Source organism: Juglans microcarpa x Juglans regia, chromosome 4S, assembly GCF_004785595.1.
Source record: "Juglans microcarpa x Juglans regia isolate MS1-56 chromosome 4S, Jm3101_v1.0, whole genome shotgun sequence".
Classification (NCBI taxonomy): Eukaryota; Viridiplantae; Streptophyta; class Magnoliopsida; order Fagales; family Juglandaceae; genus Juglans; species Juglans microcarpa x Juglans regia.
Genome location: NC_054601.1, coordinates 10,790,123 through 10,846,390, shown reverse-complemented (window position 1 = coordinate 10,846,390; position 56,268 = coordinate 10,790,123). Strand labels below are relative to the sequence as shown.

Sequence of the window (56,268 nt, the reverse complement as noted above, 5' to 3'; positions counted from 1 at the left end):
GATTTTGAATCGGTAGACAATGTTCTTCCACAGGAATTTGGTGATGGATTTTGTCATTATGGTTGCAAGGGGCTCTACCTCTGCCCATTTTGTGAAATAATCTACAGCAGCAACTACATGTTTTACCCCTCCCTTCGTTGGCGGGAAGGGACCTACCAGATCAATTCCCCATTGAGCGAAAGGCCATGGGGCGGTGATAGAAAATAACTTCTCAGGGGGACAATGTGGGACAAGAGCGTAGATCTAGCATCTGATGCACTTCTTCGCAAACTACTTGGTGTCTCTAAGGGCGTTGGGCCAGTAGTATCCCGCCCTAAAGGCTTTCCTTGCCAAAGGCTTTCCGTCATAATGGTTTCCGCATATGCCCTCGTGTATCTACGCCAAGACGTACTAGGCTTCCTCAGATGAGATGCACCTTAACAATGGGGCGGCAAAGCCTTTTTTGTACAGGATTCCATCAACCTTGACAAACCATGATGCGTTCATCTTTATCTTATTTGTTGTTTCTTTCTCCTCAGGGGGGTTTTCTGTGTCCAAGTACTCTAATATTACCTTGGCTCATTCTGGCTCCGTAGGCCCTACTTGGTTTACTTGTACTTACTGGGATCTCTATCACTTTCCTCTATACCTCCCAAGGTAAATTCGTCTCATCCCTCGTAGAGGCAGCTTTGGATAATCATTGGGTTGTTCCATATAATTCACTTATTGCAAAATCTAATTCTCACATCAATGTAGAGATTTGTTCTATGATCAAGGTTGTTAAATACATTTATAAATATATCTACAATGGTCATGATCGTGTTACTTTTAATTTGATTTTTGAACAAATTACTCAAGAGGCAGATGAAATCCAATAATTCCAATTGATTCGATGAATTGCTCCACCTAAAATGATGTGAAGAATATATGGTTTTACTCTGAATGAAATATATTCATATGTCTATAGTTTGCACCTACATCTTGAAGATCAATAGTTGGTGGCTTTTCGGCCGCATGAAAATCTAGCCAATGTTGTAAACTCTAATTTGTCTGCAAAATCGATGTTAACAGAATTCTTTTCAACAAATCAAATAAATGAAATGGCACGAAACTTATTGTATATAGAATTTCTTGAAGCTTTTGTTTGGAGTCAACAACATAAGAATTGGACTCCAAGAAAAAAAAAAAGATTGTCATAGGCTAAATTGTCACAGCAAGCCCATTTGAAGGAGAAATATATTATTAGTAGATGCTATTAAATCATATAAGAGGTCATTTATCATTTGATCATCTCAAATCAGTTAATGATGTAGTAGCATCAACTTTCCATGAAGCAGCTACCTTGTATGGTCTGTTAGAAACAAATAGTAGTTTGGAAGACTGTTTACATGAAGCATTTTTATACCAAATGCCTAACAGTCTAAGACGGTTATTTTCAACAATTCTTGTTTATTGTAAGCCAACAAATCCAAGAGAACTTTGGGAGCATATTGAACAAGACATGTCAATTGATTTCAACGAGATAATAAAAACTAAAAAAAATATTAGAACAAATGTTTTGCGAAGTATTTCATCTACACTTGAATCTATGGGAAAGACATCAACTCATTTCATTTGGTAGATAATGATGTTTGTTTTGATGATGACCAATTTGAATCTAGGGTGATCAATGATGAATTAGCAATCATAATTCCAAAAAAAGATCTCTTAGCCTTAACAACTCTTAATCATCAACAACAAAATGCATACGATGCAATCTTACAAAAGGTATTTATAAATCAACCTAGTGCATTTTTTATTGATGGTTCAGGTGGCATAGGAAAAACATACCTATATAAAGCACTCATTGCAACAGTCAGATCAAAATAATTAATTCCGCTTGCAACTACATCATCTGGTATTGTTGCATCTAATTTGCCTGGAGGTCGGACAGCACCTTCAAGATTCAAATTTTTGATGGATTTCGATAAAAATGCTACATGCAGGGTTAGCAAACAAAGTGGCCTTGCGCGATTGATACGTCTTGCAAGATTAATTATATGGAATGAAACACCTATGTCCAGGAAAGAATCTATAGAAGTATTGGATAAAATGTTGCGATATATCAACGATTCAGAATTAGCATTCGGTTGCAAAATTGTTGTATTTGGAGGAGATTTCTATCAAGTTTTGCTTGTGGTTCGTAAAGCACAAGATAAGAACAAATTGATGCCAATTTAGTTTCCTCATACCTATGGACCACACTAAATAAGATTTGATTAACTGAGAATATGCGAGCTAGATTGAATCCAACTTTTTCAAATTATTTGCTTGAACTAGACAATAGAATGGTGCTAATCACAGTTAAAGAAGAGATAAAAATTTCTAACGAGACGTTGATTCCTTTTGAAAATGATATTGAGTCTCTCACTAATTTGATGGATATTGTTTTTAGAGATATTCATAATTATTCAGAAAACATGTTACAAATGATGAATCGAGCTATATTAACACCAAAGAAAAATTCAGTTGATGAAAATAAATGCCATACTTATTCAGCAGTACTGACGAGAGTAGTGGATTTCCATTCAAGTGAACACAATTTTCTATCAGACTAAACTTCACAATGACAATAAATAAAGCACAAGGAAAAACATGAGATTTTCTTGGTATATACTTGCTTCAACCTGTATTTTGTCATGGGCAGTTTATGTGGCATTGTCAAGAGCAAAAACTGCTGCTTCAATAAAAATCCTAATAATGTCGGTGTCAAATGATGAATTTGAAGAATATTGTTATACAAAGAATATTGTCGATAAGGAATTGTTAATATTAGCATATTCATCACAGACTTAAACAGGTAATATAATTTCATTGTATGACTTCTAATTCTTTACAATTCCATTAATCATTATAAAAAAAAATGAAAAAAAAATACTATTTCATTTTCCTTTTATGTATTTTTTAATAATGTTATTTTATTTAGTGCACAAATTTAATAGAAAATAAACTGTATTTTCTAATATGTTTGTTTTCCTTCTGCATGAATAGCCTTCAAAATGCATATTGTCTACACATTAATCCATGATATTACTCCAAGTACAAGAAATTGTAAAATCAAGATGGTCATGGCTGACAAATTGCTCAAACAAACTGAACAACACTCACCAATCAAGTATCAAAATTTAACATTAATTGACTGAGAGGTATCATATTTTGTACTTGTAAACACAAACTTTATGTCTTGTTTCTATTCTTTTATATAATATATAAAAATGATTATATATGCACCTTTAAAAATTCATTTTATCATTACATATGAGCCTTTAAAACTACATTTTCTCTCAATTGCATTCTCAAAATATTACAATTTTTATTAACAAAAACCTAACTTCATAATCAATTAGTTTATTATTTAATGCAAAATTTTCTTATGTTTTGCAAGAGAATCGGTTACAAGCTACAATGTTTGACAAAGACATAGACTTGCGTGATGACACACTGCATATCTGTCGATCGTACTATATCAACAGCACATATGTCAAACCTTTAGATCCAAAACATAGGATTGAAATACATCAATATCAATAGATATTAAATTCAAGAACCATTATTGAGGAAATTCCAGATGACGATGAAGCACTGAAGCCGCCAGAGTATAACGTTATTCTCTTTATGGAACTCGACGCTTACAAGGACACAATTGGAGAGATAGGTAATTATGTCTTCAATATTTCTAGCTTTCTTTTCATAATTTTATTTGTTATTCAAATATAAATACTAAAACACAATTGATTAGACCTCTTGGCAGTTACAATCCACATCAAGCCACCTGAGACAAAACTTAACATTGGACTAACAACAATTCAAGAAATATATGTTATTGATCAGAGGTAAAAAAAAATAATAATAAACTATTTCTAACTTATTATAAACATTCGGATTTAACTATTTCTTGTATTATTTACACATTAAGCCTCTATATGCTCTTGCATGAATCTTGCAACCTCAAACCCATATGTCTAATAATGTGGGGTCGATTCATGCATTATGAGTGTGTACAGATTTTTGAAATTATTGGAGCTAAACTAGCCATTCATGGAACACGTCTGAAAGTTGGCTCTTATAATAGTATTTTTACCAAAAAAATATATTATCGTTTCTTTTATATTATATATTTGCAATCTTTTTTACATGTCTTTCTAACATAGGACTGCCTCTTTTATCTTGTCCAACAAGCGTATTTACAATCAATCATCTTATTCCTGGTGCAGTACCATTGCAAAAGTGGTAATTAATATTCTTTTGATTACTCTTTGATACATTGCTATTATATAATCTAATTTGTCCATTCAATGGTTTATTCAAATATATTAAGATGTATTAAATATCTCCATCATGACTTATCGCAATTTTCAAAATAAACCTTTGTATTTTAATCTACATGATTTTCCTCCATGAGACTAATTTTTTCCTAAATTTGAAGGGCAACACTTAAAGATAGTTTACTTTAAGAGATCATTGAGCAAAGCTTACATGGTGTGTCCACATCTCCGTCAACTGTTGGTGTTCATGAACCCATAACCAAGATTAATGATGTTGCTGAACTCCTAAAATCCTTACAACCTCAAAGGTAACATTCCACACTTTGCAATATATTCCCACTCTCTACGTAAAGACCTTAAAATATAATGTACACACTTTGCTATAACTAAGTCAGTATTCTTTTAAAAACTGTTAAATATTTATGACCATTTTACGAAAATATCTATGCTAAATATGATACAGAAATCAAAATTCTGGATAAAAGCAAAGATAGTTGTAGTTGATCTACATCAAATCTTCTATTACGTGTCTTGCATTAGATGTAATAAAGGAACGGGATACAAACATAATGAAACATTCATTTGTTATCATTGCAAGCAGATGAGCAATTCACAACCGCGGTACGTGTCTTATGTTTAGATTTTAAATTATGGTTAATAAATGCCAAAACTTTAATATATGGCTTTTATTTATTTGAAGTCACAATTCTACCATCATTACTTATAGCTATCGAGCATATGTGAACTTTATGAATTCACAACTCTACTTTCATTACTTATAGCTGTAAGCATGACGGTACAGGACAACTGACAGCAATTATATACTTTATGAACCCTACAGGCAAGGTAATCAACTCTTCTAATAAAACCTTTTGTATTGTCTCATAAAAGCATATTCAGTTATACAATTCCATTAATAAAATTGATAAAAATGTTAACTTGCTTCTCTATAACTCTTTTCATGTACAAAATTAATAGATGTCTCAAGATTTGATGCCAATTTATCATAAACATAATTGTTTTATTACACATAAAACAATATGAAATGTATGAATATATCATAAGTAATAATAAGTAGTATATGCAAATCATCCGTGGTAATTAAAAAACAATTTTGATTTTTCTTCTATGTAGAAAAAGTGTTTAGTCTGCACTTATAATAGTAACCAATTATGACCAAACATTTTTTATTTTTTTCTCGAAACCATGATAAACACCATTGGTAATTTGGTATTCCTTTTAGTTTCAATACACTGGTTGTATGTTGAAAACTATTTTATAATTCTCATTGAGTCTTGCCATATATGACATTACAACTTAAAAGCCTTAACTTTTTTAACCGGACTAATTACACTTTACTTTCTTGAACTTTTACTCAATTCACAATGTGTCTCTGAAACTAATAATTATATCAAAGTGGACTCTCGACCTTTCAAAACTTCCCACTCCACTCATTCTGTTTACCAGCAGCATCAAATCTAACAAAAATTCATTATAAAGATGTAATTTTTATCTAATTTATTATCATTGTCTATATAAAATATAAAATAATATATATTATCAACTAATAATAAATCATTAATCATTTACCATATATAAAATTATTTTATACCTAAGTTGCAAGCAAGTATGAATAATCTATGTACTAAATGAAATTATTTGATATTCATTAACTATATTTGATATTGCAGATGCGTTGTTTTATATTTAAGAAATGATAGTTGCAGTCGTGAGTGCGCAAACGTCGTACAATTACTTAAAATAAATAAATAAATATGAGACTCACATGAAAAAATAATAATTTTTTAATAGTAGACCTCACTCTTTTTCAAAATGACTGTACGGCACTTGCGTATTCTACGACTACATGTAACATTATTCTTTATATTTAATTAGATCAGTCTTTACTTTTTTTGGTATATATATTGTTACAGTTGTGCCTATGCTGTCAATAAAATATATTAGCTAATTACATATTTTATTTTTTAGGTTATCATTCTGAATCATGAACACAGACATGTGATGGTTCTTGTTGGGAGATCAAAATTCGATTTTTCCTAGAATTTATTATTATGTCTTTCTTGATAGTCATGTTTCTTTGACATTTTGTTAAGTATATATCATTTCCTTGACTAACAGATTGACTCTGTATGAATGATTTTTTTAATCTTCTTGATCATTAAATTCAGTATATGTAAAGAAGCAGTACTATTTGAATAGTGAGATGAGATGAGATGTTTTTAGATGTAAAGTTGAATAAAATATTATTAAAATATTATTTTTTAATATTATTATTGTTTTAAGATTTAAAAAAGTTGAATTGTTTATTATATTTTGTGTGGAGATTTAAGAAAATTATAATAATAAGATGAAATGAGATCAGATCAGATCACTTCTCAATCCAAACGGGACATTAATTTCTGATGCAATTACTTTTTGAGTTTTTAAGTTTCAATGTTTTTGTAAGTGATATTAAGTACTTTTCACAAACAGAAAGAATGCCCTGATTTTTGCTTTGACGATTTGTTTCTGTCATTAAAATCATTTCAATGATTACAAGTTTTATTTCATAGGTTATCGATCTAAAGTCAAGTAAATATTTACTTTAGAAATTTTGTGTTTAATAATCATGAACGTTGACATCATGCAGTGCTTCTTCTTACAAAATGAAAATTTATCTTTTCCTCAAATTTATTGTTGTATCTTTACGGATAGTTGATTTCAATATTTTCAAATAGATTCGGTAGACATTAGAATCAAAAGTTAAAATTAGGGCAAGAACATTCTCCTCTCTTTTCTCTCAGGAAAGAGGTGGAGCGAGAGTGAGTGCTTGAGGCACATGAGTGAGTGGGAGTCGGTTATAACAGAAAAGGAAAGGGAAGAAGGTGGTCCCTATGTTCCCGGGGAAGATTTGGGTGGTTACTAACGTTGGTGGGCAACAGATTACGGTGGTCTTGGTGGAATTTGCTGACAGAGGAGAGAACCCAACGGCGCTTGATGGATGATTTAGAGGAAAAATGGAAGGATTTTCGATTGCAGGAGGAGGAGCAAGCTATGATAGAGATAGAGGAGGAAGAGTCGAATAAACTGGGTTCAAAGGAACAGAGGTCTCTAATGGGTAAGATTTGCTCTACAAGGATGATAAGTGGAGGAGTGGTGGGTGCAACGATGGCAAAGATTTGGAGGATAAGCAAGGATGCCCAATTTACTGAGATGAGTCCGAATATCTATGTCATTGTTTTTCAAAATCTGGAGGATAAACAGAAAGTATGGTCGGGTAGACCCTGGTTGTTTGATAACCATTTACTGGTGATGAAGGAATTTGATGGGTATACCCCCTTACAGAACATTAGGTTTGATTCAGAAATCTTTTGGGTTAGAATACACAACTTACCATTATCGTGTATGACAAAAGATAAAGGAAAACAAATAGGAGGTACAATGGGTAAGGTGGAGGCGGTGGATGTGAGGGATGATGGAAGTGGGTGGGGAATTTTTTTAAGGGTTCAAATCATGGTGGATTTAACTAAGCCATTGGCTAGAGGAAGAATGCTGAAAGTAAAAGGAAACAATCTATGGGTTCCTTTTAGTTATGAAAAAATGCCAAAAATATGCTTTTCATGTGGGTCTATAATGCATGGGACTGAGGGATGTAGCAGTGGAGGGGAGAGCATCCTAGGGGAAGAACAGCGATACGGGTCATGGTTGAGGGCAAATCAAGTCCATAGAAACAAACCATTCTATAATGGGAGAGGCATATCAGATGTGGATATCTGGTGGAGGAATGAAGAGGGGAACTCGTATCAGATAAGGGACGATGGAGTTGAAAAAAAGAGTGAGGAAAATAAGGGAATGGGAGTGAGTCAAACTGAAAATAGTGAAAGTATGGTTAATAGTGAAAAAGACCATAATGGAGAAGAAATAGAAGGGAGAAAAAATAGTGAAGGGGTGGGTGGAGAGTGGGTTTTGGCAGAAGGAGTGGGGGAGAGAGTTGATTCCTCATTTCAGCAACAAGAACAGGATCTGTCCAGTAAGGGGAGGGAGGCCTGCAGGAGGTAGCAGTTATATTCGAGGAGGGAAGTATGGGGGAGGAGAAGAAGCTTGTGAAAAAGTGGGTGTAGAGGAGGAAGGCTGGAGTTAAATCCAGAAAGAAAGAGCTAGTGATGAAGAAAAAACAAAAAAAAAAAAAAAAAGGCAATGCAGAGATAGGAGGAAGAGGTCCTAAGAAGGTGAGTAAGAGAGGAAAGGTGGAGAGTGAAGGTAATACAGTTGAGATTTCTGGTGTGGTGGTGGTGGCTGGAAGTCAGCCCCGCCAAGTATTATGAAAATACTAAGTTGGAACTGCCGAGGATTGGGGAATCCTCGGACAGTTCAGGATCTCTGTTCTTTGGCAGAGAAGAATAAACCCAACTTAGTTTTTCTTATGGAAACTAAGATTAAAAAAAGCTGTTGGAACATAAAAAAAAAAAGGTTGGATTGTGAGGGGTGTTTCGAGGTGGAGGCAGTGGGAACAAGGGGGGACTGATGTTGTTATGGGATCAAATGGTGAATGTGGAAGTTGTCAACTTCTCTCAAAGACACATAAATGCATGGATAGAAGAGGAAGGTGAAAGTAGATAGCTACTTACTTGTTTCTATGGACATCCAGAAATAATAAAGAGAAAGGAAACATGGTTGATGCTGAAATCTATGAAGCCAAAAGATGGAGAATGATGGTGCATAGTAGGAGACTTTAATGAAATTCTTACAAATGATGAGAAGTGGGGAGGTAAGGCAAGACCAGAAAGTCAAATGGATTTGTTTAGGGAGGTATTGATTGAGGGGAACTTACATGATCTAGGATGGAAGGGGGATAAGTTTACATGGAGTAATGCTCATAATGATGAAAGTTTTACGAAGGAAAGGTTAGATAGGGCAGTGGCTAATCCTAAGTGGTTAGAAATTTACCAGGATGCTTGGGTTGAAGTAATGGTAGCTAGCACATCTGATCATAAACCCCTTGTAGTTCATTTAATTACTAGAAGAGTAGCTACAAATGAAAGGTGTCGGTGGAAACAAAAACCATTCAGGTATGAAGCTAGTTGGGCTCTAGAAGAGGATTGTGAAGGAGTTGTGAAAGAAGTATGGAAGAAAGGAGAAGCTGAAGGAGTTATAAGGGTTACTGGTTTATTGCAAAGAAGTAAAATAGCTTTTTAAAGGTGGAAGGTGAAGAAGAAGGGGGAATGAAGGAAATAGAAGAAAAAACAAAGTTGTTAAAAAGGTTACAAGCTGAGGAATGCCACAGTAATGTAGAGGAGATAAAAGGGTTAAAGGCTGAGCTAAATCTGTTATTAGAAAATGAAGATTTATGGTGGAAACAAAGGGCAAAAAATAATTGGTATAAGCATGGGGATATGAATACTAAATATTTTCATGCTTGTGCCAATAAAAGAAGGAAAAGAAATTTCATTAAAGAAGTAGAGGATGAGAACAATAGAGTGGCTGTGGGCTTCAAGAATATTGAAGAAACTTTCAAAAGGTACTTTGGTGATCTTTTTCAAACTACTAAGCCAAGTGATGAAGTGATTGAGAGCTGCCTTGTGGGGTTGAACTCAAGGGTTACAGAAGCTATGAATGAAAAGTTATCCAGAAACTTTATTGAAATTGAGGTGGAAGATGCAGTGAAGCAGATGGCCCCATTAAAAGTCCCTGGTCCAGATGGTTTTGGGCCATGTTTTTACCAAAGTCATTGGAGTTTAGTCTCTGGTGAAGTTTGTAAAGCAGCAATGAATATCCTTAATGGTAACCCTCTTGATCCTTCTCTTAACTACACACACATAGCCTTGATTCCAAAGTCTAAAACCCCAAAAAAAGTGAGTGATTTCAAACCCATTAGTTTGTATAATGTCATGTATAAAATAGTCTCAAAAGCTATTTCTAATAGGCTCAAGTTGGTCTTAGCTGAAATCATATCCCCAAACCAAAGTGTCTTTCTCCCTGGTAGATTGATAAATGATAATACAATGGTGGCTTATGAGTTATTGCATTCCATGAAAACTAGAAAGAAAGGAAAAGTGAGGAGTATGGCCATGAAGTTAAATATGTCTAATGCCTATGATCGTGTAGAGTGGGTTTTTTTGGAGGCTGTTATGACAAGGTTGGGGTTTTGTGAGAAGTGGGTGAGCTTTGTTATGAAATGTGTTAAATCAGTTTCGTTCTCTGTCCTTATAAATGGTTTTCCAGGGCTCAAGTTTAAACCCTCAAGAGGGTTGAGACAAGGTGATCCCTTGTCACCCTATCTTTTCCTTATTTGTGTTGAAGGTTTGAGTTCCCTCCTTAATCATTATGAGAGAAGGAATATCACTAGATGTGTGCAAGTGGCTCGAGGAGGTACTAGTATCAATCATCTACTTTTTGCAGATAATTGTATCATATTTTGTAGAGCAAGTTTAGAGGAGTGGAGAAGGTTACAAGAGGTGCTGCTATTATATGGAAAGGCTTCAGGCCAATTTCTTAACAAAGACAAAACTATTGTTTTCTTCAGCAGTAACACCAAAGCAGTTGATAAGAAGGCCATTATGGATGCTAGGAATTCTTTTGTTTGTGGAACCAATGAGAAGTACCTTAGTCTTCCTGCCATGGTAGGAAGATCAAAGTTTAATACCTTTAGGAACCTCAAAGAAAGAATATGACAGAAAATGAATAGCTGGGAGAACAATTTTATTTCACAAGCTGGTAAAGAAATATTGATCAAGGCAGTTTTGCACGCCATTCCTACGTACACTATGTGTGTTTTCAAGCTACTAAAGAGGCTTTGTAACGAGATCAATGGTTTATTTGTAAAGTTTTGGTGGGGTAGACAGCACGGGGGTAAGGGGATTGTGTGGAGAAAATGGGACAATATGGGAATGTAGAAAGGTAGAGGTGGTATGGGATTTAGGGATTTGGAGAGTTTCAATACAGCCCTTCTTGCAAAACAAGGATGGAGGCTTCTTAAGTTTCCTAATTCCTTGGCAGCTATTACTTTCAAGGAGAAGTATTACAGAAAATCCAGCTTTTTGGAAGATAAACTGGGTTCACAACCATCCCTTATATGGAGAAACATTAGCTCAGCTAGGGATTTATTAAAAGAAGTAATTAGATGGAAGGTGGGGATGGGAGAGACATCAAGATATGGGGGCACAAGTGGCTTCCAAGTCCATCTTCTTTTATGGTGCAATCTCCAGTTTCTGTGTTGCAGGAGGGTGCAAGAGTTGAAGCTTTAATTGATCAGCAGAAAGGGGAATGGAAGGAAGAGGTGATTAGATCCATTTTCAGAATTGAGGAGGCTGAGAAAATACTGACAATTCCTTTGAGCAGAGGTAGAGTAACAAATAAGTTGGTTTGGGGCCTTCTAAAAAGGGTATCTTCTCGGTGAGAAGTGCCTACTATGTGCTTAAGGAAAAAATGGAGACGAGTAATGGTGAGTGTTCTAGAGAAGTTGAAGGTGACGAAAGGTGGAGAATGATATGGGACCTAGAAGTTCCTGCTGTGACAAAAATGTTTCTATGGAAAGCTGGGAATGACTTATTACCTACCAAAGCAAACTTGTTTAAAAGAGGAGTGGTAAAGGATAAAACTTGTACTATGTGTGAAACTGAAGATGAAACTCTTATACATGTTCTATGGGAGTGTCATGCAGCAAATGATATTTGGAGAAGTGAGAGAAGATGTGTTCAAAAGTGGGGTAGACATGAAGCTGACTTTTGGCTGTTGTGGGAGAAGTGTATTACTTCCCTTAACAAAAGCCAACTGGAGGAAATAGCAGTGACTCTAAGGAAGGTTTGGTTGAGGAGAAATGGAGTGGTTTTCAAAAATAGAATGGAAAGTCTTATGAGTTTATTGTTATCTGCCAAGGCTACCGTAAGAGACTATCAAGCAGTAAGGAACTCTAAGAAATTAGACAGACAAGTACAAAACAGAAGGGATAATAACTAGAGGTGGGAAAAACCAGAAAAAGGATATTTCAAAGTGAACTGGGATGCCTCGTTGGATCAGAAAAAGAGGAGAATGGGTATTGGCATCATTGTTAGAGATGAGGAAGGAAAGCTTGTAGCAGCTGTTTGTGATCAAAAAGAAAATGTCGAAGAGGCAGCAGTTGCAGAAGGCTATGCACTAAGGGAAGTAGTTGAATTATACAGTACTCTTAATATTCAGAAAGCAAAATTTGAAGGGGATGCTAAGGAGATTGTCATGGCAGTGTGCAGTGAAGAAGAAATGCTTACTTCTTATGGTTCATTAGTTAAAGATGTTAGATTTTATTTCAAAAATAGTGCAAACTGGTCTATTCAATTTGCTTATAGGGAGAATAATATAATTGCTCATACTTTAGCAAAAAGAGATTTTTTTTTAGAAGGAAAAAAAGTTTGGCTAGAGACTATCCCAGATTGTATAGTGGGATGTTTAAACAGAGATATCAACTCAAATTGTATTACTTGATTCATCAATGAAATACATAGATTTATTCAAAAAAAAAAAGTTAAAATTGAAACCTTGAAGCTCTGATGTTGTGTCTTTTCCATGATATTATTTATTTTCCCTAAACTTAAATATATTCTACCTCTTTACCCTATCATTATAATCTCTTCATGCATCATATTCATCAATCCGTTGTTTTTAATTGCACCAATCACATTTTATTTATTTGTTTGACATATTATTTCACTATATTTTCTTCCTCAACTAGGGCACATTACTACTACTAGTGTGTGTATAGAAAAATGCTTGTTGCAAGCTCCTAGTGCAAATGGCGTACAAACGAAACTGAAGTGGAAACCACTTATCTCAAACTTCCCGAATTTGAAATACTATCGGGCTGTGAGAGAGAGCTGATGAGAGAGAGCTAATGAGATAGAAAGACCGAGATGATGAGAGAGTTAATGATAGAGAGAGACGACCCGAACGACTTGAGGAGCGAGAGAAAGCTGATGAGAGAGAACATATGGGTTTAGAGAAAGGAAAAAAATAATAATGCGTCTGACGTGGCATGGGCGACTGTACATCGATTATATCTAAAGACTATACATAGAAAAACTGGTGTGTATATATATATATATATTATATAACGATTATTTTAAAACGGTATACCAAAACATACCAGTACTAAAATATTCTCTTTCAATACCTTAAACGGAACGGAATTCAAGACTCTTGTTTGGTCTCGTTTGTTTTCAGAGATGAGATGAGTTGAGATTAAAGTTAAAAGTTGAATATAATATTGTTAGAATATTTTTTTTTAATATTATTCTTATTTTGTAATTTCAAAAAGTTGAATTATATTTTTTATTTTATGTATAATTTAAAAAAATTATAATAATTAGATGAGATAAATCGTTAATTATCGGAATTTGCCCATTTCAAGTCGACGGACAAGCCCCGCGTCCGTATTCTATTTCGTACATCTTCTCAATCTAAGGTCCATTTTCGGGGGAAAAACCAACGATTGTAAAGATCCAAAAAGACCTTAAGGGTGTGTTTGGATGTTGAATTGAGTTGAGTTGAGATGATAAAATATTATTTTTTAATATTATTATTATTTTAAAATTTGAAAAAATTGAATTATTTATTATATTTTATATTAAAATTTAAAAAAAATATAATGATGAGTTAAAATGAGTTTAAATGAATTGAACTTTCAAACGAAGCCTAAATCGGAGCTTTTCATGACCACTTTGAAACATAGTTGTCATACAGGCACATTTCCCCTCTCTCTCTCTCTCTCTCTCTCTCTCGTGTTGTGTCGTGTGTAACTTTATTGTATTTTTTCCTTTTTTTTTCCCTATCGGTTTTGTTGAATAGAAATGGTGGAGCCCCAAGCGGTAGATCAGCCACACCAGATTGATTCACAGCTGCAGTCCTTGCCGCCTCCAAGGGACGACATGATTGCTTGCGTCATGGCATTAGAGGCTGCTTTGCTTCCGTGCTTGCCCGCGAGAGAGCTTCAAGCTATAGACCGTTCTCCGCACCCTTCTCATCAGAGTAAGTAGACCCATTTCTCCACTCTTCTGACTCTTGTTGGTCATTTATGTTTATAGAAACTCATCAAAGAATCCGTTGGTATAGTTCTTTCATCTGTCTTAATTTTAGCTTGGCATAATGGCATTGCTCTTTTTGCGTGACCCGAAGGGCTATTATCTGTACTTCCATTATAAATTTTTTCTTTTTGTGTTGCTGAAAATAGGACAATTTTTCTTCCTTGTGTTTCTTCATAGCGTCAAGCATATATTAGCTTAGGAGTGGTTTTAATTTGATGGGGCTTGGACCTTCCTAGAAGACAGTCTGCTGGTCTTCTCTGCTTTATTTTGAAGAGACCTGTTGTACAATTTGCGCGAAAAATCTTTTTTTTTTTATTTTTATTTTATTCACGACGTAGAAAGCATAATATTGCTGCAGAATGTGGAAGCATTTTGCTGTATCAGTTGTAGAGAAGTCCCCAAAAATATATAATTTCCAAACATGAATGTGAATAACGTAAGGGTGTACACCTGTAGGCTTGACTCCTTGAGAATGTGTTTTGCATTCTAGTTTTGGTTAGTGTCAAGGAATCACATGATGCTTATAGCGTTATTTTTGGTTATAGAATCCCCGTAAGGTAACAGCAGAAATAGATGTTTTGTTTCAAAAGGGGACTATTTCTGAATGATTACTCAAACTAAAGATGTAAGACAATGGGGAAGAATTCGAAAGCTGACTTTGGAAAATTTTAGAGAGAGTCAAATCATCAAGGCCTACCTAGAGATGGTTGTCTTGAATACTTAAAATGTTATAGAAGTAATGTCAATCAAATATGTGTAGATTTTTTTTTTTTTTTTTTTAATGTCGGGGAACCTCTCCAAGGCAGGGGCCCTTTGGACCCACCCCTGCAGAGTAAACCCTAGTCCCGTGCACTGCACCTTCGAAAATTTTCCTACACGGAACTAATTAAATCACTAGCTTTTCACCAGGGGGTGTGGGCCCAAAGGATTGTTTGCACCCATGAGATGTTGAATCTTGGACCTTGAAGGGAGTGATACCCCAAGACCAAGGCCTTGAGCCAACCCTTGGGGTTTTTGAGTGTAGATATAAAGGAAGTAGTACATCGATCTATTCAATCAGTGCACTTTGTGCTACACTTTTCCAAAATGGTCTTTTTTTTGGTTGAACTATTGTGAGGGAGGAGCATAGAATGCTGTAGTTAGGATCAAAGCATTATAATGCAAAACTAATTGAGCTGTTGGAAAATTAGAATTTGAGGAAGAAGATTATATTTTGATGTTTTTGAGAAAGGAAATGTGAAGTGTGAAAGTCTGCAAAACTAAGGATGATCTAATTTAGGGTCTGGAGGTGCGCACCAATTTAGGGTTTTCTGGGATATAAATGATTATTAATGGGATTGTATTGATTCCTTTCTAAGGTATCAATGAGAGCTCAAATTTCCACTCCTGTTGCCAATTGTATTTTCATCTATTGCTTTGCAGAAGACTTTGTAAAAAAGTTAGGTTATTCTTCGTGGTTAATGGCCAAGAATGTTTTAAGCCATTTAGCTTATAGTAGTTGAGGAGCATTTATCTGTGGGGTAAATGTTCAAGTTGTAACATCTTCTTCTATTTTTGGGTAACTTTTTATTGTCTTTGGTACATTGAGTATTGTTCTTGGAAGGCTAATAATAGGCTTAAGTGATTATTCTGGTATTTAACTGATATTATTTAGAAGGATGGTGTCTGCTAGATGTTGTAGTTTAGTTCAATCATGACATATCTCTCTCACTCTCAAGTTTATTTTTTCATTTGCTATTGATAAAAAAGAAAAAAAAGAAAAAAAAAATTATTTGCGAAACATGTGGCTAGGCAATAATATTTGTACATAAGTATTTTGATTCCTCTCATTTAATTTTCAGTAGTGAAATCAACAGTTGATGTTCATGTGCACAACCTAAAAGAAATCTCAAAATCATTGGAGATTTTGATAGTCCATCTTTTTTTTATCTCAAAAACTTTAGTTGGGAGGTGTTCAGTAAGTTGGCGTTGGATTTGAGGGATTAAGATATTCAATGTGTCCAAAAGGTTGTTTTTAGGAAACATTTTTTACATCTAATGGGTGGAAACTTTGTAATGCTAGGGTAGAACCTCTGTTAAGGCTTCGAAGATCCATAATTCCTTTGATGAGGATTTAGTGATGATTGCAAATCGTTTGTGCTGGGGCTTGCTTTTGCTTAAGTCAGGTGCTTCTTTCCTTGTGCTTGGATAATTTTTTGTCCTGGGAATATGGAGTGTCATTGATGGGTACTTTAGCTTGCTCTGCCCATGAAATAGATATTCCTCCTTTGGGAGATGGAATTGAACTGTCAGTCGCTAATCTACCCCTCCCCACCCTCACCCCTACCCCCACAAAAGGGGGAAAAAATCAGTGATAATCATCTCAAGGGTGAGTGATAGTGAACTAATAGAAAACCTTACATAAAGATTACCTCTTTCATGTCCCAAAATACAAGTGATTGTGGAAATCGTGTACAATGAGCTTGCAGAAAGCCTTTATTGTTTCTATTTTTCTTGCTACAGAACTTCCCAGTACTCTTAGGTTGTGTTTCAGATCACTCCACTACTATTCAATATTTTATTATTGCTTTTCACCTTCTTTTTACTACTATTCACTCCTATTCAATATTTTATCATTACTTTTTCACCACTTTGTAACTATTATTCATAAATCATCTAAGATCATCTCACTATCCAAACATAAATTTTATCCTTCTGGTTCCCAAGATCTTGAGGCATTTCCTTTTTCTATTTTTTTTTTTCTCCGGAAATCTTTATGAGGTGTATGTGGATTCTGGAAAGCTTTACTCATTTAAGGGCTCAGTCTGTCTTCACACTTAGTACATGCTAAAAGGTGTCAAATTTGTGACTGACAGTTGATGTGGAAAGGCATGCCAGAGATTTTATGGAGGCTGCCAAGAAGCTTCACCTTAATTTTATTGGCCTGCAACATGAAGATCAGCCAACAAAGGTTGAAACACTTAGAAAGGTAACCCAAAGGTCGCATTACTTCTCAATAAATAAATAAATATAAGGTATTGCAATGACCATCTGCAGTTGATATTGTATATCCTACCACTGCTCCTGAAATTTACTGTGAACTCGAAGTCTTCATTGGGATTTCTGCTTTTAACAGGAGATTGCTTTGATGGAGGAAGACTTAAGGATGAAGAGTGACATTATCAAGAAGCAGGAGAGACTGATCCAAGGGTGGAGAAAAGATTCGAAAGACCAACTGGACAAACACAACCTCAAGTTGAAGAGGGTGTAGAGTGTATTTTGTAAGCAATAAGCTCGCTATTTTCTGAATTGGAGTCAAATTTCTTGGTGCTGCACGCTCCCGATCACATAGGATTGTTACTGCACTCCTCTTTTTGTAATTTATAAAATGAGAAATACTCTAGCCATAAAGTGATTATACAAAAATAATCTCATAAACTGATATGATTTGATGTGATTTATCAGATTGTAAAATTACTTTTATTATAAAACATATCCGACGAATCATATGGAATCACGTCAGTTTGTGGGATTACTTTTATGTAATTCATTTGTTGCTGTAGCACTTCTCAAAATGAGATTAGAACAAAAAATATTCTTGAATCCATAACGGCTACAAATTCCAAGTCTTGCATGGTGGTATGGATGATTGAATGAGGGATAGCACACTGCAACATTCAGCAAAGGGAATGGAATTGGTTTGCCTCAAATGGACCGACGCAAAGTGCCATCTGTGGAACTCATTCAAGCAAAACTCATTCCAATGTTGTAGAAACAGATTTTGGCTTGTAAATTGCAGCATTGAGATTGAGAAAGCTACAATTTCAGCTAAGATGATTGAGAGATTCAAGTTTGGGGGATACAAAGGGCAACAATAGTAATAGTAAACCTAGAAACAGTTTCTGAGCTCATCGAATAACATAAAAGAAACTTTAGGCAGGTTGACCAAGAAGCAGTCAGATAAGCTACTTAATTCTTCTCAAATGGGGCGAAAAGACCATAACTGATATTGCAACTGCTACAATACATGCTCTCACTTCTAAAGGCTACTTTGGATTGAGAATGTAACAAAGCAACAAAAAAGCATACGAGAATATATGACATCTCATTCAGTTGGTGACATCTAGTTGAAGATGCAATTGCAACCTTGCATAGGTGATCAGAACCCATTCGTCTATTTCTTTGCATAGGTGATCAACATAGGATTCTGTTGGGTTATCTTGAAACCTTGGAGTGCCTGCATTGCTGCCGTTGATTGCATCTCATCTCCATACTCCACAAAGGCAATCCCTGGCTTTGTTTCCACCATTCTAACTTCCTTAAAACCAGGATATTGGTAGAAGAGCATTTGAAGCATCATGGGAGTTGTCTCATGTGGAAGATTCTGCACGAACAGAATGTTATTTGGTGGAGCAGGTCCCTCTGGTAGCATAGGCTTTCCACTGCCCGGATAAGGTAGCTGAGAGAGCTGAACGAACACAGTAAGGTTTGTATAAAGAAAATTAAGTAAAGACTAAGAGAAATTGCACGCCCATCAGACTGCATCTAAGCACAGGCATTTCCAATGTTTAATAAAATCCTAGTTTCGAAACCGTATCTAGTGATGAATTCAGAAGTGATGCCCAAAAATTAAGAAAACATGCTTAGTACTTACAGCAGGTGTTGCACCGTAAGCACCGGCATAAGCAGGATTCAGACCCATTCCAGCTTGATTAGCATCATGTTGCTCTTTCTTCTTCTTTCCTGGTTAATTAAGGATGCATTTAAAACTTTTTAAAAGACAAACCGGTAATAAAAAATCAGGAGTACCCCTATAACTTTAACTTTGGAACACATGATATATAACATGGATCCTCCTAAACACATACTGAAGCCATCTTCCAAATAGCACATGAATTTCATTTATTTCTAATAGTTACAAGTTAAAACCTAGGAAAATTTAACTAACGTACAAAGAATGGATGCTTGTCTGATTAAAAACAAAACAACAATAAGTTAATATATAAAGCCCTAGTTCATCCTACTCGTGGAGTTTTCACATCACCATATCTATATCACATCATATCCACATCCCGAATCTACATGAATGACAAAATCTTCTACGAACTTCCAAGTTAAAAAGTCAATACCAACATCAAGTTCTAAAATGGTCAGGATACTGAATTGAATCCCACAAAACCCAAACATCGTTTCACGCCTAAGAGAAAAAGAGAAGACGAGAAACACGATACAACCATGCATACATACACTCATGAAATATGCTGAAGAAAGCTTTTCGACAGTGAAAGAGTTCCAATTGTACGAGTAGAAAGAAAAAAAGTTTCAGGAGACATGAGAACAGAGAAGAGGGAAGTGTTTTACCCTTATCGTCATGCCTCTTACGTCTTTCCCGTGGAACGAAAGTACCATCACCCTTGGCAATTATATCTGATTTTGTCTTTGCATATTGTATTCTCTGTGTTATCCATCAAATTCGATTGTTAACAAAAGAAACAAATTCAAGTGCAACGGAAGTTGGAAAAAAGAGTGAGAGAAAAGCAAGGCAGGCAACTTTTTTCCGAGGGGATTGAGAAAAAGAGTAAACACAAAATATTGAAAGCGAGAAAGAAATTAAAAAAAATGGGGATTGAGAAATCAATCGAAAAGAATTGTACCATGGGCTTGTCGTAGAAAGGGAAGCCCTGCATTTGGCGAAGGGCATTGGAGGCGGAGGAGACGTCCTCGAAGACCACCCACGCTTGACCTTTGTGCTTCAGTGTCTTGAACGCCAGCACTTCCAGTATCTTCCCGAACTGCGAGAACACCGCGAGCAGCGACTTCTTCAACTCTGCCATTTAAAATTCAAAATTGAAAAAAAAAAAAAAAAAAAAAAAAAAAAAAGATTCGAAATAGAAAGATGTGGAGGGAGATTGAGAGTGCACGTCTCAGTACCTTCGAGCTTTATTTTCTCGTTGAGATTGTTGATGTATATAGTCACGTTGGGAGGGACCTCAGTGCCCGTAGTAGCCTCTGCCATTGAAGGGGGGAAGGGGCAGGGCTTTGAGGGTTTCGCTATTCCTGTCCAGATTAACGATCAGAAAGATTACCCTAAACAGTGCCCGCAGGCGGAGACCGTTTCCATATGGGCTTGGAAGTTTTTTTTAGTGGGCCGAAATGGAGCAACTCATACCTCATATCAGTAAATGCTCAATTGATAGGCTCAGCCCCATAAAGGGCCCAAATTATAAAACTTCTCCAAATCAGATCACATAGAGGATGTGTGATTTAATTTTTTTTTTTTTTTTTTTGAAAAACAATTATTAATCACACACGATTATTTAGGCTCTACACTAAAACACTAAAATATATAAAATCTGGTCTGAGAGTGATTGACCAATCTAGTTCCTCAAAACTCTAATTGGCTTTGCTGATAGATTGATCTTGATTGTTATAAAAGAAACAATTAAGCTATGTATTACGCTATTATTTTACTCATGATATTAGGTTAATGCATCAACTATCACTTTAAAGTAATAATTTCAGTAATTAATGAGTAATGCTGCATTAGCATAATAAGATAAAATTGAGGCAACAGTATAATATATAATTTTTTAAAATAAGAATTAATAATTTTATTGGAGAAATGATAATTACAATTTTAGATTGAGTAAGGCTACATTTAGATGTTGAGGTAAGCTCAGTTGAGTTGAGTTCTTTATGAATAGTAGTGAGTTGAGTAGTGAAGAAAGTTATGTGGGGTCCATCTAAATTGAGTTTAAAGTATATTTAGATATTAAGATGAGTTTAATATTTTTTATAGAAAATTGAAAAAAGTTGTGGGTCTAATATATAAAGATGTTTTAAGTTGAAAAAAGTTGTGGGTCTAAGAAGGTTTTGAGTTGTGATGAGTTTAGTAATTTGAGGGTTGGGTGTTTAGATGTTAGACTCAGTTTAAAGTTAGACTAAACTTAACTGAGCTCAGTTGAGTTTGAAAACCAAACGCAGTTTAAATCTAAATAATTGAGTAAATCTGTAACTCAAATAAAAAAATTATTTTTTTAATAGTAGAATCAACTTATTTTTATATAGAATATGCAGATTTATACATTTTAAGACTGTATTAAACAGTATGGTAACATCTCTGAGGTGTATTCCTATTATGTGTCGACCTGATTAAATTAGGATACGCGTCACAAATGCGAATGGTGATTGCAAAAACTACGATGACATGCGCAATTAAGTAGAGCTAAATCTGAAATGATCCGTTTAAACTTTAAAGATATGGGAGATGGTCTTGGGATTTTAACATCATCAACTTTAAAGACAGAGTGTCCACTCTTCCATTTAAAATAGTTAATACCGTGTTGAAACTTTTGAAGAAAGTTCCACTTCTACTCAGCCGGCAGTCACGAGACTCATTGACTCTGTCCCATTGCAGTGGACCGCGCGCACCACAAGTCCTGCCCCCGATTGCGATCGGCAGCATTACTGCATGCTAGCTTCTGTAATAATGCAAAAGTGAGGAGGAGAGCATATAGCGTATTAAGCGGGTGTTAATGTCATGAAGTGTCTTGCTGTAAATGACATGATCTTCATATCAACGTACAACAGCACTCGAAACAGAAACAATAGGCGTTGACCATTGTAATGCAATACCAGGAAATAAAAGACTCATTCATTTTTTATATCCTTACACATTTAATAAGAAAAAGATTTTACAACTCATTAAAAAATATTTCTTTAATTACTAAGTTAAAAAAAAATAAAAAATTGTTGAGACCCATGTTGAGACAAGTAGCATTATTCAAGATACATACCAGTCGGCGGTGCAGTAGTTTTAGTAGGGTTGACAATATGTAACATGACCTATGAACTCAACATGAACACGACACAAAATTAGCGTGTTTGAGTTTGATGTTAACGAGTTCGGGTCAAAATAGATTGACTCGTTAAGACACGATTTATTAACGGATCAACCCGCTTAACATGAAATCAACGCGTTTTGACTCGTTTAAATTTTATTTCAAAATTAAAATTTTATTATGTTAAGTTGTAATATTGATATTTTTCAGTATACTTTAAAAAATTATTTTTATTATTGAGATTGTAATTCTAGACTTATGCTTATATTTGTTAGTTAATGGTTTGTAATATTGGTTTTATTATATGTTAAAATTTGAAAAATATAGATATATTTTTTAAGATATTGTGGCTACTACTAAATATAGATTTTAACTTCTATGTAAAATTATATTAATCAGGTCAAATGAATTATGCGTATTAATTCAACCCTTTTATATGAAATGAGTTTAAATAGATCATATTGTTTTAATTTATTTTTAATTAATTATTAAACGGGTGACACGACACAATCTGTTATTTAAATAGATTGAATTAAGATTTGAAAGTTTGACATATTTAACTTGATGGATTGAATTCGAATGTTTATAACTTGACACAACGTGTAAACATCACCAAAAACACGAATTGCCACCTCTAACTGTCTCAGCAGATCAGAAAATGAAGGAACGAATGAATAATAAAAGCGAAGTCTATTGATGCTGCATGCAGGCCGAGTAGTACTCTTGCTGTGGGCGATTCACGGGTTTCACTTTAAACTGATACCCCCCAGCTAGGGAAATGAAATCCAGCCAGTCTCCATTTTCATGATGCATCGTATGTCTGTCAAGAACAGCCTGGACTAATGTCACATGCATCGCTTTTTTTCTTTTTAGCTAGAATTTTATTAATTGGCAATAACTTTTTTGGAGTTGTTTGATAGACGAATATCCATGTAAATCCATCAAAAGTATTAGGTGTCAGTATTAACTGAACAATACTAAATACAAATTTCAAATAAATAAAATTTATATAAATTTTTTATAAAAAAAAGTGAGTTTTATTAATAAAGAATAATTTTTTTTACATTTTTTAAAGTGATATCTATTTTTTTACAAAAATTTATATGATATTTATCTATTTGAAACTTGTACTATTAAATATAGTTATATGTTATGAAAATGATGTGTATTTCTTTTAAAAAAGAGTAAGATATATCATTAAAAAATTATTTTTTATATGAAACTCATATTTATTTATTTTTTCAAAATGAATTCAAGACACTTGCGTATTTTTTTATTGCAAATATAAATTCTCTAAAAATAAAGAAAAAAAAATGATATTTTCAGTCTTAAGTATGCAATCACTTTTTTTTTTAAAAAAAAAAAAAATCTTGAGACCATATAAAAAAATTATTTTTTTACTAGTAAATCATATTTTTTTAAAAAAAAGTGTACAAGATTTGTATAATCTAAAATGAATAAAAAGGCCGAGGGGTGGGGGGTTTGAATTTCTTGTACTTAAAATCTTTAATATTACACATCCATATTCTAAGCATTTTTTTTATTATTTTTATCAATTTCGCATATTATTTGATTCTAGGATGGATGATAAGGGTGGGAATGATAGCCATCTAAAAATGTGAAGCAAAGAATAGAACAGAACACACACCAGAACAAAACAAGAAAAGAGGTAGTAATGGAAAGATGGTGCACGACACAAAAATCACTTGGTGAGTAGAGAGACCGAGACCCACCTGGACCCGTAGGTCGGTCGGGGCATCTTTCTTTCATTCTTCCCGTCTTCTTTTCCACACGCTCACGTTCATGGACGGTTGCTACCCGCCGCCGTCCTTGCCCTTTTCTAGATGCTCACACAGTCGCACTGCATTACTTGTCCCGACTTTTCTTCCTTTTAAGTATTTAAATATAATTTTAATAATTAAATATATTAATTTTTAAGAAACAAAAAAATCAAAAAAACGAGAGACGATTGTACTTGTAACTTGTAAGAACATTTTCATCCGATTTTCAGTACTCCTAAATCTCTAAATTTTAGGAAATTAACTTAACTTTTTGACAAAATAAGCATTCTATCCGATTCCTTATTTTAAGGTATAGATTTAGGATGTAACCACTGACTCCCTATATTCATCCTTATATTTAGGGAATTACTATTCATCTCTTAAATCAATTTTTATATATATTTAATATAGAATAGTTAAAGATGTAGAAATAATAATAAAGAAATAATAGAAAAATATAATTTTAATAGAATTGAAAAAATATAGGTAATGAGATGTATGAGGATTTTTGAAAAGATTTAAGAAAAAATTATAGAAAATGTGATTTCTACCCCAAAATTTAGGAAAAATTATAAGAAATCGGATGTGAATGTTGGTACCACAAAAGTATATTTTCCCTATAATTTGAGAAAAATTTTAAGAATTTGGTTAAAATCTCTCCTACATCCGAATCTCTATTTTAGGGAAAGGGTTTATAGTTTCTGTCATATTCATATTTGTTATAATTTTAAATAATAATTTATTTAAATAATTCTGAAAATATAAAAAAATTAATTTTAAAAATGTTTTCATCCCTCCAAAAAATAATTTAAATTTTTGTTTAAAATATTCACTAAAGTAATAGTTCAAAATATAAGAAAAAATATTGAACAATTAAGTTTGTAAATAGAAGTGAAAGAAAAACGTAATAGAGAAATAATAGATAAATATTTTTTTAATAGAATAAAAAAATGATAGGAAATGAAATGTATGAGACTTTTGAAAAATGACTAAAATTTAAGAAAAATTATAAAGAATATGGTCTTTAGTTAAATTATAGAAAATCTTGAATGGAACTGGATGAGAATGCTCTAAGAATATAATTCTTAATATAACTCAAAAGCATCTAATTAAACCTAAATCGAAAAAAATACAGATTTACTTATATATATTATATTTTTAATAGTATTTCTCATACTATTTTGATATTGTGTAGAGTTAGAATTTAAACTTATTGCCACTAATACCATGTGAAATTAGTAGTTATCTCAAAGACTTAAATAGTTTAGAATAAGTAAATTTAATTATTTATATTATATTTTAACAAATTATTTGACTATTTATTTTTAATTTTTTTTAAAAAAAAATCGGAGGAGGCTCTCTCCGAACAGATCAGGTGGGTGGAAGGGTTGCGCAAAGAACGAGAGGCGTTGGACGCTGTTACGAGGTCTGTCCGTTTAATACTGGTGGACGTTACTGCTCGTACCTTTCTCTTTTCAATTCCTAGTTACTTTTCCTTAAATCTTTTTTATTTTTTTAAAACGTTAACTAAATTATTTTTTAAAGAAAAGAAAACTCTTCAAAAATTAAATAAATAAGTAAGAGAAATAATAATTATAATCGTGAGTATATAAACATTATACAATCATTTTAAAAATAATGAATAAGTATAGAATTTATATAAAAAAAATAATATTTTAATACTAGATTTATTTTTTTTCAAAATAATTGAATGATGCTTACGCATAATTATATATAATATTACTCAATAAATATATGAGCGGTATTACTCAACGGCTCAAGTAGTACCGCTTGGTATTACTTTAACTTTTTATTTTTTATTTTTTTATTCATATTTTTTTAATATATTTAAATATTTTTAAAAAATAAAAAATATATAAATACATATAAAATTACTTCTATCGTCATTCTTTAAAAAAAAAAAAAAAAAAAAAAAGGGGGAGCGGTACGTTTGGGACTGTATAGTAGCGTTTTTCATATATAGCTAATGGGCCCCATCTGTTTTGCCCTACTTCGCTAAGCGGCCCTATATATAGAGCTCCCAGCCTCCTCCTCTGTTCCAAAGAAGCTTTCTTGGGGTAGAGTCGAATACGTTGAGGTTTCTCTTCTGTCTCTCCTTCGCTCGCTTGGAAGGTTTTCTTTTTCCTCGCTGGAAAATCTCTCTTCGTTGGCTCACGAGTAATACACAATGGCTCGCTCTCTCTCCAACGCTAAGTTTTTCTCTTCTCTCCTCGTCGATGGATTCTCTAATGCATTAAGCAGGTACTACGAAAAATTCAGAATTTTATCGAACACCTTATGACTCTGTTTTTATAATTTATTGGTCCCGTTAAATCGATGCTCGTTCTTCTGAGAAAAATCCATATTCTATGCCGAGACGTATAAGATTTCATTATTTTATTACCCCTGGTACAGGCGTGGATACGCGGCGTCGTCACAAGGAATAATGGCGACGGTAGCAAGAGGAGGAGGGGGTTCATCGGGTGCAAGGATAGTGAAGAAGGCAGGAGAAGATGCTGCGGCGGCGGGTTCCACCGAGAAGGTGGCCTGGGTCCCAGACCCCGTTACCGGCTACTACAGACCGGAGAATTGCATGGACGAGGTCGACGTGGCCGAACTGCGTGCACTGCTCTTGAAAAGCAAGCACTGAGTGCCCTCGATCTGTACTACTGTCGACTAGATAGTTAATGGGTGTATAACATTTTCCAGATTTGTTAGCTTCTGATTTTGAGGAATGGAATAATTTCATATTTATTCCTCCTACCTTAGATGTTCAGATGGAGTCTCCATCCCCAAAATTTCCTGACACATTTTTAATTGTTTCAAATACCAATCATTTAAATAAAAAAAAAAATGGATCTATGTTACCCGTAATAATACTCGGAATGAAAGACAGCATTTTTCCATCTATTTCCAGAAATCCCGATCATGGAGGTGGTTTTGCTCTGGTCTGAGCGTTTCATGAGGAAGATATATACCTCGGAATGTACTTGTGGGCGTCGGCGGTTGATGTTGGATGTCCCTTTTGTGTGTAAGGGTTAAGCCATGGGATCGTGGGGCGGTTCTCTTCTTGCTTGGTTTTTGTTTTTATACTCTATATCGATCTGCATCTGCTTTTTATTTTGTCTTTCGTCAGGGTCTCCCAACTTGGACAATTTATGCTGGGAAATTGGAATTTAAAAGTTATTCGATACTAAATAATTTTTTTTGTGAGCTCATATTTATTTATTAGGAAAACACGTAGAGAGTATATATTTCAGTACTTTAAAATTCCGTTTGGTTGTAAGATTCAATTGAGTTCAGTCTAATTTTAAGTTGAGTTTAATATCTAAATAGTTAACTCTCAAATTAATAAACTCAATTTCAACTCAAAATTTCTTTATATGTGAGATCTATAACTTTTTTCAACTTAATACATTTTTATATGTGGAACTTATAATCTTTTTTAACTTTTCATAAAAAGTATTAAATTTATCTTAACATCTAAACTCACTTTAAACTCAGTTTAGATAGGTCCCACATAACTCTCTCTACTATTCAACTTATTACTATTTATAAAGAACTGAGATGAGTTAACTTCAACATCCACTTTTAAAATTTTCACAAAAAAAAAAAAAAAAAAAAAAAAAAGACAATTTCAAAGAGTTTTGCTAATAAAAGTCATTTGAACAAGGAATCTGTCGAAAACAAGGTAGCAACCTAGAAAACAAAACTTAAAGTTCAAATTAAAAACGCTTTGTATCTGAATTCAAACTTTGAAGCTTACGAAATTTTGGAGCGTTGGATTGGTCCTCTTATTTTTTAAAATTTGATTAATATGTAATTTTTTTATATTTAGTTAATCACTCAAAACTTGAAGTCTATATTAGATTAACCATCACACTCTCTATAATAATAAAATTTTATTATTTTTATTTCTTTAATTAATTTTAATTTTTAATTACTTTTTTATTTTATTTTATTTTTGTAATCTTCAACAACCTCCAATCATCATATTCATTTTTATTTTCACAATATAATAATCTATAATACAACAATTTCATATGTAAATAAAAATCTCATATGTACAATCCAACACTGCCTGCTATAACCCAACAATGCAACACAAATATACTTACACACAAATAACAGTCACAATCCAACACTGCCTGCTATAATCCAACATTGCCTGCTATATTTCATGCAGAGATGAAAACGAACCAAGTGAGAAAACACATGTTTACTTCACAACAGGTTTCACATATAGTACTGCATCACATATAGTTGAACCAAAAATATATTACACCGAAGATGTTACTGCTTCACAACAGGTTTCATCACTTGAACCAAAAATATATAACTCCCAAAATATAAAATTTTCATCAGTACAACATTCACATATAGCAAAAAGTCACAAAATAACATAGGCAATAGTTGCTGCCCGCCACAGCCACACCTATTTTAACCATATGTAGTTGCCCAACTACTAAAACCAATTGTAAAGTGTTTAATAAGAATAATCCCAAAACATTACACCAACAAAAAGGCTACATATCTTCAAAAGGTTGAGATGGAGATGGAGATGGAGATGAAAATCGCTTCTTTGAATTCTCGAAAATTTCTATTTGAAGATTCAAGAAATACTCTTGTTGCATTCCATTCATGCTAGCTAGATCTAACTTCATTATCTCCATATCGATCTTCCTTTTCTCTATATCATTCTTCCTTTTTTTTCTCAACTGGTAATTCAGCTCTATCAAAATTCAAATTGTTGACCGCTTATCTTCTTTCAAAAGTGCATATGGCTTAATCATTTCTCATGCTAGTTAAGACCTCAACAAATTCAGCATCAGAAGGTTCTCTAGCTTTCCTCTTTCTCTCCATTTTTTTCTCAACCTTCTTGCCTAGAGGTCTATCACAAATGACATCTATGTTGTCATCTATCGTGTCATCTCCTAGTGGAGTCGACTCTACCATAGTTGTGCATTTTCCATGTGGTTTCCTTCTCGTTGACAATATGGACATATATTGCTACCATTTTGGCTAGATGAGAAGGACACCAACAGTGTTCCATGTTGGAAGTGGCCTTCTCAATCTCTTTATATATGATTTTGGTTCTTTCGATCTAAATATGTGAAGTAGTGAAAATATGAGAAGAGAATTTCAACAACAAATTTTAGAATTGATGCAGTTAGAAACTCATATCTTGTCCTGCTCCGTCACACCACATGGATGCAATGATTCTACTTGGACCACAACAACACAACATTTGTGCATTTTTGGATCACCGACCATCAATTGGTCAATGAGCCCCAATAATGATTTGTCATGCTAGGTTTTTTATACTCATTGTAATAATCACTAATTCTTTTCCACATGTGTAAAGATTTTTGGTCCATCCCCCGTATAACATCCATGCTAATGTTAAACCAAGCCGATACGAAGAGATTGTCCTCCTCTACAGTGAAAGACACATCGTTGTATTTTCTTACTAGGTGACCTTTATTCACATTTTAATTTTGTTGCTTGGAGTACAACATTATCATGTTTGCTAGTTATTGCGGTGCTAGAGATACTTTATTCACCACTTTGCAATAGAGTGGTAAAGAATGGATCTTCATCAAATATAGTGTTCATCCTTAATTCAAGTATAATTGTACAAAATTAGATCTAGACTCATAATTCCGCTGAGTTGTAAAAACAGATTCTATAACATCTATACGTTGGATGCTCAGTAATGGAAACAAATAACAACTGTATAAGCACTTGCTCAAACTGCAGCTCAAACAAAACATATACATAAAATAATTGGAATGTTAGGGGGGAAGGGGCTATTAGAAGCTACAGATCCAAAAAAATAAAATAAAAAATCTATACTATCAGTTCTTGTTTACATATTTGCATGAGTTTCCTTCCAAGGATAAGTTCTCTACAACCATTATCGGTTTCTTATGAAGTTCTAACAAAGTTCTAACTTCTAACCCTTAATCACGATTAATAATATGAGAGTACCCAAGTAACTTTAATTGGACATTAGCCTTTGTTAAGAGCAGATGGTACTGTTGAAAAAGTAAAGTTGGTAGAGAGAGAAAAGTAGTCATAGGCAATAGGGACAAACAAAGATTCCCAAGTGCTCCATTGCTTGTGCGCATCTCTAACAATGAGGTTATTAATAAGCACTTAAAAATAGACGAATGCATTGAGTCTAAGACATGGAATGTTTTGACGTCAAAATATTTCTATGTAGTGAGAATGTGAGAAGAGAAAGGCACCCACAAGTCAGAGATCCACAATCTAAACAAAAATAAAAATGAATAGAAGCTTGGTATATTGAATAAAATGATTTCTCAAGTTAAAGAATGATTAATATTGAATAAAACTTGGTATATTTCCCCTCATGCCCTTAAAAATAAAATAAAATAGAAGCTCATAAGAAATCATTTTATTCAATATACTAAGCTTCTATTTTATTTTATTCAAATCATTTTTCAATATACAAAATCAGATCTAGACTCGTAATCCCAATATGCTCAGTAAACAAAATCTCATACAAAATCTTATACAAAGTAACATATAAAGTCTTTAGTAAATATTAGATAACAAGGTGAAGTTCAAACTTGCCAACACAAAATCTGCAGCAGTCAAAATTTGCAACATTTTAGCAACTAATAAAGCAACTACTACTGATTGAGCTGAATTATTACATATTTTATACATTTAGAACCAATACATTTTATTTATTTCATTACATTATTATTAGTTTTAGATGAAAAAATAGTTAAAATGAATAAATCCGAATTGTGATTTAAATTGGTTAATAGCATGATTTATGCTTAATTTTATAACTTGTGATTTAATTGGACAATGTTCATTTACATGCACAACATATTTTTGATATTCTATTATTCTTATTTTATTTTATTTCTAATTTCTATTATTTTATTTCAAATTTCAAATTCAAATGACTTTCAAGTGGGCAAGACGTTGGAACAACTTAAGAACTTTTAACGAGTGTAGGACTCTTCAAATAAGGATAATGATGAGGTTTGAGAGCAATTAGGGTCAGAGTTCAAAATACGTTAGGAGATAGAATGGATACACTTTAGTATTTAAATCATAACTTTTCGCTCGAATATCAGTTGATAATATTCTTGGTGTGTTGGAAAGCTATCTTAAGAGCTACAAAGTTATCTCTAATAAGGATTTCTAAATTCGAACTCCTAAAGTGTGTACATGGCTGCCAAGTTGAGTCCTAAAATTTAAGCGATTTTGTATGCGAGAATATGAAGACATTAGGATTTCTTTCCTACCCTATTTAAGGATATCATTAGCACGAAATTGAGGACTCTTTGGAGAGCAGCGCCGCACATTTGAAGAACTCTTCCAGGGTCCAATTGCCGCTCCAGCCGCCTCCTCCATTGCCTACCACCTCCATCTCCATTCATTTGGCTTGCTCTTTTCACTCTCTACTATTTATTTAATTTTAGTTTAAAGTTTATGGAGTAATTTTGAGATTTTTGGCTTAGAAATTTGGGCAATTTATTTGCTATTTATTTTACTTAATGTCGCTATTTTTCTTGCTCTTTTAAGATTTCATTGAACAGTGATTACAATTGCTATGGATTCATTTTGAGAATATGTGATTTGAATACAAGGATGATCCCTAGAATCTTGATTTTGGGGCTTTTCAATTTTCAGTTCGTATTTTGTCAATTACTTTCTAATCTAGTTTAATTCTTAGCTTAGTTTTATTAATCTCTTAGTTCCATTGCATATTAGATTGATTAAAGTTTAATTATGACTTAAATAATTTCAGTTTTATTGTTTAATTTTTAGATTAATTAAGATTGTTTAGTTTAGTTGATTCTTTGATTGTTAATTTCAATTTATTAATCTTTTACATTTCATTTCGACACTCAAAAATCCAAAAATATGAATCTAGTCCATGACTAGTGCCTTCTTCATTCTTGTTGCACCCTTCCATCCATTGTACATACCATCATTTTTATTTTTCTCTTTGTGAATATTTTCACCATTTTAAACGAGTTTGATTTTAAATAACTTTCACTGAAGAGACGATTTAGGAATTTATTTCTAATTATTACGCGACATCTTCCTACATTTGGGATAATCTTTGTGCTACTCATATATGACTTCAAAGATAGATACATTGTAGCAAATATCTTGAATAACTTTTATTTGACTAATCTAATGTAGATAAAATTTGAGGGGCATTGGTTAAATTATAATTTTCACTAGCATTTAACTAAGCCAATGTCATTGATCTTAGAACATGATTGATGATAGATTGAAAGGGATAATTTGTACTATTATGTTTTGCTTTTTATTTCTTGTGTTTTAAATATTGTTGTTTTAATCCTTTAGTTCAATATGTTTGTCTATCGGTATATTTGTGAATATTAATAAAATGATTTAAATTAAAATATTTTATTAAATTTTGAAAAATGAGAGAAAAATATTAAAAAAATATATTATAAAATTAAAAAATTGTTTGAATATAATTTTGTTTTGAAAATTGAAAAAGTTAGATTTTTTATGTTTTTTTTTTAAATTTGAAAAATTTATAATGATTATTAGATGAAAAAATTCCAGGTACATTCATATAAACATATGTTTTTAGTAAATTATTTGATAAAAATAATATCAAATCAATAATTTGATTGGATCATTATCTCGATTTAATTTCATAAGTATTAAATTAACTTATTTAATTTTCGTTATGATAAAAATATTTATCTTATATCATTTTTATTCAATTACAATAATTTCCTTAAGAGCAATAATTTGTATTCTTTTTTTTCTAAGCAATCAAATTTCATTAGAAAATGAAAAGTTGATACATGAGGAGGGAAGAGGGGATGAAGTTCTCCAACAAACACCCAGTACAGTAGTCATAGTACGAAATTGATGGAAAAAAATAAAATAAAATAAAATGAGTTTTAGGACCAATTTTTTAGTCCCCACCCACACTCTACAAAGAGGGCACATCTTAAAAGATGATTTTTAAGTAAACCACCGTTGGAAGTGGTGTAAGTTGTGGGTGCACTGCAGTTTGTTGTCTTGAAATATTTTTTTGAAGAGATCTATAATCTATTTTTCAAGGTCATCGGTTAGGGAAAGCGATAACATAGTACAAAGACTGGCATCGGATGGACTGATTTGTAGCAAATCATCTGTCTTCCCGTACCTCTGGGGTGACGCGTGGATGCCCTGTGCGATGGTTGAGAGGTGAGGTGGGGCATATGTGAAACGTTGTGAGGTGGGAAATCTGTTGGTCGGGGCGCGGCAGCGTGTAAAGACCATGCACGGAAGCAAGCAATGCGTGAGGGCCATGTGTCGAGATTTTTGGCGCGGTTTTGCGTTGTCCCAGTAGATTGATGGCAATAGGGTTGTGTGGTGGGGCGTGTGTCGATTAATGGTGGCCGAAATGCAGTAGATCTGACGAAAACTGAACCGATGGAAGGGAGGAGAGAACAAAAAATACTACCATGAAATTATATTCACACAGTCGTAGTGAAAAAGAAATGAAGATGGAGAGAAATGTGGAAAGTATATTCACACAATAGTTGTCTATTTAAAATAGTTGTCTCTCCAAGGCACTGTTGAAGGAATATAATGCTAATCATACAAAAAAAGAAAAATATTAAGTACCTTCTCTTATGAACTTCCTAAATTCTGTCCATGTGCGTGGTTTCAATGTCTCAACACTCCTCGCCATGCTGTATTATTAATTCATTTTTTTTTTTTTTAAATTTGTGTCTTATGTGTGATACTATAATATAGGGGAGAAGCTTAGATCATGTAAAAAATCACTCAATAAATTTAATTCTGCTTTTTATTAAAAAAATAAAAGAGTAATGATATTTGTAATTTCAGTTTGTTCAAATCTCGTAATTTTTTTTTTTAAAAAAAGATAGATAAATCTAGAACTTACGTAAAAAAGTAAATTTTTAATAATAGATTCTATTTTTTTTTTTTTTTAGTTAAATGAAGTGTACATTACTTACATACCATAAGACTATATTTATCATTATTCAAAAAAAAAAAAAAAAATCAAAATCCTTGATTAAGCTTGCGACAGTACTTATGTTGGAAGGTAGATGCGATGATTTGCTGATACCTTTATATTAAGGAGTAATGCTACATGCAATCGTAGAGTGTGCAAGTCGTATAATCGTTTTAAAAAAAATAAATAAATATGAAATTCATATGAAAAAAAAATTAATTTTTTAATAGTAAATTCTATTTATTTTCAAAGTGACTACATGACATCTACACATTTTACAACTATATATAATATTACTCTTATATTAAATAAGGTAAGAATATGTCACGCCAACATAGAGCACAATTTGTTCTGCTAAGTGCTCATCAATTTGGAGAGATATATGGGAGGAATTGGCCGTTGCAGTTACGTATAAGAGTTGATAACGTTGGCTTTGACCTTAATTTCCTTCCGGAATTCATGCAATTTCAGTGGGACTTTGTATCCAAAACAATTAATCCGCTTGGATGCTAGGTCCGTTTAGTTTCACATATGATTTCAATTTATCTCATTTCATTTTATTTCGATTCTGTTTGGATATATAAATACTCTCAACATATCTCATCTCATCATTATAACTTTTTCAAATTATGATATAAAATATAATAAACAATTTAACTTCCTTAAATCTTAAAATAATAATAATATTAAAAAATAAAATTATAATAATATTTTATTCAACTCACCTAAAACTATCTCATCTCACTATCCAAACGAGCTTGAATCTCATCTCATCATCTAAACATCATTCAAATATAAACATTTTTCAATTTTAAATTTTAAATTCTTAATTTTTTTCATATAATTATTACCTAATCATTATAATTTTCTTAAACTTCTAAATAAAATACAAAAAATAATTCAATTTTTGTAAATTTTAAAATAAAAATAATATTAAAAACTTATATCTAACAATATTTTAACTATATAATATTTTTATTCAACTTTTCATCTCATTTTAATTCATTTTAAAATTTTTCTTCTCATTTTTAAAATCTCATAAAAATTTTAATTCAAACTATTTTACTGTTATTATTTATAAATTGTTTACTATTATTCATAAATTTTTTGTCTCATCTGAATAACCACATTTTTTAAAATCTCATAAAAATTTTAATTCAAACTATTTTACTGTTATTATTTATAAATTATTTATTATTATTCATAAATTTTTTATCTCACCTGAATAACGACCTAAGAGCATCTTATATAAATAATAATGAAATAATAATAAAATAATAATTAATAATTTATAAATAATAGTAGATCTGAGAACAATTATATTCCGTAAGAGGAAGAAAGAGTGAAGCAATGAGTGCAGGCAAGGGGACGACAATTTATGGATTGGATTTTATAATAATGGAGGACATTATTACTTGCACGGCTGTTATACCTTCTGCTATATTATCTTCTTTATTGATAAGGAACCTTTTGCTATCACAATATACGTACACTTATCTATCACTTCTAGCAATTTCTTTGAAAATCCCGATTTTTTAATTGCTTGATAAAATTATATAATTTAATTAATACGTTTGATTGTAAGATTTAACTGAATTCAATCTAATTTTAAATTGAATCTAATATATAAACACTTAACTCTCAAATTATTAAATTTATCTTCATTCAAAACCTCATTACACATGAGAGTCATAACCTATTTTAACTTAACACATCTTTATAAGTTGAATTTATAATTTTTTTTAATTTCTTATAAAAATATTAAACTCATCTTAACATCTAAATATATTTTAAATTCAATTTAGATAGATTCTACGTAACTTCCTCTACTATTTAACTTTCTATTATTCATAAAGAATTGAGATTAACTGAGTTGAGCTTAATATCTAAACGTAATCTTAGATAGATATAAATAAAGCATTTATATAGAATCTATACCTTTTCCAAATATTAGTGATTAGACCATCCAATTCGTATAAGTAATTTGAAAATATCGCTATTCAAAATCTTTCCAAGTCAAATACGCAATAGCATAAACTTTAGAAAAAGTATTCTATTTGCAGGCATGTTTGTCGATGTTTTAGGCGTTAAAATTTAAACGTGTGAAGCATGGTAAGCCCAATCAAAGGCGCATAACAAGTTAACGCCCACTGACAGAGAGGGAGAGGAGACAAAGTTAAGGCTAATGGGACAAGACAATCGCATGAAGGACAAGGTTTAAACCTGACACAAAATAGATAAAAAATAACAAAAAGAAGAGATCTAACTTCGAAAGAAAGAAAGAATCATGGAGTGATAAAAGGTACGTGATTGGCATGACCTCTAATTTTTAAAATAGAGATACGGAATTTGAAATCGCCCTTTACTAACTTAAAAAAAAAAAAAAAAAAAAATCCATATCGCAATCACATAAAAAGAGGGTCATCTAACCATATTGACCATTAAGCACCACATAAAAAGAGGAGAGGGTCATCTAACCATATTGTCGGCACCTGTAACCGAAAAATGCTCTAATAATTTACATACCAAACACAACACTAATTTAGGAGCCGACCGTTTATGAAAATAATCAATATATAAACACATTTATTGACACACCAAACATTAGTATGAAAAAAAACCTATAAAATCAGCTAATATAAAAAAAAAAAAAAAAAAAAAAAGGTATTTCTTTTGCTTGTCTCATTCAATACTAACGAGGTCGTAAAACTTATTATAAGAGTTAGATCTGAAAAACTTTATAGGTAACAGGGTCATATAACATTTCTCACATGTTATGGGGGAAAGAGAATTCAATTTGTAGCGTTTTAAGACTTCTGACAAAATAAAACTAGTTTTGGGGGGTGATTTGTTTACGCAGATTTGTTCTGTGACAACTATAAATATTGTAATACTCACTTTATATATCTATGTAAATTATTCTACTTTAGATTCAAGAGTTCGGGTCTAAAAATTTGGAAATTTATCTCGTTTATTTTTATAGATGAGATAAGATGAGATGAGATTAAAATTAAAAAGTTGAATAAAGTATTGTTAGAATATATTGTTTAATATTATTTTTATTTTGAGATTTATAAAAATTGAATTATTTATTTTATTTTATATTGAAAGTTGAAAAAGTTGTAATGATTAGATGAGATGAGATATTTTTTAAAAATCCAATTTCCCACTCTCTTCCTCATACGTGGCCGGCTGTCGTCTTTACAAAACATCAACTTCATAATCTTTACTTGCAACACCAACAAAAGGCGTTTCGATCAAAATAAGCACTGATAGAATGAGGATTTGTGCCCATATTACAACACTTTCTCATCCGAAATTAAGGTGCCTAACCTATAGACATGACTTGCTTACATTCATTGCTTATGAAAAAATAAAAGAAAAATAATATTTAGAGTACGTTCGGATGTTAAATTGAGTTGAATTGAATTGAGTTGAGATGATAAAATATTGTTAGAATATTATTATTATTATTATTATTATTATTATTTTGAGATTTGAAAAAATTAAATTGTTTATTATATTTTATATTAGAATTTAAAAAAATTATAATGATGAATTAAAATGAGTTAAGATGAGTTTACTTTCCAAACGAAGCCTTAAAGTTATGAGTTGTGCAAGTATCGTACACTCATTTTATAAAAAATAAATAAATATAAAATTTACATAAAAAAAAATTAATTTTTTTTTAATAATAGACTTCACTTTTTTTTTTAAAAAAATACAAAATTTTTATATAACTCATGATTACTGTATTTAGCATATAAAAGCTACATCTACACTCCTATAAAGATGCATGGCCACCTGACCGACCCGATAAGAAACGGATTGAACAGCTAAGAATTGTGAGCATATTTCCAAAGCTATCGGACCGAACCCAAAATGTGTTAGACGACGTTGTAAATTTTGGTTAAAATAATAATTAATAAAAAAATAACCTTTCGGTTAACAAATATTTCATCCGACCCGCAATAAATTTAGGTCAGTATAGAAGTAAAATTTTCGACCCGTTCGGGTCAGGTTAACAGTCCTATCTAAGCTTTCTTTATGAGTAGAAAACTAGCAATGAAATGTCTTCCAATCATACAACCTTTCTAATTTTGAAATTCCCTAGATTTTATATGCAAGCTTTTGAGTTTTAAATGAAAGCAACTGCACTGTTAAGGAACAAACACGGTTCAGCTCTACGATATGGCACAAATTCAGTAACAGTTCATCGTATTGCCTGCTGCTAAAAATCATTCAAAAGTACATGCAAATCATTCACCAATAACCTACTTCCTTTATCTGAGCTTAAGACGGTTACTACGCTACGTGGATTCATTACTTTTTCAATTTCCCATAAAAAAGTTAAACTCTATCTCAACCTATTTCATACATTTAAACACATATATCAATCTACTTCCATTCAAATACATTTCAATGGGATCAACAAAACATTACTATTCACAGATCAACTCGAATCATCTCAACATTCAAACATAGCCGTAACATCTAGAGTTAACATGATACATAGATCTTTCGAATTTACAAACTGCCATAGAATTCGTCATCATTTCTGTATGTTAAGATTTGTCACATCATATATCAACAAAGTAACTCTCAGCAGGTAAATAGTAGCTTCGATGAGAAGCAAACATGGACCCTTAAGCATGGATACATCAAACTAATAGCCATCCCCACACGGGAATTCTTCTTGCTTTTCACTCTCTAAATCTCTCACAATGGTCATAAAAGGAAAGAAAATGACAATTCGATAGCTCCTTCATTCTCCGTTCACACTCATAAAAATTTCTATCATTCATTTTCCTCCAGATACACCATATGATGAAAATAGGTTCCATTTTCCACACTGCTGCAATTTATGGGCAATCACGTAACCCTCTCCAAGAGTTAAACAGGTCCACTGCACTTCTTGCCATGACCCAAGCCAATCTAACTTGGCTGAATAAGACACTCCCCACCCGCAGTGTCACAATGGAGTAAAACGTGATCCATAGGCTCCCGCTTCTCTTACGCATGCCAAATCACTCAATCACAACAATGTGTCTTTTTCTTAGACTATCCCTGGTGTAAATCTTCTCTGATGAGGCTATCCAAGAAAATAATACAGATCTTGGGAGACTTTAGTCTGCCAGCTTGTTATCACAGATTTACAGGGGATCTAAGAACAAATATAGAAAGACAGGGCATTGAACATCCCTTTCTTGGAAGGGGTCTGCAGGAGCTTGCGTTCACCCCCTCTGCTTCTCCAACTATAGGATATAACATATAAAAGAATATTGTATAGGCCCCTACAGCCCAATCATGGGCCTTTTGAATAAAACTTGCATTGCAATGAGAAAGGTTGCTAGATATCTTAAGGAAAATTATAAAGATACAACCCTTTTTACAACTCTCTTTCAAATGGGGTGCATTTTGTAAATTAATGATGCTCCTATAACTATTTTACAACTTATATTACAAAAGTGCCCTAAATTTAAAATGTAGCTGTAAAACCGGTTTTGTCATTAACCCTCCAGATGATCTGCCATAGAAAACTCTGTCTCTTTGACAAGAGCAGCAGCAATGTACGCATCAGGGAAACCTCCTTGATTAGCCATACCATGACACTACACACACCATGCCAGAGTCTAATCTTTGACTACATCTCCCACTTCAATCTAGCCTAGTCAGAAAACTTTTCCCATTTCCCCCAATATAAAATCAATTCAACAGAGCTATTCAGCTCAACAATTTTTGGAATGATTCCAGTTCGCCTATTCCTCCCCAATCCACATGGCACAAATCTCTGCCAAGGTCCGTAACAGAAGGTCCCCTTTTGACATGAAAACAAAGCACTCAAGACATTTCCATTCTCTCCCACCAGGCCAGCTTACAGTGTTTTCGAAACAAGATCACAACCATATTCCCAGAACATCAAACAAACCGCAGTACCTATTAATTTTCATTGCAGGTGGTTCTGTACAAATCGAATTTCTATACAAGAAATGTAAACGACCACTCAAAAGTTAAATAATCAAACCTCAGTAAAACAAAAGACTTTGTTCCAGAATTCATCATGTGCGAAAGATAACCGAAACCTATTGCCATTAATCTCTTGTGAAATATAACCCACCATCCAAATACCACCAAAAAAAAAAAAAAAATGATAAGAGTTCAAAATTCCGATTACATAGAAGATACAAAAGGATTGAATTTAAATTTCCTTACTTGGCCATTATCGCAATCGAATCCACACCCACACTGCGGGGAATCATAGAAACTATCGATAGGAAAAGAAGCCGATGCAATACCCACAGAGAACTTGAGCTGGTCCCCGTCCCTAACCACCTCCACGATATTCAGCCAAAAGAACAAGACCTTGACGCTGATACCGCTCAAGTTGGTGAGCCTGTTCTCGGAGATGTAGCCGCTAATGGTGGACTTGTATTTCAAGTCGTATGAGCCCTCGAGGGAGAAACTGCAAGAACCGTTCAGAAATGCGCTGAATTTGCCGTTGGATCGGTCCAGCTCGTAGCCCAAGGCACCTTTGGGGAGCAGACCAACGGGGAAGTTGAAGTCTTGGAGGGCCTTGTACGCGGACTGCGCATCGTCGGTGGTGGTTGTGGGGGATGATGCGGCGAGTGTTGATAGGAGAAGGAAAAGGGTGAGAATTGCCGTGAGAGACATTGGGGTTTTCGCCATTTTCTTCGAATATGGATCTTTTTTTCCTGTTTCGACTTTCGAGCGTTCGGGGGTTGTTTGGATGCCAGGAAAGGACGAACTGGAAAAATGGGTCACGTAGATAACCAACGAGCTGCATTGCAGCTTTCACGTGGCAGCTCTGCTAGTCAAACCAGAAGGCCTAAAGCACATATGGACAATAGAGATATGGGATTATGGGAAATATAGATCCAAATCTTTCATTTTGTTTGAAAGCATCCCTTGCCATATTAAGATTTTGACTTAAAAAAAAAATAATTTATACAATACTAAAATTTTACTATATTACTTCACAATGAACCAAATCATTCAAACTTTCCAACAACGAAAATAATTTGGCACATGCAACTCTTTCTCGACACAAAAGTGCTTTAGTTATGAAAATATTATATAAAAGTAAATTTATGAAGTGGCGTAGTTTGATATAGTATATAAAATTATAAAATTATTTTTATTTTGAAATAACTTTAACGAAATGTTTGAAGTTACGTCATTTATGAAATGACGTAGTTTGATATAGTATATAAGATTGTAAAGTTATTTTTATCTTGAGATAGTTTTAACGAAATACATAAAATTACGTTATTTTATAAATTTATTTTTATGTAATATTTTATACCTCTAAAATTTGATTGACATGTTATTATTTGCCACCATCCCCATATCCATTCTCACCCTTTTCCTCTTTTTTCTTTCTTCAAAACCCCCCACAAACTTGTTTTTCCCCCAACTCCCCTCCTAAGCCCCCTCAATTGATCTACTTCTTCGACTCCTCCACCTCCCAAGAGCTCTTCTCCCTGGACAAGAAGAATCATAATCGCCTCTGTTCCTCCAAAACCTAGAAATCTTGAGTCTATTCGTTTTGAAAAATGTTATTATACCTCTTGAGTTTGCCGCCTCAATTTGACCGCTCATATATTTTACTTTATTTTTAATATTTTTTTAATTAATGGTTAAGAAAATGACTATTCTGTGTATTTATATTTTATATTTTTATTTTTTAAAAAGTAGAATTTACATTAGGGAGCACACCAAGTGAGCAAACTTAGGTGGCACAATAGCACTAGCCATTCATTTTTCCAACTTCTTTAGTCAATTCATTACTAGGGTGATCTCCTCTATAACCATTTTAAAGTTGTGTTTTTCTACTAGGACTACCCATGAGATCATGATACTCTTCGAACACGCGTTCGGACGTTATAGGTGTTGAGTTGGTTGACTCGCCACATGTGATGAGCCAAGCAGATTTGCATGATTAGCCTTTTTGATGGTGTGTTTGAGTTAGTGTGCATTGGACATTTAAAGGGGATTATATTCCTAGGGATGTTCGTTTATGAGATCATGTAGAGGTGAGTGAGGGATAATGGGGTGGGTGTGTCATGTGGTGGCTAAAGACAACGTGAGCTTAAACTATTTGATAAAATGTCTCAATCATCGTGAGTGATACTGAGGTTGCGTTTGGATGTTGAAATGAGTTGAGTTGAGATAATAAAATATTGTTAGAATATTATTTTTTAATATTATTATTATTTTGTGATTTGAAAAAGTTGAATTGTTTATTATATTTTGTGTTGAAATTTTAAAAAGTTGTAATGATGAGTTGAGAGGTATTTAATAACCAAACGCACCCGAGAGTATACTATTGCTATTTATAATCTATACTACATCAATACAAGATGTATTGTACCGTTAGAGACTGGTTATACAAGGTAATTGGCAAAAATACAAAGTTGACAAAATACAAAATTGGGAGGATTTGCTGCCAATATGGATGTATGAGGCCAAGTTTGGTGCAAAGAGGATAGAGAGTTGGGCGCCCAAGCAATTTGCTAAAAAGATCAGCAAGTTGCAAAGATGTTGGGACATGTCGGGTATGAAGAAGACCAAGAGCAACACATTTACGTACATAGTGGTAATCGATCTCAATGTGTTTGCTTCGAGTATGGAAGACTGGGTTAACAACCATGTAAAGTGCATTTAGATTATCATAAAGCAATAATGGTGATGTGTGGAGCATGATGTCAAGGTCCAGAAGAAGGAAAGAGATCCAAGTGAGCTTAGCAGTAGTGTGGGCCATAACTCTATATTCAATTTCAGTGCTCGAACAAGATACAATATGTTACTTTTTGGCAGACCAAGAAATGCAATTACTATCGAGAAAGACACAATAGCCTGTCGTGGAGTATCGGGTGAGAGAGCATCCAGCCCAATCTGCATCAGATAAAGTATAAAGATCAAGTGTAGAGTTGGAGATAAAATGAAGTCTAGTCCAAAATCTATTCTACCTTTTACATATCTAAGTATACATTTAACCATTTTAAAATGAGATTTAATAGGAGAGTGCATAAATTAAGACACAAAGTGAACACTGTATGCAAGGTCAGGGCGAGTGAGGATAAGATATTGGAGAGCTCCGACAAGATTGCAATACTCGATTGGGTCCGCAAAAAGAGCTGTGGACGTAAGACCTTTGGTCTTAGCCATCACGGGACTGCCCATGGGCTTTAAGTGAGTCACTTGGGCATGATCTAAAATGTCAAGAGCATATTTAGTTTGGGTCAGGGTAAGGCCATCAAGAGTTAGAGTGATCTGGATTCCAAAAAATAGTGGAGAGGACCTAGATCTTTCATGAAAAATAGTGAGTCACTTAAATTGTTTATTATATTTTGTGTGAAGATTTAAAAAAGTTATAATGATGAGATGATATAAGATGATGTGATATGGTTTCTGTATCTAAGCGAGAATGAAATTTTATAATACAATGCATCGCATTAAAACAAATCAAGTTTATATATTTAATTTTTTTATGGAAATTCTTTGTAAATCAAGTATTTCTTTTGTTATATATATGGATATGGACCTTTTTCAACTGTCAACGATTATTATTTTGAATAAAGCTAGTTTGCCGCTCCAAATTGACCATCCCATTTGACTGTTTAGTGAAATTATTATTATTATTTATTTAATAATGAATGAAGTAATTTTAAATATATTAATATATATTTTTTTTATTTTTTAAAAATATTAAAATATATTAAAAAATGTGAATATCGGTTAAGTATAGCGGACTACTCTTAGAGTCTTGCGGGACTCTATTATTTTTGTTATCTGAATTTCAGAGAGAGAGAGAGCATATAATATATAAAAGTTGGATGAGTGTAACCAACAGGTCAAAATGCTTTAGAAATTACAAACAATAATTCTGCCAATGAGGTTTGGTGCACATGATCGATAGGTACAAACTCCTACGCCTAATTAATTATTACTGTTTATGATATTTTGGAATACTTAGCAAATGTTCAGACAATATATGTATATATCTACATAAAATATTTTATCTCATCTCATCATTATAATATTTTAAATTTTTCATACAAATATAATAAATAACTCAACTTTTTAAAATTTTAAAAAATAATATTCTAATAATATTTTATTCAATTTTTTAACTTTAAAACTCGTTTATTTTTACAGATTAGATAAGATGAGTTAAGATTAAAGTTAAAAAATTAAATAAAATATTGTTAAAATATATTTTTTAATATTATTTTTGTTTTGAGATTTGAAAAAATTAAATTTTTTATTTTATTTTGTATTGAAAGTTGAGAAAGTTGTAATGATTAGATGAGATGAGATGAAATGTTTTCTGAAAACAAATGAGACCTAACTTTTATATTTTATTTCAAATTATCTCATCTTAACTCAGTATCCAAACCGTACTAATATTTTGGAAGGACTCGTTTGAAGCGTAAGATTAGATAAGATAGTTTTAGATGAATTTGATAAAATACTATTAAAATATTATTTATTATTATTATTATTATTCTTTTAAGATTTGAAAAAGTAGAATTATTTATTATATTTTGTATAAAAATTTAAAAAAGTTATCATGATGAGTTGAGACTATTTCTATATACAAACGGTTATATACTATTCATTGTATGCAGGGGTATGAATTGCATGTTCGTACAAAATCATTCGAACGGTATGATTTTTTTTTTTGCATTAAATGTACTAAATATTTTCAACAAAATCTGCCATTGCAAAAAAATTAAAAACTGCTTTGCCACTTTTTGCAATAACAATTGTGTATACTAAAAACCAGAATTATGAGTTACATCCATATCTTACAAGGTTACACGAAGATAATATAATTTGATTTAAAAAATAAATTAATTAATTTTTTTACCACTCAATTCATATTATGTCAGTTTCTCTACGGATCGGTGTATAGATATTAATGTGTTTAGGGAAAAGTAGAAAATTATTATTTAGAAAAAAGATTGTTGGGCGTAAATAAATTGATGTTAGGCTTACTGAGGGTGTGAAAGGCAAAATTGCTCATCCCTAAACCCATGTTTGACCAATTTACACTATGTGTCCTCTGATCACGGAACACATAATTAGATCTAATTAGGTTGGTTTGGATAGTAAGATGAGATGAGATGAGATGAGATGAGATGAAATATTTTTAGATGAGTTGAATAAAATATTATTTTTTAATATTATTATTGTTTTGAAAAAGTTGAACTGTTTATTATATTTTGTATAGAAATATGAAAAATTATAATGATGAAATGAGATAAAACCATCTCTAAATCCAAACAGGGCCTTAATCTCAACCAGTTTAATCTAAAACCTAGTCTAATATATATGATGCGCCACATTTACTTTATAATAACAAGAACTTTACATCATGATATATAGATTATATTAAGTCATGTCAATTTATAAATTTCTTTGCGTAAGATTTCTGTATGGACGTAATGCTTATCTGTTTCGAAACATTCTTAAAAGACACCGAGAAAAGACACCCAATTCTGAGATGAAATTAAGATAATTAAGACACATTTATGCATGTTAAAGACAAGTCATTGCATCTTCCCTGGGAGGATTGCCAGCAAAGTCATTGCTAATTCTCCAATATAGAACTAAATATTGTTACAGCCATTTTATTAGTTTCAAAAAGCAAATCTGATTTAAGAAGAGTACAGAATATCACTAATCAAGGGCTTATTAATCTTCCTAATTCCTTCACCACTCGTCGCACAATCAAAGCCACATCCACAGGTCGGGCTCTCAGTGAAATTACTGACCGGAAAATCCGCCGAGGCGATTCCGACTGAGAATGCCAGCTCATCGTCTTCCCGAGTGACGCTCACAATGCTGAGCCATAGGAAGAGCACCTTAACTTTGATGCCACTCAAACTGGAGATCTTGTCTTTGGCTATGACACCCGTGACGGTGGACTTGTACTTCAACTCGTAAGAATCAATGGAAAAAGTGCAAGAGCCATTCAGATACACAGAGAATTTACCTGTGGAACTATCCAGTTCGTAGCCTAAGACGCCCTTGGGAAGAATGCCCACCGGGAAGTCATATTCTTCAAGAACTTCGTACGCCGTGATGGAGTCATGAGATGGAGATGGGGTTGCAAAGGAGAGGAGAAACAAGAGGATTAGGCACAGAATAGTAGTGATGGGAGACATGGGTTTCATGTTTTCACTAATTCCCAATGATCTGCTGAATAATAAGTCTTTGGTGGTACTACTGGTAGATGGGGTTCTTTGACTTCCTGGTTTGTGTTTAGTGAACAATCTGGTGAGTAGGAAATAAGTTAACAGGACATATGTGTCCATGTATAGGTGATGCAAGGGGTAGATGATGGATAGGAAACTTGGTTGAATGAAAAGGATATTCCTTTTATATACGTTTGAGTTCGTGGATGATCATTGCAAAATGTCCTTTTTATTTTATGTTAAGTTTTATCATTTTTAATCGTATTTGTTGGTGATGAATGCTATCCTATTCATTCTCACACCCCACACCTATAGTGTGAGGAAATGCCTATCCCAGAAGGGCCCAAGCCTAGGAAAGCCCAATCACGGAGCTTGGGCCGAAAGGAGGGAGCTAAAGATCCCGGGCTACAGAATAAAAAATTGAGCGCGCAATACCTTACAGAAGGGCCAAAGCCCAAAGGGGGCCGAGATACAGAATTATCCTCCCAATGGAGGAAGTTAGGAGCTTGAGGCGAAAGGATCGAGAAGTAAGTGCAGACCGAATCAGGAGTAACCTGTCAACTCAGGGCTTGGGAGCGTAAGAAGGAACCTCCCGGGGGTCGACGAATTAACAACCCTAATCACTAGGCCGGATGTGCACTTACAACGGCACACACCCGGTCCCAGAGTCACGGATCCAAGGCACGAGGCAACCCGGGTTAGTGTCAGAGAATCCGGCGCACAATTGCACGTCCCACAAGCAAAGGACGGCTCACTCGCGATCTGACACCCACTGGCATGGCAGGGAAGTGGCGGCCAGATAGACCTAGGACAACTGGCACATCACGATCTCCCGCTAGGCCACGGACTGACACCTACTAGAGCGACAGACAATGAGTAGTGGCAGGCCTGACGTCTGATACTCCACGATCTCCCTCAACAGAAGAGCCCGAATCAGGTATAAATAAGAGAGAACCCTCCTACGAGTGACTCTTGACTCAATCTACCTAATAATCTAACTTTGTTCTATATTTCCCTCTTCTTCGACAGAGAATTACCCACTGACTTAGGCATTGGAGTGATCCCAGAGGTTACCAAAGCCTCTCTTTCTTCTTAGTTGCGGGCGACAAGGAGCTAGGGCTTTGCGGAGCTGTTTGGACTGCGAAACACGACATCAACCTATACTTTTTCATAAGATGTGTGGCGTTTTTCATATGGTGTATGTGTTTTTCATATGATATGGAGTGTTGAATAGTGACTGATGAGAATAATTTTTGCTTTGTTGATATCACATATTTTAAGTCCTCATTGTCTATTAATGAGATTTTATTGAATATGCATGATGTAATACATAATTTTAATAAAAACTTATCTCCGACATTTTAACGTATTCTCATTAAGATAAAATGATAGACATGCAACCATTTTGTAAATAAAACATTTTTAAAAACAATAGTAATACCATTCTTAGAACTGGATGGAAGGAAAACATCAAAACGCATCTGCAAAGTATGGTCGAGTTTATAAAAAGCAGACTTACCTGCAAATTCTTGCTAATTTTGTAAAAACATCGATTTTTAAAGTTATTTATAATAACTTTAATCATCATCATTTCATAGATATAATATTAAAGAATTATAAATTAGTTATTATCTTCTATTTATTTATCCAACTTGTTTGAATAGTACATCATTATATATGATTGTTTCTAGCATTATTTATTTTGATTACAATAATTTCATTTGAAGACTTTTACACTACACATTATTCATATAACATTATTTGATTTATAAGATTTAAAATTTATCTTTCAAATCAAATCATGCCACGTGTATTATGCCTGATATAAAGACTTTTAAACAACACTACTCTTTTCATTACATCCACTATGGAAATAGAGCTAGGAATTTTGTTGGGAGTTGGAGTACAGACTCATGGGCTTGAAAATTTACTGAAACTGGGCTGGTTTGGATAATGAGATGAGATAAAATGAAATGATTTTAGATAAAAATTAAAAGTTGAATAAAATATTATTAGAATATTATTTTTTAATATTATTATTATTTTAGTATTTGAAAAAGTTGAATTGTTTATTATATTTTGTATGAAAATTTGAAAAAGTTGTAATGATGAGATGAGATGAGATGAGAAAAAATACTTTTTGAATCTAAACGAGCAAAAGGCTTTGTTAATTGTTAGGCATTGATTTAGATTTATTTAAAGCCAATGCATATATATCTATTCATGGGGTATAGGGTGAGTAATCCGTTGTAAAAATTAGGGATTGTAATATGTAACACGATCCGTTAACCCAACACGAACATGACACGATAAAAGCGGGTTAGGGTTTAACCTTAACGGGTTCGGGTCAAAACGGGTTGATCCGTTAAGACACGGTAGCTTAACAGGTTGATAATGGGTCAACCCGTTTTGACCCGTAATGACCTGTTAAGAAAGTTAAAGTTACAATTATACGCTTATACCTAAAAAATAAAATTGTTGAGATTTTAATTTCGATATTTTTATTGTTTGGATTGTAATTTTGGACTTGTAGTTAGTTTTATATTTTTTTTATAGATATTGTGATTTTAACATTTATATGAAATTAAGCTAAACTTAACTAGATCAAACGGGTTAATTTTGAGTTTGTTCAATCCATTTACATAAATGGGTCAAAATGGGTTGACACGACACGACCCGTTATGTTAATGGGTCGTGTTAGGATTTGAGATTTTGATACAATAAGCTTAACGGGTCGGGTTAGGATTGACCTATATAGTATAATATATATGTCTTGATACGACTCGTTAACGCGATTTGACACCCCTAGTAAAAACCTTCTTGGCAGGTAATACTCACATATAATTGAGCTTTCACATGTACTTATTATTCACAAATTCCTTGCTTCATTGCCACTTGCCAGCATTTCTATTTATCCTAATTCATCATCAATCATCTTCTTATTCCATTTGACTTCATTTTTGCCATCCCTTAGTGAGCAGTCCCAATTTTGTGATGATGAAGAAAGGTCGTAACATATATTCTTCTATTTGTTCCAACAACGCTTCCATCAACAGGATATTTATTTCATGCTTGCTGCTTGTTAAAACCATTAGGGGTAAAAGATGCTCTCAGATTGTTAAGACTACTTTGGTTCTCAATTAATTCTTTGCCCATTTCCCCGTAGATCTCATTGAAGATTGTATCTAAATAGCCTATATATAAATGTTGGGTGATGCTACTATGCCGCTCTAATTTGACTGTTGGGGTGTACTCCTAGTACAAATTGTATTTTTTCTTTTATTTTTCTTTCAAATATTTATTATATATCTTTAAATATTTTAAGAAATACCAATACACTACGATGGGTTTGAATAGTGAGTTTAGATGAAAGTTAAATAAAATTTTGTTAGAATATTATTTTTTAATATTATTATTGTTTTGAGATTTGAAAATATTGAATTGTTTATTATATTTTGTATAAAAATTTAAGAAAGTTATAATGATGATATGAAATGGTTATTGTATCCAAACGGAGCAAATAACTGTTGCAATTTCAAGAGATTAAAAAAAGCACCAGTCTCACCCTATCAAGTCCAACCCTTTTTTGACAACTTCAAGTAGGTGATTATCGACGCGTTTGTTATCAATAGAAGCAAAGAGGTAAAGAGCATGATCATACCCTTACATGTATGGTAAACAATATTTTTTTTAAAAGTATTATGTATGTATGGCGAATCCTCTTGAATGCAAACAATTTCTAGAGACCATTAGAATAGGAGAACTTCCCCCTAAAGTACCAAAAGAGCACTTACAAAAAAATCCTTACCGATAGCATGTGCAAACCGACATTGGTCAAGACTTTGTTCTCGGCCACCCAGTACCAATAAGAAAAATGTATTATGCATGTACGATCATGTATTGAAAGCTAATTTTTACGTATCCAGCTATGACATGATGAAAGTGAGTTTCAATGTCATGTTATTATATATTTTACATGCATCATGATATGTTTTCAATGGTCATAAGAGATACATGGTACCAATGTAGTTATGTATGAATGTGGTGGATGTGCAAGCCACCATTGTATGTTATGATAAGTTACGCAGTTGCCTTTGTGGCCATAGGTAGGAAGCTGGAATGCCAGCATTACAAGTGCTTAACACATAAGTATGAGATCGGTGTGTGCGTGTATTTGTGTGCTTTAGAGAGATAGAGAGATGCATCTAGGTCTAAACACAAACTTCCATCCTTTTTTTTTCTGAGACCTCTGTCAAAAAAAGCTAACCCCGTTCAACTGGTGCCAAAATGCAAATAAAATGATGCATCTCTACTTAGAAACTAGAAAGTGACATCATTTTATTTGGTATTGTGACACCTATCTCTAGATCAAATCTGGGCCAGCCCTTTTCATTCAAGTCTAAAGACAATCTTTTCATTGTTCTTGTACTCGGGGAAAATATATAATGAAGTTGCACAATCTACAGTATAAACTTTACTTCATTGTCCAAATAACACACATCTAATGTAGAGCAAATCGGATCTCATGAATCTTTACAGCAAATAAAATATCCGCATTCCCCAGCAAGGGAAGTATATATGCCTAAGTTTGCATCCTGTATTACCTAACCTCATTTTGTTTCTTTTCTTGTGTTTTCTTTCAAGAGTTGTCCTAGCAGTTTCAAACAGCACAATATTGAGGTTAAAATCAAGTACTTAAAAGTCTCTTGTTAATATCGATCCCATGCCTAATCACTAAAACGGTGTCCCTTTATTGATCATTTCAATATTGTCAGATAATCTTCGAGACCATGCACAATTCAAAGTGAACTAAAGCAGGCTCTCAGGCAGAGGATATTGAACAAACAATGGATTTATCCATCATCCCCATAAATTTCCTTCTCCAATCCTTTCATCCAGACACACTCAAGAGAGGACCCGAACATGGCATCTGGCCTACCATGGCACCTAACAGTATAAAAAAGGTTAGAAGCAGCAGTTCTAGAGTGCATCAACATCGTGCAATTAGTTATTTTATTTGCCAAACTGGTGCAGATCGCCTTGCTGCAACTTATCTGATCACTCTTGGTTAGACCTCGTCACATTGGTGACATCTATCAGTCATCCAAGCAATAAGGAAATAAGTTCCAAAATAAAAGGAATAACTCGACTCAATAGTGAAATGACATACCAATTTGTACCATAAATTGACTAAATCTGACGTAACCCGTTCAAACGTTTTTCCTTAGGCTCGAGTAACTTCAGCACACATCAGCATGTGACCATGACACATCACGTCATACTTTCATGCAGCTGATGTCATGATACTTGGAAGAGTTAGCACATAAGGATAGAGTTACATTTGCATTCATAGATCAGAGATAAATCCAAGGAAGTCAAAGAAAGATATAAAAGCAAATCAACTAACATGGATTAAAAAATATCAGAACACAACCAATACATAGCTATTATGAATGATACATACAAAATAAAATATGAAAATTTCCTGAGACAGTCAGTGGACAACAATTGGCAGGCTTTACCCTCAGAAATAATGTTAGCAAAGAACCACTGTGAACAAATCCAAATGACAATCAGCACAGGTACGAGAAGAAGAAGAAGAAGGATTGTACATACAGTCCCATACCCAATCAGCTAACTTCCCTAAGTCTTTTAATCAAAGCGTCCAGGGACTTCTTTTTCGGGTTCTGCTTGGCTCCCCGTGTCCCAAAGGTTCCAAATAGCCGATCTGAAGAATCCCTCAGCTTTTCTGAAATCATTACGACTTTCTTGTAGTCCAAAGTATTGTAACTCTTCTCTCTGATTACTGGATTCAGAAAATTCTCTGGATGATTGCTCAAGAGCAAATTAATCAGTTGCCTCGACTCAGCAAGTGCCATTTTCAACTGATTTGCATCCCCATCAGAGAAAATTGGAGCTTGATTGTCCGCAAACGATTCTAACAACCGGATATCAACATCAATCCCCATTATCGCATTTACATTAAACCTCTTAACTGAGTCACCATATAATTCTCCAACAATCCTCTCAGAGATGTGAGAAAGAACATCTTGTAAAACCCTTTTGAGGACCTGAGCCGGCAATATCTGCTGAGCAGTTGAAACCAGAGTTTCCAAATATATAATAACCTCATTTAAATATTCGTTCCCACTCTGTGGAGGCTCATCAGCCATCCAGTTCACATTCTCAATTAGTGTCATGAAACCATCAACCTTGGCTTTCAGCAACCCAGAGAGCATATCTTCTGCCACATCACGGGCTCTAATCAACGGAAACTGTCTCCGGCCCCTCTCAGCCATTCTCAAGGGAATCCCCGAGAGCTGTGCCGCATGTCGAAAGAAGAAATCACAAGCACGCTCCATGACAGCCATATTGGCAGCCATCTGCATAGCCTGTGAAACCCCATGCACAGATGTATTGATAAGCTTCGATAAATCCTCATCCAGAACCTCACTCAACAGCCTATCTAAATACTTCTTAACCACATCATAAAAATCCAACTGCCCACCATAAGACATGAAACTCACGGAATCCTCTACAAAGGACCTCACAATTCGACAACAATCCGGCACCGTAGATGAAAAGGGTGACACATAAGGAAAGGCCGGCACAATATCCGACGTTTGTAGCTGAAAGGAAAGCACATTCATAGAATACTCGTACTCCTTCTTCATTAGCATCTGCTCAAACTTATCGGCCGCGAGGGCTTCACTAATCTGTCTCCGGCAATCCGACAACAAAAGCTCATGGTATTTATCCCTATGTTTGCTCAAGACATCCAACAAGGAATCCACCGGGTACCCATACCTCCTCAAAGTCACTCCCAACAAGCTCACATAGTCCTTAATCAACAATAAATGGTTCGCAGTCTGCATCCTAGAAAACTGGTCCTCTAAGACGGAACACATTTTACTCACGGCGGTCTCCCACAAGTTCTCGACCTCCAATTTCGAAATCAAACCCCCACCAGTCCTCAAAATCCGGTCTTCAACAATGAAAAACCCGGCGATCTGCGCGAAAAATGTTTGATGGGATTCTAGAAACGGAGTCATAGAAGATACCTGAAAGTCCGACGTCAATTGGAGCTTCCGGTTCTCGAAGTAGTATTGCTTGAACCGGTCCTCAAGACCTAGGGTTTGGTGTATGTGATAAGCTCTGTATAGAGGAGTCAAATCGAAACTGCTGTTACTGTCATTGCTCGGTGCGTTGTGATCATCTTCGTCGTCGTCCTCTTCCTGCAGAGCATAAACACAGTCGCGAAGACTGAGCCGGCTCTGCTCCTCGGCTTGGCGTTGCTTGATTCGGAGATCCTCTTCGCGCTGGCGCGCCGAGGAGGCTTGGCCGATAGCTAATTGGCCGAGGTTGCGGCTCACGACCCGGATCTCCACCAGCCAATCGCCAAACTCTTTGCTCACTTTCCTCTCTATGTGCGCTCGAATCTCCGGGATTTTCTTTTCCAGCATCCTCTTCAGAGTGGAAGACGGCGTTTTGTCGAGGAACTCGGTCTCAATGGAGTCCAAGCACTTCAACGCCATGTAGAGGTTGTTGTTGGACAAGTGGTAGTTGGATCGGGAACAGACCTCGATCAGACGGATACAGTTGGCGAGCGATTGGATGGCAAGATTGACATTTTGAGAAACCGTGCGAGACTCAAGGAAGGCATCGAGGGAGGAGAGGAGTGGGCCGGCGACGGACTGTAGCCTGGAGTTGGAGTCGGAGAGGGAGGACTTGAGAGAATCGACGTCGGAGAGGAGTGACTTGAGGTCATCCACGGCGAGGATGAAGTCCTGGTAGTGGGCCTTGCAGACCTCCTCGATTTCGGACTCTTTAGATCGGGCGAAGTGGCGGAGGTGGTGGAGCAGCGTCTCGGGCTTCCCCGACAAGAACGCTTTGCGGATGAACGGGCCCAAGTCTTCGTTGTTGCAGATGGCCGAGGAGAGAAGAAGCTGTTCCAGCTTGTCTGCCGAGTCTGCGCCGTTATCTACGGCAGCTGAAGCTCCGTTCGGAGCCACTTTCCGGCGTGACTTCGTCGACTGCATCGTGATGCGCGTGGTGGAGTGAACGTAACGGTGGAGATTCAGATTTATTCGGCGAGACTGCGTGAGAGAGAGATCAGTAGCAGTTGGAACATGGGTAAAACTCGAGTCTTGACTCTTGAGGGATTGAACGAGGGTATTTTGGTATTTGTGTAGGGGGGAGGATTACATTGTCATTGACTCAATTGGCTTTCTAATCTGGTAACGGAGGTTTGACACGGAATGGCGGTCCGAACCAAGAAAGCAAAAGACAAAAAGGGACTGGCGTGTCGAACAGGGATGTTGTACGAGAGCTTTCCTAAATTCTGATGGCCATTTTTGTAAGAGACCTCGGATGTAATTTGTACGAATAATGCTGTTCAACATTTAATTTTTATTATTTTTTTACCATCGTATATGTAATATTAAGTAATTAAAAATTATTTATTACATTTTACTTATCAATTTATTATTTAATATCACATCATAAATAAGAGAATAATAAAAATTGAAAAGATGGATAGATTTTTTCAATTTGTATGGATTAGGTTTTTATATATGTTTTTTATATTTTTTAAAAAGGAATATATATAAAAAGGAATATATATAAAAAAAAGGGTTAAAAAAATTTATAGGATACAAATTCTCGGTGAATTTGGTAACTCTAATATTGTTCTTCTAAAAATAGATATTATTTATTTATTTATAAAAAAATATATTTATAATAATGAATTAGGCAACTGTCACGTAATCATTTTAAAAAAATAAAATAAAATATAAGATTTATATAAAAAAAATTAATTTTTATATATTGATGGATTTATATGTTTTTTCAAGAAGAAATTTTGGTTTCGATTTTATGATCTAGTATGTGATTATTGGATTTATAGCTCGCCTCCCGATCCAATAAAATCTGCCCACATCACAATTTTATCATGTTACATTATATTAAAAATCAAAACGTGTTCACGCAAAAACGCACGTGGAAACATGTATATAAAGCTTTCAAGTCATTTAAAAAATTAAAAATAAAGAAGTAAATAAAATAAAATAAAATAAAATTACAAGAATTCATATATGAAGAGGGATGGATGGAGTGATCCTTGCTCCTTGCCCCGACAATGGGAGAATGTTCCTTGTTCATTTTCCAACAAGAAATAATATTGAGATAAGCTACTGTTTGGGAGCAGCCACTCTGCACACCTTACGTGACATCATTCCAACCATTCATCTGGAGAGAAGAAGTTAGTGGATTGTAGTGTGTGTATTGTATGCACCACTACAGTGGATGCTATATAGCACTACTCTTCCAACAATGGGAGGTAGGGTTGCAAACTTTGATGCAGATTCAGGTACTTAAATTTACATCCGAGTTTATAATGCAATTTAGATATTCGTTCGGATTAATCGATTATAACTCGGCTGGAATCTCAGTTAAAAACTGTGAGTATGTAGTTAATAGTGTTGTAATCGGGTACCCAAATTTATTAAAAACTATTTTAAAGAAAATGGCTATAAATACAAAATGACCTATGTCACTTTATCTATAAAGTAATTTGTTTTTAAATGTAAAACCAATTATAGGTATCGAATATTAATCCAGAACTTGTATTATACAACAATACTCGTGTTAAGGCGTGTTTTGTAACCTCCAGCTACGACGACGTCTCGGGTGCCTGCAAAGGAGGAAGATCCGGTGGTCGAGTGTGTCTATGATACCTTCGATGCCAGACTCAGAATATATTTTCTACAGGGAACCTAAAGTGAGTGATCAACCTCATTCTCTTACCAACCTTTTCCCATTTATACCAAGTCTTTTGAGTGTTCTCATACCTTGTTGTCGCTGTAATGATCATCCTTCATTCTTGATGGCATGGTGTCGCATTTAATGTGGTCGTTCCTGTCTACTGATCCTTCAGGGGATATGATTTCAACCGGTCTTTCCCTCATTAATGCATTGGGCTCGAGGGAGGGCGGCCTTTCTCTTCCCATGTGGGCTGGCTTGGACTTTATTCCTTGCATTACTTGGCCCGCTGAGTCATGGATCAAGGGTTTGGGAGAGCGGCTTAGCCCAACCTAGCTGGGTG

The 56,268-nt window shown here is 33.8% G+C and overlaps 6 protein-coding genes across 8 annotated transcripts; 2 read left to right on the top strand and 4 right to left on the bottom strand.

The window, feature by feature from the left end:
- Positions 1 to 13,716: 13,716 nt before the first annotated feature.
- Positions 13,717 to 17,938, top strand: LOC121263291 (mediator of RNA polymerase II transcription subunit 28-like). The gene is made up of 5 exons (XM_041166096.1): positions 13,717 to 13,765; positions 13,948 to 13,994; positions 14,100 to 14,279; positions 17,191 to 17,303; positions 17,451 to 17,938. Exons 2-5 carry the CDS (start codon positions 13,964 to 13,966, stop codon positions 17,583 to 17,585), a joined length of 459 nt encoding a protein of 152 aa, XP_041022030.1. The 5' UTR covers positions 13,717 to 13,765; positions 13,948 to 13,963; the 3' UTR covers positions 17,586 to 17,938.
- Positions 17,939 to 18,255: 317 nt separating this feature from the next.
- Positions 18,256 to 20,406, bottom strand: LOC121263290 (U1 small nuclear ribonucleoprotein A). Of its 2 annotated transcripts, none has more exons than XM_041166094.1 (5): positions 20,246 to 20,406; positions 19,969 to 20,141; positions 19,676 to 19,769; positions 18,969 to 19,057; positions 18,256 to 18,782 (listed from the first exon to the last, which is right to left on the bottom strand). In XM_041166094.1, exons 1-5 carry the CDS (start codon positions 20,328 to 20,330, stop codon positions 18,489 to 18,491), a joined length of 735 nt encoding a protein of 244 aa, XP_041022028.1. In that variant the 5' UTR covers positions 20,331 to 20,406; the 3' UTR covers positions 18,256 to 18,488. The 2 variants fall into 2 exon arrangements, with proteins under 2 accessions (XP_041022028.1, XP_041022029.1); XM_041166095.1 differs by having other exon boundaries at positions 18,256 to 18,773.
- Positions 20,407 to 25,989: 5,583 nt separating this feature from the next.
- On the top strand, positions 25,990 to 26,699 carry LOC121261966 (indole-3-acetic acid-induced protein ARG2-like). The gene is made up of 2 exons (XM_041164414.1): positions 25,990 to 26,198; positions 26,352 to 26,699. The coding sequence occupies exons 1-2, from the start codon at positions 26,125 to 26,127 to the stop codon at positions 26,584 to 26,586; spliced, it is 309 nt and encodes a 102-aa protein (XP_041020348.1). The 5' UTR covers positions 25,990 to 26,124; the 3' UTR covers positions 26,587 to 26,699.
- Positions 26,700 to 39,953: 13,254 nt separating this feature from the next.
- On the bottom strand, positions 39,954 to 40,804 carry LOC121263799. Its single transcript, XM_041166873.1, has one exon. The coding sequence runs from the start codon at positions 40,627 to 40,629 to the stop codon at positions 40,114 to 40,116; it is 516 nt and encodes a 171-aa protein (XP_041022807.1). The 5' UTR covers positions 40,630 to 40,804; the 3' UTR covers positions 39,954 to 40,113.
- Positions 40,805 to 45,507: 4,703 nt separating this feature from the next.
- Positions 45,508 to 46,265, bottom strand: LOC121261856 (uncharacterized protein At5g01610-like). The gene has a single exon (XM_041164258.1). The coding sequence runs from the start codon at positions 46,143 to 46,145 to the stop codon at positions 45,627 to 45,629; it is 519 nt and encodes a 172-aa protein (XP_041020192.1). The 5' UTR covers positions 46,146 to 46,265; the 3' UTR covers positions 45,508 to 45,626.
- A 4,728-nt stretch (positions 46,266 to 50,993) lies between these two features.
- LOC121262567 (exocyst complex component SEC15B) lies at positions 50,994 to 54,359 on the bottom strand. 2 transcript variants are annotated; one of them, XM_041165091.1, is made up of 3 exons: positions 51,793 to 54,359; positions 51,337 to 51,472; positions 50,994 to 51,240 (listed from the first exon to the last, which is right to left on the bottom strand). In XM_041165091.1, the coding sequence occupies exon 1, from the start codon at positions 54,203 to 54,205 to the stop codon at positions 51,797 to 51,799; it is 2,409 nt and encodes an 802-aa protein (XP_041021025.1). In that variant the 5' UTR covers positions 54,206 to 54,359; the 3' UTR covers positions 50,994 to 51,240; positions 51,337 to 51,472; positions 51,793 to 51,796. The 2 variants fall into 2 exon arrangements, with proteins under 2 accessions (XP_041021025.1, XP_041021023.1); XM_041165089.1 differs by having other exon boundaries at positions 51,337 to 51,447; positions 51,793 to 54,358.
- Positions 54,360 to 56,268: the final 1,909 nt, after the last annotated feature.

Coding starts and splice junctions, on each gene's coding strand:
- LOC121263291 (XM_041166096.1), top strand. CDS start 13,964: ATGACCACTTTGAAACATAGTTGTCATACAG. Junction 13,995..14,099: donor GAAACATAGTTGTCATACAG/GCACATTTCCCC, acceptor TTTGTTGAATAG/AAATGGTGGAGCCCCAAGCG. Junction 14,280..17,190: donor TCCGCACCCTTCTCATCAGA/GTAAGTAGACCC, acceptor TGTGACTGACAG/TTGATGTGGAAAGGCATGCC.
- LOC121262567 (XM_041165091.1), bottom strand. CDS start 54,205: ATGCAGTCGACGAAGTCACGCCGGAAAGTGGCTCCGAACGGAGCTTCA.
- LOC121263799 (XM_041166873.1), bottom strand. CDS start 40,629: ATGGCGAAAACCCCAATGTCTCTCACGGCAATTCTCACCCTTTTCCTT.
- LOC121263290 (XM_041166094.1), bottom strand. CDS start 20,330: ATGGCAGAGGCTACTACGGGCACTGAGGTCCCTCCCAACGTGACTATA. Junction 19,058..19,675: donor TAAGAGGCATGACGATAAGG/GTAAAACACTTC, acceptor TTAATTAACCAG/GAAAGAAGAAGAAAGAGCAA. Junction 18,783..18,968: donor CTTACGGTGCAACACCTGCT/GTAAGTACTAAG, acceptor GTGTTCGTTCAG/CTCTCTCAGCTACCTTATCC.
- LOC121261856 (XM_041164258.1), bottom strand. CDS start 46,145: ATGAAACCCATGTCTCCCATCACTACTATTCTGTGCCTAATCCTCTTG.
- LOC121261966 (XM_041164414.1), top strand. CDS start 26,125: ATGGCTCGCTCTCTCTCCAACGCTAAGTTTTTCTCTTCTCTCCTCGTC. Junction 26,199..26,351: donor TTCTCTAATGCATTAAGCAG/GTACTACGAAAA, acceptor CCCCTGGTACAG/GCGTGGATACGCGGCGTCGT.